The 72,089-nt window shown below is 45.5% G+C and overlaps 1 protein-coding gene across 1 annotated transcript; it reads right to left on the reverse strand.

The window, feature by feature from the left end:
* Positions 1 to 19,737: 19,737 nt before the first annotated feature.
* On the reverse strand, positions 19,738 to 46,488 carry LOC143775155 (uncharacterized). The gene is given in 3 exon segments (XM_077262996.1): positions 19,738 to 21,119; positions 21,121 to 21,626; positions 44,849 to 46,488. Coding segments are annotated over 3 exon segments (3,249 nt in total). The 5' UTR covers positions 46,457 to 46,488; the 3' UTR covers positions 19,738 to 19,984.
* Between the last annotated feature and the right edge of the window lie 25,601 nt (positions 46,489 to 72,089).

Below are 72,089 nucleotides of genomic sequence, written 5' to 3' on the forward strand. Positions count from 1 at the left end.
CCTGACTTGGTGGACATATATAATCACATCCCAGTAAATTCCACCAACTGCACTCCAGCATACCTAATGCGAGGAAGGTCTAGCAAGTTACCCGTTGATCTGGACATGGGGGTCCTGACCCCCGAAGACACATCGCCAGATGCCGATTGGGATACCGAGAGGCGGCAAAGGTACCGCAAGGTACAAGAATGCGTGGAAAGAAGCCTTGCTCAGGCCAGGCAAAAACAGGAATGGGACTACAACCAGCATGCCCCTGCAATTCCTTTGCCACCTGGTGAGCACGTACTCAAACGAAAGAGGAGGCTACACAAACTCGACGACCAATGGGAAGCAAAACCGTATACCGTCCTGCCATCCGATTTTGACAACACGAAGGTTTGCCTCATCAGCAAGGATGGAGGGGAGACCTCGACGGTGATATCCAGGGACCACCTTAAAGCCTGCCCTGATAAGCTGAGAGTGAGGGAAATGGATCCAGGAACCTCCCCACCTGTAGAAAAGGAGAAGATGATCCACACTGTCCTTGGTGACTTTCCCCAGTCCTGGACTCAGATAAATCAGGCTATCGTGGTACCTGTTCTAACGTTCCACCAGCTGAACCCACCAGAAACAATGGTGGTACCCGATCATCCGGCCCCGCAGAATCAACAAGCCCTACCTGAAGATGCTGTGCCGACCGTTGAAATGGCAAATCCTCCCTCTGCTATCGGCGAGCCTGCCGTACCCACTGTTGGTAGCAGCAGCCCTGAGAGCTCTAGCCTGCCAGTGCTACCCAGACTCACTAGAAGTGTAGCCAGAAGACAGTGCACTACACCAGCGGTAGCAAGCATAGCGGGCCCTGTTAGGTCAATAGCGACCACTGCGCTGCGAAGGTCCACACACAGCACTCAGAATCAAACTCCCCTCCGCTACAAAACTTGGAGGTATTAATGAGGGCTGCTATTTAGTTGAAAATGTTTGTGTGCATATCTTCTGTTACAGGTTTTAAAAATGTACAACGGAGTAATGGACAGTGAATTGCTCCAAAAACTTCTAAAAGGGGACCCCTTTGTTTACCCAGGGTCCCCGCTGTTTCAACCACTGAACTGAGAGTCATAAACTGTGCATGACCTAACTTCGCAACGTTCAAGAAGTCCTCACCTCCCATAAAGGGAAGCACTGTTATGTTTAATTGTTTATGATATTTCAAATTGTTGTGTGTTTCCTGTTAACATGTATTGTTGTTCTTGTTTTCCCAGTCCGGGAGTACTGGATTTAACCAGGGGGGGGGAGTGCAGCGCCCCAGAGTCCTGGTTGTTGCAGTAATGTCGCTCTGCCACTAAGGGGAGTGATGTTACGTCTGACTGCACTAAAGGAGTTCACCTGACCAGGTAACACTCACACTACACTTCACACTCTGGCCACCATGGGGAGTGGTTCTATCTAGTAGGCCACTCCTTACACTCTGGTAAAACTGGGGGTTGGACAGGAAGACAGAGAGAAGTAACTGGGAAGAGCTAGAGAGAGGACCTGTCAGGGATGGGATCCTGACAGATTCCCAAGAAAGGACGAAAAGTGAGAAAAACAGGAATACAGCAAAGAGGCGATAGGACCAGAAGGAGTCGTGCTGTAAGATCGAGGCAACATCCTTCTGAGGCGCAAATAGTCGGTGGCCGGAACGCCGAGAAAGTAAGAGATTTTAAGCATTACTTCAAACCACGGCAGGGCAGCCAATTATAGGTTGGCTGTCTCACTTAAACACCTAAGCAGACAACGGAGGCAGCTGTGGGAGAGGGGCGACTCTAGAGTCCCGGAAGAACTCCAGGCCTACCCCGTCATACGGGTGCGTCCTAACCATATCATCTGGGGGACGGAGGGAACGAACATCAGAGACAGACAGAATAAGTTGTGAGGACTATCCTGGGGTGCTCAGCAGGGAAGGACTACAACACGCAGGCGCTAGAAGGTAGACACTGATTCCCACCTGAAAAGGGAGCTCCGGATGTGCCGTTGGACCGGCCGGTCTCAGCCAGCCCTGTTAACAGTGCTCTGGACTGAGGATCCTGAAGCCTTCAGTAAAGAGGTAAAGAGACTGCAACCTGGTGTCCTCGTTATTTACTGTGACCGGCACTGCACCGCACTACCACCACTATCCACACCTATTATTGGGCGCCCCTCAGCAGGGTCACGGACCGGGTCTAGCCACCGTGACAATCCCAGAGCAGAGACTCAGAGGCCCGGTACCGGGTACCCCTCGGCCCTGCGGCAGTGGGGGTGCTACACTTGCAGCTCCTCAGCGTCCCGTCCCGGCTTCTCTCTGCACTGACTGATCAGGCAGAGGGCGGCGCGCACACTATATGCGTCATCGCGCCCTCTGACCTGCACAGTCAGTGGGGAGAGACGCCGGGAAGATGGATCGGCGCCTGGCGTGTGGAACGCGGACAGGTGAATATGACATACTTACCTGCTCCCGGCGTCCCGCTCCTTCCCACGGACAGCTGGTCTTCGGTGCCGCAGCCTCTTCCTCTATCAGCGGTCACCGTTACCGCTGATTAGATAAATGAATATGCGGCTCCACCCCTATGGGAGTGGAGTCCATATTAATTTCTCTAATGAGCGGTCCCACGTGACCGCTGAACAGGGGAAGAGCTGCGGCACCCGGGGACCGTGGGACGGGCAGGGGGAGCGCCAGGAGCCCCGGAAGCAGGTGAGTATGCCTCAGCGCCCTCTCCCCCTCACCCGCCGATCGTAACTCGAGTATAAGCCGAGAGGGGCACTTTCAGCCCAAAAATTTGGGCTGAAAATCTCGGCTTATACTCGAGTATATACGGTACCCGTTCAGAGACATAGTAATACTAAACAAACCCCTTCTAGTTCAAGTAAACGCAGTGCTTGTTTCGCTTTCAACGATTCCTTTTGTAAGTGGAACAACAACTGTAGATTCCGCCATGAATGCTCGTCCTGTGGTAACTCACACCCTATGTTTAAATGTTTTAGAAAGCAAGCAGCTCAACAGTCCTCGGGTAAGGAGCCTAATTCAAAAAGCACACACGCCAGTGATTCTGGCAAACATGTCAGTATGGCTAAGCAAATATCCCGACCAGGAGACCAGTGAGCTGCTTTTAATGGTTTTTCTGAAGGATTTTTATCCCACAATTTAAAGGGGCGGGCTGTTCTGTTGTTCCTAATTTACCCTCTTTAAAGGCTCACCCTGAGGCAGCTAGGGATAAAATTATTAATGAAATTCGGCTAGGCAGAGTTTCAGGCCCTTTTTTAACCCCGCCGTTTGTTAATTTCCGTATATCACCATTGGGTATTGTGCCAAAAAAAGATGAAGGCTCTTTCCGGCTAATATTCCCTTCATCTCTAAACTCCTGGAACGCCTGGTCCACTCCCGTCTTACCCGCTATCTCTCAGATAACTCTCTTCTCGACCCTCTTCAATCTGGCTTCCGCTCTTTATACTCTACTGAAACTGCCCTCACTAAAGTCTCTAATGACCTACTAACAGCTAAATCTAATGGTCACTACTCCATGCTAATTCTCTTGGATCTCTCCGCAGCATTCGATACTGTGGATCATCAGCTCCTCCTCACTATGCTCCACTCCATCGGCATCAAGGACACCGTTCTCTCTTGGTTCTCCTCCTATCTCTCTGACCGATCCTTCACTGTATGTTTTGCTTGTTCCTCCTCCTCTCACCTTCCCCTTACTGTTGGGGTTCCTCAAGGATCAGTCCTAGGCCCCCTCCTCTTCTCTTTGTATACTGCCCCTATTGGACAAACAATCAGTAGATTTGGTTTCCAGTACCATCTCTATGCTGACGACACCCAATTATACACCTCTTCTCCTGCTTTCACTCCGACCTTCTTAGAAAACACCAGTGATTGTCTTACCGCTGTCTCTAACATTATGTCCTCCCTCTATCTGAAACTGAACCTGGCAAAAACTGAACTCCTCGTGTTCTCTCCCTCTACTAACCTACCTTTGCCTGACATTGCCATCTCCGTGTGCGGTTCCACCATTACTCCCAAGCAACATGCCCGCTGCCTTGGGGTCATCCTTGATTCCGAGCTTTCATTCACCCCCTACATCCGATCACTGGCTCGCGCTTCTTATCTGCATCTCAAAAACATTTCTAGAATTCGCCCTTTTCTTACTTTCGACTCTGCAAAAACTCTTACTGTTTCTCTTATTCACTCCCGTCTGGACTATTGTAACTATCTACTAATCGGCCTCCCTCTTACCAAACTCTCCCCGCTCCAATCTGTCCTGAATGCTGCTGCCAGGATCATATTCCTCAACAACCGTTACACCGATGCCTCTACCTTGTGCCAGTCATTACACTGGCTACCCATCCACTCCAGAATCCAGTACAAAACTACTACCCTCATCCACAAAGCACTCCATGGCTCAGCACCACCCTACATCTCCTCCCTGGTCTCAGCCTACCACCCTACCCGTGCCCTCCGCTCCGCTAATGACCTCAGGTTAGCATCCTCAATAATCAGAACCTCCCACTCCCGTCTCCAAGACTTTACACGTGCTGCGCCGATTCTTTGGAATGCACTACCCAGGTTAATAAGATTAATCCCCAGTCCCCACAGTTTTAAGCGTGCCCTAAAAACGCATTTGTCCAGACTGGCCTACCGCCTCAACGCATTAACCTAACTATCCCTGTGTGGCCTATTAAAAATATAAAAAAAAACAAAAAAAAAAAAACACATAATCAGGTTCCTTGCATCATGTTCTCATACACTTTATGCAGTTAATAGCCCTCTGTGTCTGTACTGCTACATACTTAGGCAGTTAACTGGTTCATGCAGCTTTACATGAACACCCGAGCCTTACACTATGGCTGGTCCAAATAACTAAAGCAATTGTTACCATTCACCTCTCGTGTCTCCCCTTTTCCTCATAGTTTGTAAGCTTGCGAGCAGGGCCCTCATTCCTCCTGGTATCTATTTTGAACTGTGATTTCTCTTATGCTGTAATGTCTATTGTCTGTACAAGTCCCCTCTATAAGTTGTAAAGCGCTGCGGAATATGTTGGCGCTATATAAATAAAAATTATTATTATTATTATAATTCACCACTTATCATATCCGCTGGGTTCATCCTTGAACAATGAAGTGGACAAGGCTTTATGCTCTGTGTCCTATTCATCTTTTGATTCTGCATTAGAAATCCTCAAGAAATTTGGTTTTAATGCTTTAATGTCCAAGTCAGATATTAAGTCTGCTTTTAGACTCCTTCCTGTTCACCCGTGCGGTTTTAATTCTTTAGGTTTTTATTTTGATGACTGCTTCTTTTTTTATAAGTGCCTGCCAATGGGCTTTTCTTTGTCGTGTTCATATTTCGAAAGTTTTTCTTCATTGGGTTTTACAAACTAATTGTAAGGATGCAGGTATCCTCCATTATTTAGACGATTTTTTGTTTGTCGGTCCTTATGGTTCCTCAATATGCGAAGATACCCTCAATAAATTTATCCAAATGTGTGAGCACTACGGTGTTCCTATTGCTCACGAAAAAACAGTTGGTCCATCTAGATCAAACGAATTTCTGGGAATCACTCTTGATTCTCAAAAAATGGAATCTAGACTTCCTGATGAAAAAATTTTTAAACTGCGCATTGCGTTATCAAATTTTTTTAGCCAAGAACAAGGTCACTCTTAAGGAAATTCAATCATTGTTAGGTCTATTGAATTTCGCGGTTCGCGTCGTTCCTATAGGTCGGGTTTTTTGTAGACGTTTATATGATGCCACTAAAGGTGTATCTTTACCTCATTCACATGTTAGAATCCGTTCTGACCTAAAAGAAGACGCTAGAATTTGGCTCTCCTTTTTGTCAGAGCATAATGGCAGATCTTTGTGGCAGTCATCTTTTGTCTCTGCTGATTCTTTTCCCTTTCTTTTTGCAGTGGATAGCCAGCGTGGCTTCAGTATTTTATTTGACTCTCATTGGATGTCCATCCAGTGGCCAATAAGTTGGGTGTCTAAGAAAGTAACTTCAAACTTAATGGTGTTGGAACTTTTTTCTATTTTTGCAGGAATATTTATTTGGGGATCATTAATGCAGAATTCCAGGATTTTACTCCTTTCCACTAACCAGGCAGTAGTTTTTTCTATCAACATGTTATCTTCTAAAAATACTTTTGCTGCCAGAATTTTGAGCCAAATAGTTTTACCATACCTCCCAACTTTTGAAGATGGGAAAGAGGGACAAAGTTTGCGGCGCGCAACGCGCGCTGTGGCAAATTTTAGGCCACGCCTCTGACCACACCCATTCATAATTAGTCACACCCATATGCACGTCCCAACCACACCCATTTAGCACTGCTGATCACACTTTCACATACAATAATTATAAACAAAAAATATGGCCACACAGTGCTCCATACTGTATAATGGCCACACATGATGCTCCATACTGTATGATGACCGCACATGATGCTCCATACTGTATAATGGCCACACATGATGCTCCTTACTGTATAATGGCCACACATGATGCTCCATACTGTATACTGGCTGCACATGATGCTGCATACTGTATAATGACCGCACATGATGCTGCATACTGTATAATGACCCCACATGATGCTCCATACTGTATAATGACCCCACATGATGCTCCATACTGTATAATGGCCACACATGATGCTCCATACTGTGTAATGACCCCACATGATGCTCCATACTGTATAATGACCCCACATGATGCTCCATACTGTATACTGGCTGCACATGATGCTGCATACTGTATAATGACCGCACATGATGCTGCATACTGTATAATGACCCCACATGATGCTCCATACTGTATAATGACCTCACATGATGCTCCATACTGTATAATGACCCCACATGATGCTCCATACTGTATAATGGCTGCACATGATGCTCCATATTGTATAATGACCGCACATGATGCTCCATATTGTATAATGACCGCACATGATGCTCCATACTGTATAATGACCCCACATGATGCTCCATACTGTATAATGACCTCACATGATGCTCCATACTGTATAATGACCCCACATGATGCTCCATACTGTATAATGACCGCACATGATGCTGCATACTGTATAATGACCCCACATGATGCTCCATACTGTATAATGACCTCACATGATGCTCCATACTGTATAATGACCCCACATGATGCTCCATACTGTATACTGGCTGCACATGATGCTCCATATTGTATAATGACCGCACATGATGCTCCATATTGTATAATGACCGCACATGATGCTCCATACTGTATAATGACCGCACATGATGCGCCATACTGTATAATGACCGCACATGATGCTCCATACTGTATATTGGCTGCACATGATACTTCGTACCATATAATGGCCACACATAGCTACTCCTACACACGCGGCTGCGCTCCGTACACTTTGCACACATGGCTCCGCTCCGTACACACGCGCTCCGCTCCATACACCTCATACACATTCAGCTCCGCTCCATACACCTCGTACACATTTAGCTCCACCCCGTACACCTCGCACACACATGGCTCCGCTCCGTACACCTCGCACACACACACGGCTCCGCTCCGTACACCTCGCACACACACGGCTCCGTACACCTCGTACACACACGGCTCCGTACACCTCGTACACACGGCTCCGCACACGACTCCGTACACCTACGGCTCCGTACACGGCTCCGTACACATCATACACATATGGCTCCGCACACCTCGTACACACACGGCTCCGCACACCTCGTACACACACGGCTCCGTACACCTCGTACACACATGGCGCCGTACACCTGGTACACACACAGCTCCGCACACCTCGTACACACAAGGCTCCGCACACATCGTACACACACGGCTCCGCACACCTTGTACACACACGGCTCCGCACACCTCGTACACACACGGCTCTGCACACCTCGTACACACACCGCTCCGCTCACCTCGCACACACACGGCTCCACTCCGTACACCTCGCACACACACACGGCTCCGCTCCGTACACCTCGCACACACGGCTCCGCTCCGTACACCTCGCACACACACGGCTCCGCTCCGTACACCTCGCACACACACGGCTCCGTACACCTCGTACACACATGGCTCCGTACACCTCGCACACACACGGCTCCGCACACCTCGTACACACACGGCTCCGCACACCTCGTGCACACACAGCTCCGTACACCTCGCACACACACGGCTCCGCTACGTACACCACGCACACACACGGCTCCGCTTCGTACACCTCGCACACACACGGCTCTGCTACATCCACACTGTACACCTCCTGACCCCACACACAGCATTACTTACCTCATCCTGCAGCGGCAAGTTGGCAACCAGCACAACTTCGGAGGTCCCGATCATGTGACCCCTGACTCCTCCCCTCCTGTGACCTCATCACAGGTCCTGCATGCAGAAAGCAGGCAGCCATACGGAAGGGTTAAGGGCCAGGGGCATGGCTTGAGACAAGGGGGCGTGTCGGTCCTGCTGACTGCGGGTGCGGGATCAGAGCGTCCTGCGCTGGACAGTGGGGCACAGGCTCCAAACCAGGACAGTCCCGCACAATGCGGGATGGTTGGGAGCTATGGTTTTACAATGCCTGAAGTGTAATATATGGCTGAAAGCTAAGTTGGGAAGGAGCAAATTTCTTTTCATAACTGACTCTTAAGCGACCCTCTTACCCATTTCAATTTGGGATGCGATTGCACTCTGATACCGTTTTTTTAATCAAAAAATCGTTAGATTTAGATCATGGGCTGACTACTCGGCTACATGGTGGAATTGGAGTAATTTTTTAACCTACATTATTTTGACCCAGCAGTTTCTAATCAGGTAGCAGCACTAAAATTTGCTCAATCTATGGTACAAAAAAGGTTTGTCTTAAGGTACCGTCACACTCAGTGACGCTGCAGCGATATAGACAACGAGCCGATCGCTGCAGCGTCGCTGTTTAGGTCGCTGGGGAGCTGTCACACAGACAGCTCTCTCCAGCGACCAACGATCAGGGGAACGACTTCGGCATCATTGAAACTGTCTTCAACGATGCCGAAGTTCCCCTGCAGCACCCGGGTAACCAGGGTAAATATCGGGTTACTAAGTGCAGGGCCGCGCTTAGTAACCCGATATTTACCCTGGTTACCATTGTAATAGTAAAAAAAAAAAAAAACACTACATACTCACATTCTGATGTCTGTCACGTCCCCCGGCGTCCACAGGGTTACGCGCTGCTGCTCAGAGCTTCCTGCACTGAATGTGTCAGCGCCGACAGTACAGAGCGGTGACATCACCGTTGTGCTCTGCTTTACGGCCGGCCCTGACACAGTCATTGCAGGAAGCTCTCGGCAGCAGCGCATAACCCTGTGGACGCCGGGGGACGTGACAGACATCAGAATGTGAGTATGTAGTTTTTTTTTTTACTTTTACAATGGTAACCAGGTTACTAACCGCGGCCCTGCACTTAGTAACCCAATGTTTACCCTGGTTACAAGTGAAGACATCGCTGTATCGGCGTCACACACGCCGATACAGCGATGACAACGGGTGATCAAGCGACGAAATAAAGTTCTGGACTTCTAGCTCCGACCAGTGATATCACAGCGGGATCCAGATCGCTGCTGCGTGTCAAACACAACAAGATCGCTATCCAGGATGCTGCAAAGTCACGGATCGTCATCGTTCTCGCTGCAAAGTCGCTTAGTGTGAAGGTACCTTTACTCTGCAATAGCGAAATGCCTTGCAGGAGTTTCATTTTTCCTTAAACTTTCCAGCAGTATTGCTTTAACTAAACTTTTTCCAGTAAAGCAGTTTTTGAAAGGCCTTAGGAAAACCAATTTTATACCTGACTCGAGATGACCTATTTCCCTATCTTTACTGAAAGAATTGTGCTCCTGTCTCAGCCACGTTTGCGTAAATTCTGAGGAAGCCTTATTATTTAGCTCTCTCTTTTCCCTGTCCTTTTTTGGAGCACTTCGCATTGGTGAGGTGGTTTCTGTTAAGAAATAGGAGCCTTCGGGACTCATGATTTCGGATGTCCAGATTCATGAGTCGTTTTTAATTTTATTTATAAGAAAATCGAAGACGGATCAATTAGGCAGGGGAGCTAGGTTGAAAATTAATGCGATCCATGACTCAATCATTTGCCCTGTTGATAACATGGCAAAATTGGATTAAGGTCAGACCTATGGGACAGGGCCCATTATTCATTCATAGAGATTTTTCTCTGGTTACTGTCTTCCAATTTAATTTTGTCCTAAAAAATGTTTAAGCTTTTTGGGTAAAAAAAAACCTTAAAATCACATCTCATTCGTTTAGAATCGGAGCAGCTACGGAGGCCTCTAGGGCCGGGCTTTCCGATTTAGGGATAAAGGAATTGGGAAGATGGAACTCCAAAAGGTTCAAATTATATGTACGACATGATCTGTATGGCTATTAATTATTGGTTTTCTTTCAGATCCGCTAGTCATTTGGATAGTCGGACATTCTTTTAGCTTCTGGGCCAGGAAGAGGGCCAGCCAACGATCTTATACTGAAAATTTATCCTTTAATCCTTCTGATATTCAGGTTTGGTGGCATGGAGTTCGCGGCTTGAAATGGCATTGCCTGGTCGCTGAAGTGAAGAAATGGCTAATTAAATTTCCTTCCCCTGATTTAATTATATTTCATGTAGCTGGGAATGATCTCGGAAAAATCAGGACTCTTGACTTATTATCGGCCATGCGATCCGATATTATCTATCTTAAGCAAATTCTTCCTGATTCAAACTTCGTTTTTTCCAAGATTATTCCCAGCCTTTTGTGGCACAACAATCAATTTTCTTTTTTAGATAAAATCCGGAGAAGGGTCAATAAATCCATGGAAAAAATTTTTGTTTTAATTTCAGGGTTTTTCATTCCGGCATTCGGATTTGGAGGGTTTTTTACCGGGCCTTTATAGGCCTGATTTGGTTAATTTATCGGATATTGACCTTGATATTTTTATTTTGGACTTACAAACTATCATTGAAAAATGGCTGTGTGGTTTGGGGGGGGGCCATGTTTCGCTGAGTCCTGGCCTTGTGGGAAAATCACCAATGTCTGGGTGGATTGGGTTATTGGAAAAGTTTGGAACTTTGGTTTTATAATTTGAGGAGTTTATTTATTGGTGATTAATTAATTTATGTAACCCTAAATAAACTACACGGCCATTTTTATCCACAATTAAAGTGTTTTGTGTTTTTATTGTATGAATGGGTTCTATGAGGCCATGCTCAACACTAATTGTAAGGTGACATCAAGCCAGCTTAGTAATGAAGAGGCGTCAATAAGATACCTATCCATTACTAAGGGTACCATCTCACAAAACGATTTACCAACGATCACGACCAGCGATACGACCTGGCCGTGATCGTTGGTAAGTCGTTGTGTGGTCGCTGGGGAGCTGTCACACAGACAGCTCTCCAGCGACCAACGATGCCGAAGTCCCCTGGTAACCAGGGTAAACATCGGGTTACTAAGCGCAGGGCCGCGCTTAGTAACCCGATGTTTACCCTGGTTACCAAAAAAAAAAAACATTACATACTCACATTCCGGTGTCCGTCAGGTCCCTTGCCGTCTGCTTCCCGCACTGACTGACTGCCGGCCGTAAAGTGAAAGCAGAGCACAGCGGTGACGTCACCGCTGCGCTCTGCTTTCACTTTACGGCCGGCAGTCAGTCAGTGCGGGAAGCAGACGGCAAGGGACCTGACGGACACCGGAATGTGAGTAGGTACTGTTTGTTTTTTTTTACATTTACGATGGTAACCAGGGTAAACATTGGGTTACTAAGCGCGGCCCTGCGCTTAGTAACCCGATGTTTACCCTGGTTACAAGCGAACGCATCGTTGGATCGGTGTCACACACACCGATCCAACGATGACAGCGGGAGATCCAGCGACGAAAGAAAGTTCCAAACGATCTGCTACGACGTACGATTCTCAGCAGGGTCCCTGATCGCTGCTGCGTGTCAGACACAGCGATATCGTATGGATATCGCTGGAACGTCACGGATTGTACCGTCGTAGCGACAAAAGTGCCACTGTGAGACGGTACCCTAATCCTATAGTTAAGGGGTTAAATAAACACACAGCCAGAATAAAGTATTTTAATGAAATAAAACACTACACAGTTTCCCATCTTTATTATTCAGCTAATTCATGTGATGCCCTCGATCTCCTGTAAAAAAAAAAAAAAAAGCAACAGTATACTCCCTGTTCCCGCACACACATACACGCAGCTATACAGACACCCGCACACAGACAGGCACATATTCACTGCTCACACACACAGTCTCCACCCACACAGTCTCCGCCCACACACAGTCTCCGCCCACACACAGTCTCTGCCCACACACTCTTCCCCCTCCCTATCTGCAGCATTTATCGCACGCAACTCTGCAACAAAACCGCAGATTTTTAAACCTGCGGTTTTGCTGCGGATTTGCCTGACTCAGTGGTAGTCAATGGGTGCAGAAACGCTGCAGATCCGCAAAAAGAATTGACATGCTGTGGAAAATAAAACCCTGCAAATCCGTGCGTATTTTTCTGCAGCATGTGCACACCAATTCTCAATTTCCCGTTGACAGTTGTAGCGCCCCCACCGCCGCAGGGCCGAGGGGTACCCGGTACCGGGCCTGTGAGTCTCTGCTCTGGGGTTGTCACGGTGGCTAGGCCCCGGTCCGTGACCCTGCCGTGGGGCGCACAGTGGATATGTATAGAGTGTGATAATAATGGTGCAGTTGTGGGGTGCAGGTCGCGGTAAATAACGAGGACACCAGGTTGCAGTCTCTTTACCTCTTTACTGAAGATCTCTGGGTCCTCAGTCCAGAATACTGTCTACCAGGCTGCGCAAGTCCGGCCGGTCCAATGGCACCTCCAGAGTTCTCTTCACAGGTGGAAATCTGTGCCTTCCCCCTAGCGCTATGTGTTGTGGTCCTCCCCTGCTGTGCTTGCGGAAAGTCCCCACAACTGTTGTGTCTGTTTCTTAAGTTCCCTCACAACTCGATTAGATGATGTTCTGCTAATCCTCTGTCCCTCCCTGATGTTCTGGTTGGGACGGCACCCATTTGACGGGTAGGCTCGGAGCTCTTCCGGGACCCTAGAGTCGCCCCTCTCCACAAGTTGCCCCCCAAGACTGCATAGGTGATTTGAGTTAGACAGCCCGCCTTAGACTGACTGTCCTGCCGCTGTTTGGAGTATTGCTTGAAGCTGAATGTTATGATACTCCCTCGGCGTTCCGGCCACCGGTAGTGCGCCTCAGTAGGATGTTGCTTCGGTCTTACAGCACGACTCCTACTGGTATTTCTCCTTTTGCGTGATCTCGTTTCTCACTCAGCACAATCTATCTCGCTTCTAGTCCTTCCTTGGGCACCGCCGCTATCCTGAGCAGGCACGGTCCCGTTACGTTCGTTCAAGTTGCCAAGCCTCTGTCAGGATCCCACCTCTGACAGAGACCCTACTGTATCTTCCCCCACAACACCCTCTGCCACAAGGTGTTGCCTGGTTCCAACCCAGTCAGCTTTCTGATCTAACTTCCTGCCTGACCCCCAGTTTACCCACTCTGGTGGGGAGTGGCCTAGTGAATAGAACCCTTAGCTCCCTCCGGAGGCCCGGCTGTGAAATGTATTGGTGTCTGTGATACCTGGTCAGATGAACTCCTTCAGTGCCATCAGACGTACCATAGCTCCCCTTAGTGGCGGAGCCACAGTACTGCAACGACCAGGACTCTGGGGCGCTGCACTAACATTGGTTGTGCATTATACTGCGGATTTGATGCAATTCCGCACATCCAAAAATGCTGCGGAAAAGCATCAAAATCCGCAACGTGCGCACATAGCCCAAGTGTCTCATGCCTGCTATTCCATGTCCATCTGTCTCCCCTGATATTCCATGTGTATCTCCCTCCCCATCACGCTCCATGTGTCTCACTCATCATACTACATGTCTCGCTCTCTCCCATCAGTCTCTCTCTCCCATACTAATGTCTCTCTCCCCTCCCTCCACAATGCCTGGCCATTCACTGCTCCTTCTTATCTTACAGAAGGATGAGTCCCAGACAGCTCCTCTCTGATAATGCTGCTCCATACACACCAGATGTCTTCACTCTTCCTCAGGTCCAGATGCTGCTGAGTCCACCATCTCCTGCTCCTCTGTAAACAAACTGTGCTTCTGATGTAGTGACTGCTGGTGATAGCAGGTCACAGGGCAATCACACACAAAATGGCTCTGCCCTGTGATGGTTCTCTTCATTCTGCCCCAGGGATACTAGACCACCCAGAAGGGGAGGGAAATGGTGATGTCAGCAGTTACTGCCCCACTTTTGCTGCTACCAGTAAGGGTGTGTTTCCACTGTCAGGAAACGCCGCGTGTTTCATATTGGTCATATTTTTATCACATTCATATTCACAATTATGCTCAGTTTTTTCAATATATTGCACTTTACAGTGTTTATTACTTCCAAATACTTCACAATTTCATCTCCCGTGTTTTTGGTCATTTTTTATGACCTCTTTTTGGTTTCACCTTATAACTTAGATATTCATGACTATGGTGAGCGTTGAATAATGCTTAGCACCTTCTTATTTCTTCATGTCACGTATTTCAATATATACTATCTGTAACGCCGTCAAAATGTTATCATTAGTGTTAATATTGGATTTGTAATATCCTATTTGTATGTATTTTGTTTTCATTAGTTGTGACATATTTTTTCACTTTACACTTACGCACTTAATGCTTAATCTTTGTCTAGTGTCAGATAACGGATCAGTACGCGCTTCTTCTGGTATGTGTTCGTTAGATTCTGGCGGTAGTTGATCCCTAAGTGGTCATCCCCTCCCTTCTCCCCTCAAGAGGTGGAGTGGATGCTCCACTGGATCACTGCCAATCAATCAATAGCCAGATAGTCCTATCAGACATATGTAACATGAGCGGTTTTTCTTTGTGGCGCATGCGCATTATATATTTGACGGCCATGATGTAATAGTGACGAGAATATTTGCTTTACACGTGAGTCTTCTTTGTGCACATGTGCAGGTTATGTCGAGTGACGGCCGCATCCTTGTTCGTGACATCGTTCATTTTTTCTCTCCAGTGTTCACGCACTATGTACTTGGTAACAGCCGTGTCACAGTACGGGGACTTTTTCTATTGGCTGTAGTTTTTCGGTCTTTACGCATGCGCAATGTGTGCATGACAACAAACGCGTCATTAATAGGCAATTTTCCTATTGGCCGATTCTACACACACTGATATGACTAGTGACGCATTCATTAGGTCTTCCCATAAAGTACTCCTATTGGTCAAGCCTGATATATATGCACGCCACCTTTGTTAGTTAAGACACGCCCCCGGAAGAAGCTGGGCGAAACGCGCGTTGGGGCGCGAGGTTCTCTATATTCCACCAGCGGTACTCACCAGGTTTCATCGATACATACGGTAAATTTACGTCCTATTTGTTTGGATACTTATATGTTTACTTTTTTATATGATCTCTAACGGGCCTGGATTCATAACATATATATAAAAAATTTTTTTTTAGCAATAAGGCATATACACTCACCGGCCACTTTATTAGGTACACCATGCTAGTAACGGGTTGGACCCCCTTTTGCCTTCAGAACTGCCTCAATTCTTCGTGGCATAGATTCAACAAGGTGCTGGAAGCATTCCTCAAAGATTTTGGTCCATATTGACATGATGGCATCACACAGTTGCCGCAGATTTGTCGGCTGCACATCCCAAAGATGCTCCATACAAGGCAGGATGGATCCATGCTTTCATGTTGTTTACGCCAAATTCTGACCCTACCATCCGAATGTCGCAGCAGAAATCGAGACTCATCAGACCAAGCAACGTTTTTCCAATCTTCTACTGTCCAATTTCGATGAGCTTGTACAAATTGTAGCCTCAGTTTCCTGTTCTTAGCTGAAAGGAGTGGTACCCGGTGTGGTCTTCTGCTGCTGTAGCCCATCTGCCTCAAAGTTCGACGCACTGTGCGTTCAGAGATGCTCTTAGGCCTACCTTGGTTGTAACGGGTGGCGATTTGAGTCACTGTTGCCTTTCTATCAGCTCGAACCAGTCTGCCCATTCTCCTCTGACCTCTGGCATCAACAAGGCATTTCCGCCCACAGAACTGCCGCTCACTGGATTTTTTTTCTTTTTCGGACCATTCTCTGTAAACCCTAGAGATGGTTGTGCGTGAAAATCCCAGTAGATCAGCAGTTTCTGAAATACTCAGACCAGCCCTTCTGGCACCAACAACCATGCCACGTTCAAAGGCACTCAAATCACCTTTCTTCCCCATACTGATGCTCGGTTTGAACTGCAGGAGATTGTCTTGACCATGTCTACATGCCTAAATGCACTGAGTTGCCGCCATGTGATTGGCTGATTAGAAATTAAGTGTTAACAAGAAGTTGGACAGGTGTACCTAATAAAGTGGCCAGTGAGTACACACTAATGGTAGACTCATGATAGATTACGATAGCCTTACTTTCTAATTCCTACAGAAAGGATATGTTTATAAGTTAGTACCAGCAATACATGCCAGTGGTTATGAGCATCTTTCAAAAGGTCTCATTATAATAAAATCTCTCTATAGGTATCTGGGAAAATAGAGCAATATCGCCACTTGGCGCTCATGTGTAGTTACAGTGTCTGTATATTTACAATTCATAGCATTTTTGCTTCATTTTCATTGTATGTATTCTAGATGAATTACTGATTATATATAAAAAAGACAATTTGGTGTACAGATGCTCCATAACAATAGGATGGTCAATATATAGAGCTTCCTCTGTTTATCCGGTACCTTGCCTCTGAATTTTAATATAATACTGTTTTTGTATGAATTAATAAATTTTTGCATTTAAGATAATTTGATTCTTGGTGTCACTTCATTCCCATTGTTTTGTCCCCTATAGAGTTTATCTTGGGGGGAGAGCAAAAAAATACATTGTGTGTTTGGCGCTCCGTAGAGCCGCAGCGTCAAACCCGCAGCCTCCAGATGTTACAGCATTGTGGAGGGGATTTCATGAAATGCCGTCTCTACTATGCGTTAAAACACGCAGGCGGCAGACCCGCGTAAACGGACATGAGCCGCGTCTTTTCAGAACGCAGCATGTCTGTTTACAATGCGGCGACGCCCGTAAATTTCCCATAGATAATCATTAGATGAGGTAAAACCGCATCCAATGATCAGTCACATGCGCAGTAACTGCGTTAATGCAGCTAACTACGCATATCTACTAATTCACATGCCGGCTTACCTGTCCCGCCGCCGGAAGTCCGCGTCCACTGCAGTTCTCGCGATACCTTAGCTTACCGCTAGAACTGCCGTGCACGTGACCGCGGGTTATCTCCGGTCACACTAGGCTGGTTCTCACGGTCAGCTGACCCTGACTGATAGAATGTAGGTGATCGCTGAAGTTTTATCTCCGCCGGTCATCTACAAGCTCTGCTATGTCTGGATGTCAGGCATCCAGATGTAGCAGAGCTGGACTCGTCGTGGAACACTCGTTATTAAATGGACTGCGTCGGATCAGGGACTATAGTGTTGGTTTATTATTTATTTTTTTCTAGGAGAACGAGGGCATCGCAGGAATGAGCGTATAATAAAGATATCAAAACTGTGGTGTTTTATTTCATTAAAATACTTTATTCTGTATGTGTGTTTTATTAACCCTTTCACAGCTTTAGGATTAGTAATGGTAGGAATCTTATTGACGCCTCTCCATTACTAAGCCGGCTTAATGTCACCTTACAAAGGTGACATAAACCCCTTAATACCCCATATCCCACTGCTACATGGGAGTGGGAAGAGAGAGTCTAAGTGCCGGAATTGGCGCATCTTACAGGTGCGCCATTTCTTGGGCGGTTGGGAGCTGGTATTTGTAGCTGGGGGGGCAATATCCATGGTCCCTCTCTAGGCTATGAATATCAGCCCGCAGCTGTCTGCGCAGCCTTTCTGGCTATAAATTATAGGGGGAACCCACGTCATTTTTTGGGGATCCCCCTATTTTTATAGCCAGTAAAGGCTAATTATACAGCTGAGGGCTGATATTCATAGCCTGGGAAGCTCCATGGGTATTAACCCTTTCCCAGGCTACAAACATCGGTCCCGAAATCGCTGGCTTTCCCTCTCTGGTGCAGAAAAAAAAATTTTCAATTTTTTTTTTAAATTAAACATATTGTGTTTAAGGCCGGGGTCAATACCCGGCACCGCCGCCGGCACTCGCTACCGGAGAGTTCAGCTGCGTAGAAATACTGTACATGCAGCCGCACACTCCGGTCCTGAGTGCCGGTGGCAGAGCCGGGTATTGAAGCAAGAGACTCTTATGAGTTTCTCGTGAGTGTGACCCCGGCCTAATGCAGATTTTGTGTGTGTGTGTCCTTATTTAAGGCCGGGATCACACATGCGAGAAACTCGGACGAGTCTCGCATCTTAATACCCGGCACTGCCGCCGTCACTCGGGAGCGGAGCGTGTGGCTGCATAGAAATACATGTAGCTGCATGCTCTGCTCCCGAGTGCCGGCGGCAGTGCCGGGTATTAAGATGGGAGACCCGTCCGAGTTTCTCGCATGTGTGATCCATCTATCGTATCATCTATCTATGTATTATCTATCTATCCATCTATTGTATCTATCTATTATCTATTTATCATCTATTATCTATCTATTGTATGGATCTATCTATCTTTAATCACAAAGAAAACAGCTGACCGCACCACCAGAGCGCTTGCTTGTTGAACACTCCGGCTATCCGCTGAAGCTGGCCCCTTGATCTCGGGTGCTTTGCCAGGAAGACATACAAATGCCAATCGTAAGCAGGAAGAAAACGGCAGCACTCGCCAATCTTCAAAACAGGTAACTCTTTATTGCGATAAAATCTTCACGGCTCGGGGGTGTACATACAGCAGAGTGTACAGGTCCAAACGACTGCCATTTCGCGACGTTTGTGACATCACATAGTTACATAGTTACATAGTTATTAAGGTTGAAGGAAGACTTTAAGTCCATCTAGTTCAACCCATAGCCTAACCTAACATGCCCTAACATGTTGATCCAGGGGAAGGCAAAAAAACCCATGTGGCAAAGAGTAAGCTCCACCATGGGGAAAAAATTTCCTTCCCGACCCCACATACGGCAATCAGACTAGTTCCCTGGATCAACGCCTTATCAAGGAATCTAGTGTATATACCCTGTAACATTATACTTTTCCAGAAACTTATCCAGTCCCCTCTTAAATTTAAGTAATGAATCACTCATTACAACATCATACGGCAGAGAGTTCCATAGTCTCACTGCTCTTACAGTAAAGAATCCGCGTCTATTATTATGCTTAAACCTTCTTTCCTCCAGACGTAGAGGATGCCCCCTTGTCCCTGTCACCGGTCTATGATTAAAAAGATCATCAGAAAGGTCTTTGTACTGTCCCCTCATATATTTATACATTAACATAAGATCACCCCTTAGTCTTCGTTTTTCCAAACTAAATAGCCCCAAGTGTAATAACCTATCTTGGTATTGCAGACCCCCCAGTCCTCTAATAACCTTGGCCGCTCTTCTCTGCACCCGCTCTAGTTCAGCTCTAGAATCACAATTTTTTTTTTTGTATATCTTTATTTATCTTACAAAAACACACACAAATCCGCATGAAAAAAAAAAACGCATGAAAAACACAGGTGACCTGCCAGTGACCCCAGGTGCAGATTTGGTGCAGATTTTACCTGCATTCTGATGCAATCCTGACTGTGGAAACATATCGTAAAGCTGTCAAGTCTTACTATAGCTGCTTGAGGTCTAAAACAGAAAATGCTCCCCCTAGTGGTAAATATATATATTTGTAAGAAAATATATAATATTTTTCATATAGAAATGTTTGCAAACAGTGCACACATTGCATTAATACATTTTAATTACTATTTTAAGATTAATTTCACCCAAAAACAAACTACAAGAAAACTGGTGGGACCTTCCCTTTAAATTATGACGGTTTCTTCCAGTTTCTGCTTCTCCCTAATATCGTTATAGAACCATTATATACATATAATGCAGCATGAAGAGGCTCAGAGAAGGAGGCAGTGAAGGTGTGTAAGTGTCTGATGGGGTCACACAGCTCATAAAAGGACAACTGCCCGGCCTCATAATCCAGATATATCCTGACTCTATAACTGGAGATCTTGTCAGGTAACTGGATCACTTTATTATCATGTGTCACTGAATACTGATCATCATCATCAAAAAAATCATCAAATCTCCACAAACACCAGGACTTGTTATTATATCCAATCACTGACTGACGCCCCCTCCTGTCTATACTGGGATAACACATCCCCACCCTCCACCACCCTGATCTACTGATCTCCACATCCCAGTAATGTCGTCCTGAGGTAAATCCTCTCCTGCTCATCACCTGATAATCCTGGAATCTCTCTGCTGTTTCTGGACGTTTCTGATTCTCTCCTGTCCAGGTTGCAGTTTTCAGGTCGTCTGATAGAAGGAGATTATTAGCAGCTGTGGTTACATCCAGTAATATGTCTGCAGGATCCTCCACATAGATCCCGCTCCTTATACCTGATATTACGTCATATAATGTGTGTAATGTGTGTGAGATCACAGCCACATCCAGGTCATCTCCATCATGGGGCTGTTTATCATGTCCTCCTGTGTCCTCATCACCTCCCTCCTCCTCAGGATCACACAAGTCACCGGTGTCTGGATCCTGTAAGACAGTCAGTGGATCCGTCATGTTACACAGCTCCTCAATGTGTCTCATCTTCCTGGACAGCTCGTCCTTCTTTATTTCCAGCTGATGGATCAGAGCAGACAGTGACAGTGACTCTTCCTTTTCCTGCCTGGAGATCTCACTCAGGACCTTCTTCTCCAGGTCGTCCACCCGTCTCCTGATGTCTGTACACAGGGCAGTGACTCTCTCGGCTTCTCCAGCTGCTTGTTCTTGAGCTTTTCTCTTGCGCTCCTCCAGACTCCCGACTCTTTCCTCCGTCTCTTCTCTCTTTGTGATCAGTTTCCGGAGGACATTTCTCACTTTCTCCTTCTTCTCTGAGGCCTCATCCAGCATCTCCACCCGGTGTCCACGATGTTCCCCAATCAAACGACACACAGATACAAGCAGCGTCCTCGGTGCAGTAATATTCCAGAATCTTCTTATGGACAGAACATTTCCTTTTCTCCAGAGAAGTGCTGGGATCAGATAAGACGTGTTCTGGTGATTTGCTGTGAACCCTCAGGTGTTTATCACACAGAGAAGCCTCACAGAGTAGACAGGATCTAACAGCAGGTACCGGAGAGTCCACACAGTAAGTGCAGCAGATCCCGGTGATCTCCTTTTGTTCTTGCTGAGAAATCAGGAAACGTTCTGTGACATTATGAACATATAAGTTCCTCATCAGTGCCGGCCGCTCCTGTAATTCTTCTCTGCAGTCAGGACAGGAATAAACTCCAGACTTGTCCTGTGTATCCAGCACACGACCAATACAGACCCGGCAGAAGTTGTGTCCACATCTCAGCATTACAGGATCTGTATAAGTGCTCAGACAGATGGAGCAGAGCAGCTCGTCTCTCAGATCAGCAGACGCCATGGCTGACGGAAGAAGAGAGAAAATAAACTACAATTATTTAGTCAGAAAGTAAAGTTTGGGTTCAGCTATGTAGACACAGGATACGGCAAAATTATAACAGGTATTCAGTCCTCTATATATGATGTATGAATATGTACAGGGCCGGTATCAGCACCCAGCGCACGCGGGTAAGTGCCGGGGCCCTGAGCAGGTGGAGGAACTCACTCACCATCAGGGTCACTGGCGTGCTATGGGGGCCCGATTCCCCGCTTCTTGCTCCAGGCCCCGAGATTTGCGATACTCGCCTCTGCCTGTTTCTGGGCTGCGGTGTGTTCCGTCCTCTGACTGTGACGGTTCAGGTGAGAGGGCGCGATGATGTGATTAGTGTGCGCCCTCTGCCTGAACAGTCACAGCGCAGAGAGCCAGAAGACGCCGAGGAGTCGGACAGCGTCGAGAGGTGAATATTTTTTAATTCTTTTTTAAACCCCTTTACCCCCAAAGGTGGTTTGCATGTTAATGACCGGGCCGATTTTTACAATTCTGACCACTGTCCCTTTATGAGTTAATAATTTTGGAACGCTTCATGGATCCCGTTGATTCTGACATTGTTTTCTCGTGACATATCGTACTTCATGATAGTGGTAAAATTTCCTTAATATGAAATTTGAAATTTGACGAAACTTTTGAAAATAATTTCGCAATTTTCCAACTTTGAATTTTCATGCCCTTAAATCACAGAGATATGTCACATAAAAATACTTAATAAGTAACATTTCCCACATGTCTACTTTACATCAGCTGAATTTTAGAACCCCTTTTTTTTGCTATAAGGGAGTTATAAGGGTTAAAAGTTCACCAGCGATTTCTCATTTTTACACCACCATTTCTTAGGGACCACCTCACATTTGAATTCACTTTGAGGGGTCTATATGAAAGATAATACAAAGTAAATGACACCATTCTAAAAACTGCACCCCTCAAGGTGCTCAAAACCACATTGAAGAAGTATATTAACCCTTCAGGTTCTTCACAGGAATCTTTGGAATGATTAAAAAAATGAACATTTAACTTTTTTTCACAAAAATATTACTTCAGATCAAATTTGTTTTATTTTACCAAGGGTGACAGGAGAAATTGGACCCCAATAGTTGTACAATTTGTCCTGAGAACGAAGATACCCCATATGTGGGGGTAAACCACTGTTTTGGTGCATGGCAGAGCTTGGAAGGGAAGGAGCGTCGTTTGACTTTTCAATGCAAAATTGGCTGGAATTGAGATCGCAAGCCATGTCACGTTTGGAGAACCCCTGATGTGCCTCAACAGTGGAAACCCCCCACAATTGACACCATTTTGGAAAGCAGACCCCCCTAAGGAACTTATGTAGATGTGTGGTGAGCACTTTGAACCCCCAAGTGCTTCATAGAAATTTATAACGTGAAGCCGTAAAAATAAAAAATCATATTTTTTTCACAAAAATGATATTTGCCCCAAATTTTTAATTTTCCCAAGGGTAACAGGAGAAATTGGACTCCAAAAATTGTTGTGCAGTTTGTCCTGAGTACGCTGATACCTCATATGTGGGGGTAAACCACTGTTTGGGCGCACAACAGACCTCGGAAGGTAAGGAGAGTTGTTTGACTTTTCAATGCAAAATTGGCTGGAATTGAGATCGGACGCCATGTTACATTTGGAGAGCCCCTGATGTGCCTCAACAGTGGAAATCTCCTAATTCTAACTCCAACGCTAACCCCAACACACCCCTAACCCTAATCACAACCCTAACCATAACCCTAACCACACCCCTAACCCGAACACACCCCTAACCCTAATCCCAACCCTAACCACAACCCTAAGCCCAAACACTCCCCTAACCCTAATCCCAACCCTAAGCCTAACATACCCCTAACCCTAATCCCACCCCTAACCATAACCCTAACCACACCTCTAACCCTGACATACCCCTTACCATAATCCCAACCCTAACCCTAATCCCAACTGTAAACGTAATCCTAACGCTACTCCAAACCCTAACTTTAGCCCTAACCCTAATGGGAAAATGGAAATTAATACATTTTTTTAATTTTATTATTTTTCCCTAACCAAGGGGGTGATAAAGGGGGGTTTGATTTACTATTTATAGCGGGTTTTTATGTTTGGCAGCTGTCACACGCTAAAAGATACTATTTTTTGCAATAAAAAGCATTTGCATCACCACATTTTGAGAGCTATAATTTTTCCACATTTTGGCCCACAGAATCATGTGAGGTTTTGTTTTTTGCGGGATGAGTTGACGTTTTTATCGGTACCATTTTCGGGCACATGACATGTTTTGATTGCTTTTTATTATGATTTTTGGGAGGCAGAATGAACAAAAAACAGCAATTCATGAATTTTTTGGGGGGTGTTTATATCGTTCCGCGTGTGGTAAAATTGATAAAGCAGTTTTAATATTCGGGTCAGTGCGATTGCAGCGATACCTCATTTATATCATTTTTTATGTTTTGGCGCTTTTATACAATAAAAACTATTTTATATAAAAAATAATTATTTTTGCATGGCTTTATTCTGAAAGCTATAACTTTTATTTTTTCGCTGATGACGCTGTATGGCAGCTCACTTTGCGGGACAAGATGACGTGTTCAGCGGTACCATGGTTATTTATATCTGTCTTTTTGATCGCGTGTTATTCCACTCTTTGTTCGGGGGTATGATGATAAAGCATTGTTTTTTTTAATATGGGGTTCACTAAAGGGGTTAACTAGTGGGACAGTTTTATAGATCGGGTCGTTACGGATGCGGCGATTCTAAATATGTGCACTTTTATTGTTTTCTTTTATTATTTACATAAAGAAATGTATTTATTGGGAAAAAAAATCTCTTAGGAATTAAAAAAATATATTTTTACACATGATAATATTTTTTTTTTACTTTTTTACGTTGTCCCAGGATGGGACATCACTATATAAAGTCAGAGCGCTGATCGGACACTTTGCACTGTATCAGATCAGCGATGTGACATTCAGTGAAGGAGGCTTGTGGGCGCCTGCTCTCAGCAGGCACTGAGAAGCCACCTCCCTGCAGGACCCAGAAGGACCCCGCGGCCATCTTGGAGCCAGGGGTCTGAAAGGAGAACCTCAGGACAACGCAATCATATCACATTGTTCTGAGGGAAGCACACAGGGAGCCCCCTCCCTACGGGATGCTTCTCTATGCCTCATGTTTGATCGCAGTGTTCCAGGGGTTAAAGTGCCGGGTGTCAGCTGTGAAAATCAGTTGACACCCGGCCACGATCACCCCTGTGATCGCAGCCGAATGCTAAGGGCTCATACTCACATGCGAGAAACTCGGATGAGTCTCGCACGGCAATACCTGGCGCTGCACCCGGCACTCAGCAGCAGAGCGTTCAGCGCATGTATTGGTATGCGGCCGCATGCTCCGATCTGAGTGCCGGGTGCAGTGTCGGGTATTGCCGTGCGAGACTCATCCGAGTTTCTCGCATGTGAGTATGAGCCCTTAGACGTACTATCCCATCCGTGGTCATACGGGCCCAGGTCACATGGACGGGATAGTACGTCTGATGTCAGAAAGGGGTTAATGTTTAAAGCAGTATGTGGGGGCCATTTACATATAGAGCAGTATATGGGACCCATTCTGTATGAAGCATTATATGGGGCCCACTCTGTATGGAGCATTATATGGGGCCCACTCTGTATGGAGCATTATATGGGGCCCACTCTGTATGGAGCATTATATGGGACCCACTCTGTAAGGAGCATTATATGGGGTCCACTCTGTAGGGAGCATTATATGGGGCCCACTCTGTAGGAAGCATTATATGGGGCCCACTCTGTACGGAGCATTATATGGGGCCCACTCTGTACGGAGCATTATATGGGGCCCACTCTGTATGGAGCAGTATATGGGGCCCACTCTGTATGGAGCATTATATGGGGCCCACTCTGTATGGAGCATTATATGGGGCCCACTCTGCGTGGAGCATTATATGGGGCTCATTATATTGTATGGAGCATTATATGAGGCTCATTATTCTGTATGGAGCATTATATGGCGCTCATTATTCTGTATGGAGCTTTTTATGGGGCTCATTATTCTGTATGGAGCATTATATGGAGCTCATAGTTCCTTATATGTATTTTTGCACAGTGTGCCAACACATGGTCCTTCAGTCTGATTCAGTGGTATGTTACCCTAAGGGTTTTATGCATTTTTTGCTATGGGGATTGCCCTGCACCAATGTAATACTACTATATTGCACTTTGCACTTTAAAGAAAGTTTTTTTTCTCTGTTTATGCACTTTTACAGTGATTATAATATAGATTTATAGAAGATATATGTGGGTCCTGGACGGTGCTTGGCTCATTCTGCAAAATACCTATAAGGAACGATGAGAAACATTGCAGCAGCGTATGTAGGTTAAATCGCCAATAGGATGTAATTCTCTCTCTCTCCCACTAGAGGGCGGCATAATAATAAAGGAATAGAAAAGATCGTCCTATAGATCAAAAATCTCTTTATTGATTTTGTATGAAAAAAGTGCGGAGATTTGTGGCTGCAATTCCTGACAATGTTATGGTGAATATAGTTCCATGGTCCAATATAATGAGGACGGTTTGTGTAAGAACAATTATGTATTTTTTAAGCACTATCTAACATTTATACCACTTCTTATTTGACGGTACCATGTATTGTCTGATCATGTACTACTTACAAATGATATGTTTTATTAATTATTGTGTTTAATAAAGAATTATTGATTTTATTAAGAGTTCTCCAAATCTTTTTGATAGGATAATTTAATCGTTGATTCAGGAGAATTAGTATTTTGTGCCCAATACTATCGGATATACCTTTAATGTATGCACTTTATTGATTTCTGTAGCATAATTAATAAATAGTGCTGGACATTCCCCTCAATGCACAGATAAGAAACTTCTGTGAGGAATTGGATAGTAAGAATTGTTTTGAAAATTTTTGAGAGGATACTATTCCTTCCTTTGCCACTAGATGGCAGTGTAACAATAATAATAAACACAAAACATATAATAATAATAATAATAGTTATTAATAATAAAATAATAATAATAAAATAATAAATAATATTAAAAATAAAAAAAATAATAAAATAATAATAAATAATAACAATAATAAAAATAAAAAATAATGATAATTATCATGCTAAAAATAATAATAATAATATTATAATAATAATAATACATTATATTCAGCTTTGAGCGTTTTTTTAAGCTTAACAATAGAGATGTATAACTATATCCTCTTCTTTCATTTGAACTATTTGTGGTCTGATTAGATCTTTTTATTTTGATTCCACTTTGGGAAATATGTGAAATTCCACATTTATATATTTCAGACGACTTTTTTAAGTATAATCCTGCCATAAATAGTATTTTGATCTTACTGTTACCGCATCTTCCCTAAACGCACCATGTGTGCTCCAGTCGTGCACTACCTGACCGTCTCTGTTTTAATGGATTAATATCGGGTGTAATAAAGATTTGTTCATTATTAAATAGAGGTCTCCAGTTTTTTTGATCGGATGAATTGATTTAAATAGGAAAGAACCTGGACATGTTTGGTGTCTGCGAACTCGTAATGACCTGGAGAACGGTAGCGGCAGCTCAGTTTTAGGATTTAGGGAACAAGGTAAGAAATAAAAATTGTGGATTTGCACTTTTTTTGCAATTTGACCGCACTTGAACTTTTTCCCTGTTTTCCAGCACACTATACAGTAAAATAAATGGCGTCGTTCAAAAGTACAACTCGTCCCACTAAGAAATAAACCCCTCACACGGCCATATTGATGGAAGTTAAAAAACAAACACAGAAGGCGTGCGTGCTTTTCTGTCTGAGCTCCCTTCTTCCCAGAGACATGACTTTCTGTATATACTGTGGATCCTCCATCCGGATTTATATTATGTTCGTTACAATTAGAAGTTTGAAATGTTCCTATAAAAAGTTGTAAAAGAAACTCGGAAAAAACAAATAAAAATGAATAAAAGTTGAAGAATCTGAATGTATCAACAGAAGAACTTCCACAAATAAGATTCTGGACTCGCACACGGCTCCTTAATGCTCGTCCTAAGGACGTTTCCCACTGATCGAGCTGATTTTTTTGCTCTTATTTGAGCAGCTCTTACCTTGGATCCTGCTTTTCCTCTGCCGGCTGCTAGTGATGTGGAGGAGACTTGGAGCAGTGTGAGCAAGTGGGGAATGGTTGGCAATGCTTTGTTGTGCCTGGGCTCCTCCCACATAAACACATACATTACTGTGATTGGCTGCTCAGTGTAGTGAGTGCACTGCACACATGATCTGTGATTGGCTGCTCAGGGTAGTGAGTGCACTGCACACATGATCTGTGATTGGCTGCTCAGTGTAGTGGGTGGACACATGGCCTCTAACAAGGCCAAGCTTTTAACCCCTTAAGTGTGCAGTCATGGAATGCTACCTTTTTTTTTATTTATTTCTTCTCTTTCATTTTCTCCTCCTCTTCTATGAGCTGTAACTTTGACTTTGTCAGCGGGAAAATAAAAAATATTGTGTGGGCTTGTGTTGTTTTTTTATTTTATTGGTGTGAAAAAAATTGAGAAATTCATAGCAAAAAAATTACTTGAGTTGCAATTTTCCAAAACATCTGAGACTAATATACACTCACCGGCCACTTTATTAGGTACACCATGCTAGTAACGGGTTGGACCCATTTTGCCTTCAGAACTGCCTCAATTCTTCATGGCATAGATTCAACAAGGTGCTGGAAGCATTCCTCAGAGATTTTGGTCCATATTGACATGATGGCATCACACAGTTGCCGCAGATTTGTCGGCTGCACATCCCAAAGATGCTCCATACAAGGCAGGATGGATCCATGCTTTCATGTTGTTTACGCCAAATTCTGACCCTACCATCCGAATGTCGCAGCAGAAATCGAGACTCATCAGACCAAGCAACGTTTTTCCAATCTTCTACTGTCCAATTTCGATGAGCTTGTACAAATTGTAGCCTCAGTTTCCTGTTCTTAGCTGAAAGGAGTGGTACCCGGTGTGGTCTTCTGCTGCTGTAGCCCATCTGCCTCAAAGTTCGACGCACTGTGCGTTCAGAGATGCTCTTAGGCCTACCTTGGTTGTAACGGGTGGCGATTTGAGTCACTGTTGCCTTTCTATCAGCTCGAACCAGTCTGCCCATTCTCCTCTGACCTCTGGCATCAACAAGGCATTTCCGCCCACAGAACTGCCGCTCACTGGATTTTTTTTCTTTTTCGGACCATTCTCTGTAAACCCTAGAGATGGTTGTGCGTGAAAATCCCAGTAGATCAGCAGTTTCTGAAATACTCAGACCAGCCCTTCTGGCACCAACAACCATGCCACGTTCAAAGGCACTCAAATCACCTTTCTTCCCCATACTGATGCTCGGTTTGAACTGCAGGAGATTGTCTTGACCATGTCTACATGCCTAAATGCACTGAGTTGCCGCCATGTGATTGGCTGATTAGAAATTAAGTGTTAACAAGAAGTTGGACAGGTGTACCTAATAAAGTGGCCGGTGAGTGTATATTAAATGTTGGGGCACATATGATGCTTTGATTTCGTAATATGCAAATTGCCTCTTCGCCTGCAGCGAGGGACCCCGGACCTCTGCTGCGCTTAGCGAGCGGTGTTCTGTCACTCACTGAGGTCCCGGGCCGCTCGCTGCAGGCGTCATTCTCCCCGGTTCCTCTCCATGAGCGGTCAAGAGCATTACAGGGGGACGATTAGGACAGGGGAGTACATGGATTTTTTTTTTTTATTTTATACTTATTTTTACAGTTGGACACCACTCTCATCATGGCCCCCGCTGGTGCTGATCGCAGCAACCCCCAACCTCCGCGGCAAGGTAGGGATACTACCAGGCCAAAAAATAGGGTCAGTACCCCAGGTGTCCTTGTATGCGACCCAATTACGGCTTGCTCTGAGCAACCAACACCCCTGATCCCAACTATTCAAAATATTTGTGAATTCAGTCCCTTACTAGATAAGATTTATATCCATTCAGTGTCTCCATCATTATGGCTCATTAGGAAAAAACTTTTTTTTTTGATAAGGCAAAATGGGGTTAAATATTAATGAGAAACAACTAGGAAAAAAAAAACCCCAAAAATAAACTTTTAAGTTAATTGTAGAAAAAGTATATGTGATTATATATGAAACCCTTTAAAAAAAAGGGACTATAAATGGGTTAATTGTAATATCAGGAACAATAATACACAAAAACTGGAAGAGAGAGATTCCCAGACTGGAAAAATGGGTTAAATTAAATGAATAGAAATTCTCCCACGCATGCTTAGTTTCAAAAGACGGAATCCGTCGCTGGATTCCTACTTTTGATGGACAGCGACGGATCCTGCGCCCATAGGCTTCCATTATAGCAAACGACAGTCAGCGACGGATCCTGGGCCCATAGGCTTCCATTATAGCAAACGACGGTCAGCGATGGATCCTGCGCCCATAGGCTTCCATTATAGCAAACGACAGTCAGCGACGGATCCTGCGCCCATAGGCTTCCATTATAGCAAACGACAGTCAGCGACGGATCCTGCGCCCATAGGCTTCCATTATAGCAAACGACGGTCAGCGATGGATCCTGCGCCCATAGGCTTCCATTATAGCAAACGATGGATGGCGCAGGATCCGTCGCTGTCAGACTTTGACGTTCAGAAAAAAAAGTTACTATGTCAGTTGTCTCCAGCCGACGGATGAAGAATTTACTACGGAAACAGAAGGCCATCCGTCCTCTTTAGTAGCAGCTTAGTGTGTTTCAGTCATTATATATTGGAAAGACGGTGTATGGTGGTGACTTTGGTCTTTGTATAGAGTGTTTTGTTATGTAGAGGTGATGGTAATATTATGCAATTGTTTTGTAAGGGATTCAGTGATTGTGATGAATAAGAAATGTTCACATGAGAATTGAGGGAACTAAATTGAATTTACTTAATAAAAGATAAGAAATAAACAGTCACTGAATTAACACATAAAGTAAAATAAATATATGTGCATCAAACCCAAGCAGCAATCAGCCTGTGTGTCCATTTCCAATCTCTCTCTTCCCCAAGGTTCCATCATCTTTTATATGTTAAATTGCCCATTGAGCCTTATGTAAAGCCTTCTGCTCCTTTATCTCTGTAGTAAGCTCGGTTCTGCTCCATTATCTCTGTAGTAAGCTCGGTTCTGCTCCTTTATCTCTGTAGTAAGCTCAGTTCTGCTCCCTTATCTCTGTAGTAAGCTCTGTTCTGCGCCTTTATCTCTGTAATAAGCTCGGTTCTGCTCCCATATCTCTGTAGTAAGCTCGGTTCTGCTCCCATATCTCTGTAGTAAGCTCGGTTCTGCTCCTTTATCTCTGTAGTAAGCTCGGTTCTGCTCCATTATCTCTGTAGTAAGCTCGGTTCTGCTCCTTTATCTCTGTAGTAAGCTCGGTTCTGCTCCCATATCTCTGTAGTAAGCTCGGTTCTGCTCCTTTATCTCTGTAGTAAGCTCAGTTCTGCTCCTTTATCTCTGTAGTAAGCTCGGTTCTGCTCCTTTATCTCTGTTGTAAGCTCAGTTCTGCTCCCATATCTCTGTAGTAAGCTCGGTTCTGCTCCCATATCTCTGTAGTAAGCTCGGTTCTGCTCCCTTATCTCTGTAGTAAGCTCGGTTCTGCTCCCATATCTCTGTAGTAAGCTCGGTTCTGCTCCCATATCTCTGTAGTAAGCTTGGTTCTGCTCCCTTATCTCTGTAGTAAGCTCGGTTCTGCTCCCATATCTCTGTAGTAAGCTCGGTTCTGCTCCCTTATCTCTGTAGTAAGCTCGGTTCTGCTCCCTTATCTCTGTAGTATGCTCTGTTCTGCTCCCTTATCTCTGTAGTAAGCTCGGTTCTGCTCCCTTATCTCTGTAACATAGTAACATAGTAACATAGTTAGTAAGGCCGAAAAAAGACATTTGTCCATCCAGTTCAGCCTATATTCCATCATAATAAATCCCCAGATCTACGTCCTTCTACAGAACCTAATAATTGTATGATACAATATTGTTCTGCTCCAGGAAGACATCCAGGCCTCTCTTGAACCCCTCGACTGAGTTCGCCATCACCACCTCCTCAGGCAAGCAATTCCAGATTCTCACTGCCCTAACAGTAAAGAATCCTCTTCTATGTTGGTGGAAAAACCTTCTCTCCTCCAGACGCAAAGAATGCCCCCTTGTGCCCGTCACCTTCCTTGGTATAAACAGATCCTCAGCGAGATATTTGTATTGTCCCCTTATATACTTATACATGGTTATTAGATCGCCCCTCAGTCGTCTTTTTTCTAGACTAAATAATCCTAATTTCGCTAATCTATCTGGGTATTGTAGTTCTCCCATCCCCTTTATTAACTTTGTTGCCCTCCTTTGTACTCTCTCTAGTTCCATTATATCCTTCCTGAGCACTGGTGCCCAAAACTGGACACAGTACTCCATGTGCGGTCTAACTAGGGATTTGTACAGAGGCAGTATAATGCTCTCATCATGTGTATCCAGACCTCTTTTAATGCACCCCATGATCCTGTTTGCCTTGGCAGCTGCTGCCTGGCACTGGCTGCTCCAGGTAAGTTTATCATTAACTTGGATCCCCAAGTCCTTCTCCCTGTCAGATTTACCCAGTGGTTTCCCGTTCAGTGTGTAATGGTGATATTGATTCCTTCTTCCCATGTGTATAACCTTACATTTATCATTGTTAAACCTCATCTGCCACCTTTCAGCCCAAGTTTCCAACTTATCCAGATCCATCTGTAGCAGAATACTATATTCTCTTGTATTAACTGCTTTACATAGTTTTGTATCATCTGCAAATATCAATATTTTACTGTGTAAACCTTCTACCAGATCATTAATGAATATGTTGAAGAGAGCAGGTCCCAATACCGACCCCTGCGGTACCCCACTGGTCACAGCGACCCAGTTAGAGACTATACCATTTATAACCACCCTCTGCTTTCTATCACTAAGCCAGTTACTAACCCATTTACACACATTTTCCCCCAGACCAAGCATTCTCATTTTGTGTACCAACCTCTTGTGCGGCACGGTATCAAATGCTTTGGAAAAATCGAGATATACCACGTCCAATGACTCACCGTGGTCCAGCCTATAGCTTACCTCTTCATAAAAACTGATTAGATTGGTTTGACAGGAGCGATTTCTCATAAACCCATGCTGATATGGAGTTAAACAGTTATTCTCATTGAGATAATCCAGAATAACATCCCTCAGAAACCCTTCAAATATTTTACCAACAGTAGAGGTTAGACTTACTGGCCTATAATTTCCAGGTTCACTTTTAGAGCCTTTTTTGAATATTGGCACCACATTTGCTATGCGCCAGTCCTGCGGAACAGACCCCGTCGCTATAGAGTCCCTAAAAATAAGAAATAATGGTTTATCTATTACATTACTTAGTTCTCTTAGTAAGTTCTCTTAGTTCTCTGTAGTAAGCTCGGTTCTGCTCCATTATCTCTGTAGTACACTGGGTTCTGCTCCATTATCCCTTTAGTAAGCTTTCAATTCTGAGTGTCTGAGTAAATGGTCTGAATACTTATGACCATGTGATATATCAGTTTTTCTTTTTTAATAAATTTTCAAAAATTTCTACATTTCTGTTTTTTTTTCAGTCAAGATGGGGTGCAGAGTGTACATTAATGAGAAAAAATGAACTTTTTTTGTATTTACCAAATGACTACAATGAAACAAAGAGTGAAAAATGTAAAGGGGTCTGAATACTTTCCTTACCCACTGTATATAGATAGATAGATAGATAGATAGATAGATAGATAGATAGATAGATAGATAGATAGATAGATAGATATTGTGAACTATAGCAAAAAGTCCGAGGCCGCACACCATTGCAAATGAGTTCAAAAAGTGTTGACGTTTAATAGCCCATCATGGCGACGTTTCAGCTCACGGAGAGCCTTTCTCCAGCTGCCTTCCCGAGATTGTGGAATTTAAGGATCCACCATTAATATCATATAAAAGGTCTAGGAATCTAAGAGATCGTCTTGTTCGCTCAGATATGGGCCCTAGAGAATCCTCCCTCCAACCTTCCCTTACTGGAGAAAGGCGAGTAGGCGGCTCCCCTTGTCTCAGGTGCATCATTGCAGTAACATGTTGAAGGGTGATCATTTTTTTCATCCGGTCACCAATGGAACATTTACTATTAATCACTTTTTGACCTGCCCAAGTGATGATGTCATTTACCTTTTGGAATGCCCGTGTAAGTTGTGGTACGTGGGTGAAACTACGTGGGATCTCAAAACCCGTATAAGTCACCACCAGTATACCATACGAACGAAAAAGTGCGATTTACCAGTTTCTAAACATTTTATGGATTGTGGACAGAGAAGAATCGGAAGTTCAGGATTATTGGTCATATACCCCCATTGAGGCGCGGAGGTGACAGGGTTAAACGTTTAAAGATCAGAGAACGTAAGTGGCTTCGAAGACTGAACACATTGAAGCCACAAGGTCTAAATGTGGATCTTAAGTTGCAGGTCACATTCTAGTAGAATTGCCGTATATGTTCCTTGTCATCTGGACTTGGGGTCTTCCTCTCTGATGGGTATAGCAATGTGATGGTATTAATTACAATTGTTAATTTATGTTTTCTAGATATATTGAGAAGTATGAAAGAAGATTTTTTTCTCTGAAGATCAGGGTTCACGGCTTACCCTATTCATGAAGTCAACTATTGGAAGGCTTTTTTCATTACATTTTTTTTTGTTATGTTTGTTTTATTGGATATGTGAATAAAATGGAATCCGAGTGGGCATTTATGGCGGTTCTCTTTACTCACGGTTATTGGAGATTTGGTTGATGTTCCCAGTGGTAACTGAGGATGCGATCATGTCTGTCACAGGGCATTGGTCTCCCTTGGTCCTTTATGGTACGTGACCAGCCCCAGCAAATGGGGGTGTACGTACCATTATGGGTTAACTATGGCCATCCCAGCACTGTTGGGTTATGAACCTATACCACATGAGACATCTAATAGGAGTGTATGAGGGTTTATGCCCCTTTAAAATACTTTTTAGTGTTTTAAACTCCTTTTGTCTTCTAAACTCCACTGCCCAGAAGGTGGCGCTGTTACAACATATGCCCCATGTGTGGATTACCATTCATTCTGACAGCAGGCGGAGTCTGGGGATTGGTTTTCCAGCAACCAAGATGGCGCTGGCTCTGTAAGCCGTCTACTGCACACGTGCGGATGGGCGCGAGCTTTTTGTTATGTGGTTCTGTTTTTTTTTTTCCTTTGGACATGTGCACTTTTTGCAGCAGGATGCCGAATACGGCATGTATATGTGATTGCAGGATGGGGTGCGCCATGAAATGATTCATGAAATGCAGCTGAGTGCAGATTGCTAATTAACACTGAATCGTTTACTGTCTGTTATCTCATGTTTGTGTATTATTGCACTGCACTTTATTACACTCGCACTTATCTCTGGCCACTATTTGCACTTTATGTAAACTGTCTCTCATCAGCTGTTAGAACCTTTTTACACAAATACTATTAAGTATGTTTCAATTGTCTGTATGATAAATACCAGGTTTGTACACCATTACCGTGCTGGAGAAAGGCTCTCCATGAGCTGAAACGTCGCCATGATGGGCTATTAAACTTCAACACTTTTTGAACTCATTTGCAATGGCGTGCTGCCTCCGACTTTTTCGACTCTCTAGATAGATAGATAGATAGATAGATAGATAGATAGATAGATAGATACACATATGTATGTAATACCAAGCCCGAGATTTAGTAACGAACAGGTGTCAGCCAGATACCCTCATTAATAAAACGGAATATAAAGAGTTAAATAATGACACACACACACACACACACACTCTGTGTGAAACGCAATATCTGTTTATTTAAAAAAAAAAAATTTCCATGGGCTCCCCCGTAATTTTCATAACCGGCGAGCGAAAGCCAATGGCTGAGGGCTCATGTTAATATTCTGGGAAGGATCTAATAGCCATAAAGCTTCCCAGGCTATTAATATCAGCTCACATATGTTTGCTTAGCCTTTACTGGCTATTTTACAAAAAATTGACATGATGTCCCCTATAAAAATCGAACCCCAAAGGCTAAGCAGACAACTGCGGGCTGATATTAATAGCCTGGGACGGGGCCATGTATATTGGCACCCCCCCCCCCCCCCTCAGGCTAAAAACATCAGCTCTCAGCTGCCCCAGAAATGGTGCATCTTATAGATGCACCAATTCTGGCACTTAGCCTCGCTCTTCCCACTTGACCTGTAGCGGTGGCAAGTGGGGTTCATATTTGTGGGGTTGATGTCACCTTTGTATTGTCAGGTGACGTCAAGCCCACGGCCTAGTAATGGAGAGGCGTCTATAATACCCCTATCCATTACTAATCCTCTAGTTATATGGTAAAAAAGACACAGCCAGAATAAAGTCTGGAACTAAATAAACTGGAATAAAGGAATTTTCCCACGTAGTGGTGCTGCAAGTGATAGTATCAGAGCGATCACCTTCTGTCAGTGTATCAACGAAGTCTGGTAGAGCGGTCACATCTCCTGATGTGACTGTTCTACACGTGAATGTAAATATAATTTGGCCTGCACTCTAAATTTAGATCGGGGTGTGGTGAGACAGACCGTAAGGTCTAGTATCAGTATTATTGAAATCCACCGCACTCCCTGTGTGGAATATCTTAGAAACAAAAGGATTTTTTGAAACTTGCTAATTTATTCAAGTGAAAAACAGAAAATCAAATGTGACAGATCAAATAGTAGGCAGTACAAGCGACTCAGTGATTTGACGTTTCGACCCTCCCGGGTCTTACTCTAAAGTCGCACTTAATCCAGGATTTATGAGTGGCTCTTATGGTAACGAGGATGTTATCCCTGTAGTGTCAAGGGGCAGATACAGTCTTTTTGATACCAAGTATGGCCTAATAGTTGATTTTTCTCGGAGTATGACCTTGCTGAGGAATAGCAGCGGCGCTGTTACCCCTCTACAAGGCTTTATCTAGAACTGGCAAATCCATTAAACCACATACAACTTACCAGCAATTTAAGGCTGATACATTGGCACCTGCAAAAAAGGTTGTCTCCAGTGACATACCAACTTTCTATTTAAATTGCATATGCAAACAGCAGCAAGACGCTGAGGCACCGCTGCTATTCCTCAGCAAGGTCATACTCCGAGAAATATCAACTATTAGGCCATACTTGGTATCAAAAAGACTGTACCTGCCCCTTGACACTACAGGGATAACATCCTCGTTACCATAAGAGCCACTCATAAATCCTGGATTAAGTGCGACTTTAGAGTAAGACCCGGGAGGGTCGAAACGTCAAATCACTGAGTCGCTTGTACTGCCTACTATTTGATCTGTCACATTTGATTTTCTGTTTTTCACTTGAATAAATTAGCACGTTTCAAAAAATCCTTTTGTTTCTAAGATATTCCACACAGGGAGTGCGGTGGATTTCAATAATACTGTTCTACACATGAGATCGCCATGGGACACTCAGATTACCTGGACAGGGAGTATATGTTGGTTTATTATTTTACATTATTTCTAGGAGACGAGGGCGTCGGGGACTTGGTATGAGGTGAGAATAATGTGTTTTTATTTTTGTGTGACTATATATGTAACTGTGGGCATAGGCGCTGGCAGGTGATACTACTCTCCTATCAGCGGCACCTGTTGTCTCTGTTATCAGTGACAGCAGACATAGCCCGATGGGAGCAGTAGTCTCATCGGCCCACGCCTGTTTGTTTACCGCAGGTCACAGTCAGCTGCAGAGTCACACTGACATCTGCCAGCATGATCCCACAGCTCTGTGACCGACAGTACTGGCGGTAGCGTTACTGCACACAGCCGCACACACACACAGACAGACACGCACATATTCTCCGCTCACACATATTCTCCGCCAGGGTCAGACTGGGCAACCGAAGAACCGGAGGATTCTCCAGGCCCTGACACCTGCTGGCATACAGGGCCAGCAGCTGCCTTGGCGTCCCGCTGCTCCAGGGGCCCCCAGCCAGTGGGCTGTCGCTAATAGTGGCACACCATGCAGCTGCTATGGGGCCCCCGATGCCAGCGGAGAAGCAGCGGGTGACAGGAAGCCTAAGCCTGTTCCCGCTGCTAAAGTGAAATGAATATTCACGCATCCTCACGCCAACATCGGCGTGGAGAGTGATTACATTTCACTATAATAGCGGTTAGCGTTTGCCGCATGCTGCAGCTAACATTGCCCACTATCAGGGTCTGCAGACTAGGGCCTCTGCCCCCGCTCCCTCAGGGGCCCCCCAACCCACGCGGCTGCTATGGGGCCGTAAGCCAGGGGGACCCGTCGCCAGCACCGCCCCCAGCGTGCATTAATGTAGGAGAGAGACAGTCAGATGACGCTCCCTCTCCCATCATTCCCCTCGCCTCTGACACACAGCGGGTGCACGATGAGGTAACTTCATTGTGTACCTGCTGTGTGCGAGGCCGACTGCAGCACAGCTCCTGACATCGGAGCAGAGCCGCCGCCGGAATCAGCGTGTGAGCGAGGAAGAGGGGAGTATTGTGTTTTTTAAAATATATATGTATCTCAGTGAGTCTGGGGCAGCATTATTCCCTATGGGGGGCAGCATTATACCATATGGGAAACTACATTATACCCTATGGGGGCAGCATTATTCCCTATGAGGGGGCAGCATTATTCCCTACGAGGGGGGCAGCATTATACCATATGGGGGAACTACATTATACCCCATGGGGGCAGCATTATTCCCTATGAGGGGGGCAGCATTATTCCCTATGAGGGGGGCAGCATTATTCCCTATGAGGGAGCAGAATTATTCCATGTGGGGAGCTACATTATACGTGTGCACATACCCAAAGAGCTGACAGGACAGTGATTAAGGTGGGGGTGGGGGATGGCAAGAAAGTTATTCACAAAATAGGGGTGTGAAGTAGCATGCCCACAACATGGACCGTATATCCTACCCCCATATATCTCCTCTGTGACCCCCCAAAGACCAGCACACTGCTCTCCTGAAATACTCTGTGCTGCTGTCACCCTGCTCCCTCCACCATATATCTCCTCTGTGATCCCCCATAGACCAGCACACTGCTCTCCTGAAATACTCTGTGCTGCGGTCATCCTGCTCCTTCACCTATATCCCCTTTCTGACCTCGGATGGGATAGTACATCAGAGGAGTCAGAGGTCACAGTGTATGCAGGACTCTGCTGTGCTGGTTGTCATGGTGAGGGTAAGTTTATGTGTGAGGTCAGGAGGGGTTTGCAGGGTGGATGTAGCAGAGCCGTGTGTGTACGAGGTGTACGGAGCGGAGCCGCGTCTGTATGAGGTTTACGGAGCGGAGGTGTATGTGTACAAGGTGTGTGGAGTCGTGTGTGTACGAGGTGTGCAGAGCTGAGCCGTGTGTGTACTTGGTGTACAGAGTGGAGCCGTGTGTGTACGGGGTGTACAGAGCAGAGCCGCATGTGTACGGGTGTACAAAATGGAGCCCTGTGTGTACGGAGCTGAGCCGTGTACAGAGCGGAGCAGAGCCTTGTGTGTACGGCGTGGAGCCACATGAGTACAAGGTGTACAGAGCAGTGCCACATGTGGACGAGGTTTACGGAGTTGAGCCATGTGTGTACTGAGTGGAGCCGTGTGTGTGCGCGAGGTTAATAGAGTGGAGCCACCTGTGTACAAGGCATGCAAAGTGGAACCGTCTGTGTATGAGGCGTGTGGAGCCGTGCGTGTACGAAGTCGGTGTATGGTGGCGAGCAAATGTCATACCTCCCAACCGTCCCAGATCCAGCGGGACAGTCCTGATTTTGAGAGTCTGCCCCGCTGTCCCGGCCTGGAGCTTATTTTTCCCGTGGACACAGGAGTACACGGGGGAGCCCCGAGGAGCACTTTAAAACTCGCATGTGACGTTCCACTGGAAGCTGACCAGAAATGAAGTAATTTCGGGAGGAGATTGTGACGAAACCATGGAGGCACTTCAGGGAATGGTTCATATCCATCACCGTGTCCTCCCCCGGACAGCAGGATCACCTTGGAATCGGGGATGCCAGCCATGTGAGCTGATCATGATATGTCCTGCATCGTGAGACTCAGGTGGGCATTACAATGGGAGCCGGGCTGCTATAGTATCTTTATGGAATTTTTCTTTCTTGCTCTCTGTTCTTTCTTTCCCTCTGCTCATTCTTTCTTTCTCTCTCTGTTCTTTCTTTCAATCTCTGTTCTTTCTCTCTGTTTTTTCTTTCTCTCTATCTCTGCTCTTTCTTTCTATCTGTTCTTTCTATCTCTGCTCTTTCTCTCTATATTCTCTCTTTCCTTTCTTTTTTCTCTCTGTTCTTTCTTTCTTATTTTCTTTCTCTGTTGTTTCTTTCTTTCCCCTCTTTCTCTCTCTCTGTTCTTTCTTTCTTTCTCTCTCTGTTCTATATTTCTTTTTCTGTTCTTTCTCTCTCCTTTCTTTTTTTCCTCACTCTGTTCTTCCTTTCTTTTTCCTTTTGTTCTCTTTTTTTCTCCCTCTGTTCTTTCTTTCCTTCCCCTCTTTCTTTCTCCCTCTGTTCTTTCTTTCTATCTCCTTTCTTTCTTTGTCTCTTTCTTTCTCTCTCTGTTCATCCTTTCCCTATAAGCAACGAACAGAAAAAGGGAGTGGGGTGTTAAAAAGGTACTACTGGCCTCTCAGATCCTCAATATTAATCTGACCTGATAGCAAAATGGCTACATTTGCCCATAGGATGAATAGTATATACATGATCTCATTTATATGGTGCAAATAAGTGGTGCTTATAAGAAAAGGATGTTATACCCATACATGTTATTGTGACTTACTTGGGCAAGTGGTGACATATCCTATGGGCAACTATAGTCATTTTGCTATCAGGTCAGATTAATATTGAGGATCTGAGAGGCCAGTAGTACCTTTTTAACAACACCCCACCCCTTTTTTTCTGTTCGTTGATTATAGGGCACTTCCTTCACTGTTTACCCCTTTGTTTTTGTTTGGCTAATTTGACTTTTTACAATATTACCTAATGTAAGAAGAGAAATCTGGCATTGTACTATACCTATATTTATCTGCTGCATCTCTGCATCATGAATCGTGGTATGTGTTAAAGGGGCCCACTGAGACTCTTTCGCCCGGGACCCTCAAAAACCTGGAGCCGGCCCTGATCAGATAAGACGTGTTCTGCTGATTTGCTGAGAGCTCTCAGATGTTTATCACACAGAGAAGCCTTAGGGAATGTGCACACGTCAGGATTTCTTGCAGAAATTTTCCTGACAAAAACCAGACATTTCTGCCAGAAATCCGCATGCGTTTTTTTCATGCGTTTTTGACTCGTTTTTGAAACATTTTTTGCGCGTTTTTTTTCCAAAGGCATAGAATAGTGGAAAAAATGCAGAAAATCCGCAAAATTAATGAACATGCTGCTTTTTTTTTACCGCGATGCGTTTTTTTTGCGGAAAAAAAAGCATCATGTGCACAAAACATGAAAATAAAAAAAAAATGAATAAAAAAGATACTTACTCGATGGCGACCGCCCTGACGCTCACGCCGATGACCCTGTGAGGCGCTTTGAGGACCTCTTGATCGAGCCCCAGAATCGGAAGACTTAAAAAAAAAAAATTATGTGCTTGGATGTAGGCTAAAGGTACCGTCACATTAAGCGACGCTGCAGCGATATCGACAACGATGCCGATCGCTGAAGCGTCGCTGTGTGGTCGCTGGAGAGCTGTCACACAGACAGCTCTCCAGCGACCAACTATGCGAAGTCCCCTGGTAACCAGGGTAAACATCGGGTTACTAAGCGCAGGGCTGCGCTTAGTAACCCAATGTTTACCCTGGTTACCAGTGTAAATGTAAAAAAACAAACACTACATACTTACATTGCCATGTCTCTCGCGTCCCTTGCCTTCAGCTTCCCTGCACTGTGTAAGCGCCGGCCCTAAAGCACAGCGGTGACGTCACCGCTGTGCTTTGCTTTACGGCCGGCACTGACACATTCAGTGCAGGAAGCTCTGATCAGCAGTGTGGACGCCGGGGGACGTGACAGACATCAGAGGGTGAGTATGTACTGTTTGTTTTTTTTTTTTTTTTACAATGGTAACCAGGGTAAATATCGGGTTACTAAGCGCGGCCCTGCACTTAGTAACCCGATATTTACCCTGGTTACCATTGTAAAACATTGCTGGCATCGTTGCTTTTGCTGTCAAACACAACGATACACAGCGATCGGACGACCAAATAAAGTTCTGGACTTTATTCAGCGACCAGCGATATCACAGCAGGATCCTGATCGCTGCTGCGTGTCAAACACAACGATATCGCTATCCAGGACGCTGCAACGTCACGGATCGCTATCGTTGTTAAGTCGCTCAGTGTGAAGGTACCTTTAGGGTATGTGCCCACGTTGCGGATTCTGCTGCGGATTTTTCCACAGCGGATTTGGAAAATCTGCAGTGCAAAACCACTGCGGTTTTCACTGTGGATTTTCACGCGGTTTCTTCTGCGGATTCCTCTGCGGGTTTTCAACGGCACTTTCCTATTGGTGCAGGTTGAAAACCGCTGCGGAATCCGCACAAAGAAGTGACATGTTACTTCTTTTAATCCGCTGCGTTTCCATGCTGAATTTTCCGCAGCATGTGCACAGCAGTTTTTTTTCCCCATAGGTTTACATGGTACTGTAAACTTTGGGAAAACTGCTGCGGATCCGCAGCAAAATCCACAGTGTGTGCACATACCCTTATGTGTTGTGTACTGTGATGTCTGTGATGATGCGGTTCTGCGATGCATGTAAGAAACTTACCAATTGCGAGCCCGCCCCGGGTATTTCTCCACCCCATCCGTCTCCTTCTGGAAGCACCTCTGATGCTGCAGCTTATTGTTATACAAAAATTATATATTAATAATATATATATATATATTATGTGAACATCACCAAAAAGAGAAAAAACAAAAGAAACACATTTATTTACCTCACAGCACTGACTACGCGGGGGAGGGCTCCCAGAAGAAGACATGCTGTGGCTGGCAGGCTATGGCTGGCAGGCTGTGGCTGTGGCTGGCAAGCTGTGGATGGCTGGCCTGGGGCAGGTTTATGCTCTGGCGGCAGGTCTGTGTCTTGCTTGCTGGCTGGTAAATGGATGAGTGAAGCCCTACATAGCAGGCTTTATATACACCTTTCCTAATCGGGGCTGGCCAATTGTATCCGAGCATGTGCAGTTAAAAAAACGCAATCCAACTCCGGATTCTGTCATGTGACGGATCCGGTGCCTTCCAGCGCCCATAGGCTTCTATTCTAGCAAACGCCGGATCCGGTGCTGTCCGTTTTTTTTTTGCCGGAGACAAAAAACTTTACTTTGTCCGTTTTCGATGGATCCGGCGAACGACGGATGAAACTTGAGGCCATCCGTCACTAATACAAGTCTATGAGAAAAAACGGATATAGCAGCATCATTCGTCGGATCTGTTTTTTTCTAAATTTGCCGGATTGAGCCTGACGGTGAAAAACTGATGTGTTAAAGCAGCCGAATTCCTACTTTCTTACTCTGCACACAGATAAAGTTCAGCGGCTCTAAATGACAAGGTGACATATGCTTTGCTGAATCACATTAGCACTGAAAAACATAGATTTTCAAAGGTCTATTCCTGCATGGAGCACAATAGAAGCAGCGTACAACACACTTCTATGAATGTGCCCTGCTGTCTTTGCCTGTGGACCTCACTAATGGCGCTAGAAAAAATCTGCCGGAAGGTCGATTTCACAGCCACACAGGACACAGCTAAATTACCTGACTTAGAAACAACCGTCTAGCTAACTAGCTAAAAACTATCAGCACCGAGGACTAGCGTCAGGAGCAGCCTCTGTGCGCTGTTATAGTGACAAAATGGCGCTAAAACAAGATGTCCGCTCTTTATATAGAGAGGGACATGTGATTTCAGCAGCCAATGGCACAAGCCCTTGTGTCTGGACATTGTGGATGTTTCCTGCACCCTGATTGGCTAGCCACAATTTAAATACATAAAGTTAGAGAAAAAAAATTACAAGCACGCGGCCCCTCTGAGCTCTCCTCTCCCCATCCCCTCATCAAACATGTGCCCCCCGCTCATCATACACCACCACTATCCTAGCCAAAGTGCTGAAAATACTTTAGTGGCAACGCAATTATTTTCCTGCACTTTTTACCGAATGAATATAAGACAAAAATGCTTGTGATTCCGAATGTGCCATATTCGTGACGAATTTATGTTTGACGATTGTTTTCCAAACATATTTGCTCATCTCTAATCAAGATCAAGGACCGTTGGGTTCAGTTGTAGGACAGTAGACTGAATCAAAGCAATAAGGACACTTCTAAAAGAAAATAAAGAATGGGCAATTCGAATACTGACCCTATTTGGGTCAATGTATGCAATGGATTTTTTTCACTTACAAATTGCATGAAACTCGCGAAAATCTGCAAGTAAATTTTGTATTTGAATTTTTTTTTAATGTTCAACATTTTATATTCCTGCTGGATTGTTGCTTCTTGCTCCTGTGATATCACATTTCCTTTCTCTAGAAAGCGACACCTTTTTCTATTTTTCAATATTTATTTTATTTTTTTATATATTTTTTATATTTTATATCGCTTCCTGTAGAAATCATTAGAGCAACACTTATTTTATTCAGAAAATGGGCTCCACATTGATGTCTATGACCCAAAAAATACAGCAAAATGCAGAAACAATGGACATGATAAATGTTAAACATTTGCACCATTCAAGTTACAAGCGGAAAATGAGGCATCGTGCACAAAACATTCCAAAGATCTCATTTAATTTGCCGGTACTTTATTCTGAACAGTTTTTTTTTTTTGTCATTTCAAAAAAATACATCATATATAATAATCCTCTAGATATTATTACAGGACAGAATCGGGAAGTTCATGCGAGAAAACCCTCCAGAATAGTAGAATTAAAACAATTATGCAAAGAGTGCGCCAAATATTAATTCACAATAAAAGAATCATTGCAGATATATAACCAGTTATTAGTTATAAGGGGCAAACACTTGGAATTTTAACACATTTTGATCTTTCAGCTCTCAGGTCTTTATTTTATATTACAATTAGTTGAATGATCTAAAACATTTAAATGCAACAAATCTGAGATATTCTCTATCGTATCAATGGATGTATCACGTTATAATGGTTTCACCCAGTTTATAATGGTTTCACCCAGTTACTTCTTCTCCCTAATATCTTTATAGAACCATTAGATACACATAATGCAGCATGGAGGGGCTCGGAGAAGGTGACAGTGAAGGTGTGTAAGTGTCTGATGGGGTCACACAGCTCATAAAAGGACAACTGCCCGGCCTCATAATCCAGATATATCCTGACTCTATAACTGGAGATCTTGTCAGGTAACCGGATCTCTTTACTATCATGTATCACTGAATACTGATTATTATTACATCTCCACAAACTCCAGGACTTGTTATTATTTCCAATGTATGAGCTACCTCCCCTCCTGTCTATACTGGGATAACACATCCCCACCCTCCAACCCCCTGATCTACTGCTCTCCACATCCCAGTAATGTCGTCCTGAGGTAAATCCTCTCCTGCTCATCACCTGATTATAACCCTGGAATCTCTCTGCTGTTTCTGGACGTTTCTGCTTCTCTCGTGTCCAGGTCGCAGTTTTCAGGTCGTCTGATATAAGGACATTATTATTAGCTGTGGTTACATCCAGTAATATGTCTGCAGGACCCTCCACATAGATCCCGCTCCTTATACCTGATATTACGTCATATAATTTGTGTAATGTGTGTGAGATCACAGCCACATCCAGGTCATCTCCATCATGGAGCTGTTTATCATGTCCTCCTGTGTCCTCATCACCTCCCTTCTCCTCAGGATCACACAAGTCACCGGTGTCTGGTTCCTGTAAGACAGTCAGTGGATCCGTCATGTTACACAGCTCCTCAATGTGTCTCATCTTCCTGGACAGCTCGTCCTTCTTTATTTCCAGATGATGGATCAGAGCAGACAGTGACAGTGACTCTTCCTTTTCCTGCCTGGAGATCTCACTCAGGACCTTCTTCTCCAGGTCGTCCACCCGTCTCCTGATGTCTGTACACAGGGCAGTGACTCTCTCGGCTTCTCCAGCTGCTTTTCCTTGAGCTTTTCTCCTGCGCTCCTCCAGTCTCTGGACTCTTTCCTCAGTCTTCTCTCTCTTTGTGATCAGTTTCTGCAGATCATTTCTCAATTTCTTCTCCTTCTTCTCAGAGGCCTCATCCAGCATCTCCACCTGGTGTCCCCGATGATCTCCGGCCAAACTGCAGGACACACAGATACAAGCAGCGTCCTCAGTGCAGTAATATATCTGGACCTTCTTATGGACAGAACATTTCCTTTTCTCCAGAGAAGTGCTGGGATCAGATAAGACGTGTTCTGGTGATTTGCTGTGAACCCTCAGGTGTTTATCACACAGAGAAGCCTCACAGCGAAGACAGGATCTAACAGCAGGTACAGGAGAGTCCACACAGTAAGTGCAGCAGATCCCGGTGATCTCCTCTTGTTCTTGCTGAGTAATCAGGAAACGTTCTGCGACTTTATGGAGATTTATGTTCCTCATCAGTGACGGCCGCACCCGAAACTCTTCTCTGCATTCAGAACAGGAATAAACTCCAGACCCGTCCTGTGTATCCAGCACACGACCAATACAGACCCGGCAGAAGTTGTGTCCACATCTCAGCATTACAGGGTCCTTAAATGTAGATAAACAGATGGAGCAGAGCAGCTCGTCTCTCAGATCAGCAGACGCCATGGCAGACGGAAGAAGGAAGAAATGAAACTGAAAGTGTCTATTAGGCCGGGATCACACTACAGCGAGATACGGCAGAGTCTCGCAGGTTAAAACCAAGCTCTGGCACCGGCACTCTGGAGCGGAGCGTGCAGCTCCATGTGTTGCTGTGCGGCCGCACGCTCCGCTCTGGAGTGCCGGTGCCAGAGCTTGGTTTTAACCTGCGAGACTCTGCCGTATCTCGCTGTGTGTGATCCCGGCCTTACTCAGTACTTAGCAATGTTGTAGTTACACCCATTCACTTAACTTCTTGAAGAATCTGGCACCAGATTTTTTCTACCCCTCCTGAGAGAATCATGATGTAGGGGAAAATACCCTAATTACAGCAATTTATCACTTCCTTTAATGGGTCCTGTATTTTTTTATTAACCCCTTCACAAAATTTTACATAAATATACGTCATGGTGGGGAAAGGGTTCACGCAAAATGACATAAATTGATAGCAAAACTATAACATAAACATATAGCTGACCTTCCACTGTCACCTCGGTGCCATTTAACCCTCTAAACGCTGTGATCGATATCAATCGCAGCATTTAGAAGGCTGGGAGAGGGAGGGGTGCTCCTTGTCCCTTCAGATTGGCCCTCCTGTGACGTTATCACAAGGACCCTATCGTTGCCATGGCAATGAGAGGTCATCCTGACCACATCCTGTGCACCCAGCTACCGCAAGCCTTCTTCCCATTTTTCCTGGGAAGTACTGTTAATTAATATATGATTTGAATAATACCTTCCCAGATGGTACATTATAGGTATATTTTGCCGTTGGCTACCCCCTTCTTTTTTCAATTTGTGTTTGCTGTGTTTTGCACAGGTCTTGGTGGTATCCCTATGGATTATAAAGCAAAAGAAAAGGCCTGGCTAGGCCAAGTGGAACAAGTATTCGGGGGCAGTGTGGGTGCTCCACAGCCTGATGATCGCAAATGGGAGGATCTGTGTTCCTCCATTCAGGACCTTTTAATTAAGAGAACTAAATTATGGTGGAACCGTGTGTTCCTCGAAAGATATGTGGCCGCTAAAATGATACCAAGGGGGTTGAGAGTCCGTGTAATTCCCACCTTTCCAGTGGAAGATGCCCAATTTATTTCTAATTGGGAAGAGATCTGTAGTACATGCTCATTAGCACTAATTAAATTACTGATTAATCTCAATTCTAATAACATATGTGAGTTGGATAAATTGATTGACTCTACACAAAGTGAGCTTCGTACCGGTTGTCCTATTGAAAAGATTAATTCATTTGATCTTAATTTGGAAAAAACTCTTGACTCAGTAGTCAAAAAAATTCATGAATCTCAAATTACTAAATTTAACCGTGACCAGAGGGATTATCAACAACATACTGTATACCTATGGAGGAAGCCGAAAATTATTCAACAACACCTTAAAAGTGCATCATCAGTGACCTCCATTTCATCTTTGGGCGAACAGTCTGATACCTCTGTGTATTCGATTACCACAAGATCTGGTACTACCGGTAATAGAGCACGAGGCTATCATCCGTATAAAAGACGGACCCCCCGCTCACCTGACCAACTAGGGAGGGACAACAAGGTGATCAACCTTAGTAGTCATGTTCTTTCTCCATCTGATCTTTCCCTTTTGAGTAGAGGTCTTTCTTTCTCCCCGGTGGCGGGTATGGACACCTTTTCGGTGATTAAAGATCTTCACTTATTTGCTCGATCTGTATTATTTAAACGCTATTTCTTTGATGATAACCTTCACCAACTTTTTCCCACAGAGGAGGAGCAAGATACATTGAGGATTCTTGAGGAGCTCTCCAGTGAAAATGTCGCGGAGGGAGGTAAAATCCCACCCGCTATTAGACCACGCTCAAGGAAGTTCCCTCCTCTCTCTACATGCACTCCCATTGATATGTTTGTCCAGGTGGTAACCCAGGATCTTCTTAAGATACCACAGCACCTTGGGAGGGACAATTTAAGTAGAGACGAGAGGACGCGACTGCGCTATCTTAAAGGTATTCCGGATGTTGTACTGAAACCGGCCGACAAGGGAGGTAATGTGGTCATTTGGCCTAAGGTCATGTATGAGAGGGAGGCCTTTAGGCAATTACATAATACCATATGTTATAAAAAATTGACCTTTAATCCCTTGTCGGCTTTTAGTGCACAACTGGATAATATTTTGGATGCCGCTGTCGCTGGAGGGATTATTACAAAAGAACTATCCCTGGCACTTCGTGTCACTGAACCTACCGTCTCTACTTTTTACCTCCTTCCCAAGGTGCATAAAGATACCAGGGTGCCACCTGGCAGACCTATTATCTCTGGAAATGGGAACTTCCTTGAGAAAGTAAATCAGTGGATAGATTTCCACCTTCAACCATTGGTTTCTAATCTGCCTTCCTTTTTGAAGGACACTGGGGATCTCCTCAAGAAGGTCGACTCAGTCCATTTGGACAAGGATACAATTCTAATGACGGCTGATGTCGAATCCTTATATACAAACATCAAACATGGGGACGGCCTTAATGCTGTACGTTTTTTCCTCGATTTGTCTGGCTCCTCCTCTGACTTTGCTAAACTTTTGTTGGAACTACTTGAATTTGCCTTAACCCATAATTTTTTCGTTTTTAAGGGGTCCTTTTTCCTGCAGCTCCAAGGAACAGCCATGGGGGCGGCCTTCGCGCCCTCCTATGCCAATCTGTTCCTTGGGCTGTGGGAAAGGGACCTCTTCCTGTCAGATCGGGGGTCGTCAATGGACCGGGCCCTCCTTTGGGCCCGCTACATTGACGACATACTCATGATCTGGCAGGGACCCCCCCAAGATTTGGTTACGTTTATGGATGAATTAAATATTAATGAATTGAATATCCATCTCACATATCATTGGAGTAATGAATCTGTGGAATTCCTGGATGTCATGCTTAAGAAGGACCAGCTCGGTTTTTTACAAACCGACCTGTTCCGGAAGCCGACATCCACGAATTCCCTATTACATGCGACATCATGTCATCCTTCACATGTTGTTAGAGCCGTACCGGTGGGACAGTTCCTCCGTTTGCGGAGGATCTGCTCCACCGAGGCTGATTTTGAGCAACAGGCTAAAGAGCTTCAGATGAGATTCCTTAGTAGGGGCTACAGTAAACGGGCTGTTAAGAAGGCCTACAATAGGGCAAGATTTGCCCCTCGTGAATCTCTGATTTATGATCAGAAATCCAGCTGGTCTAGACAGCCTGATAGACAAATACGTTTTGTGACCACCTTTAATTCTCAGGCGCATAAAATTCGTGAAGCTCTATCTAAATCCTGGCCAATTCTTAGGGTGGACAAAACCATCTCTAAAATTCTACTTTTTATTCTAATTTTTTTACAAACCGACCTGTTCCGGAAGCCGACATCCACGAATTCCCTATTACATGCGACATCATGTCATCCTTCACATGTTGTTAGAGCCGTACCGGTGGGACAGTTCCTCCGTTTGCAGAGGATCTGCTCCACCGAGGCTGATTTTGAGCAACAGGCTAAAGAGCTTCAGATGAGATTCCTTAGTAGGGGCTACAGTAAACGGGCTGTTAAGAAGGCCTACAATAGGGCAAGATTTGCCCCTCGTGAATCTCTGATTTATGATCAGAAATCCAGCTGGTCTAGACAGCCTGATAGACAAATACGTTTTGTGACCACCTTTAATTCTCAGGCGCATAAAATTCGTGAAGCTCTATCTAAATCCTGGCCAATTCTTAGGGTGGACAAAACCATCTCTAAAATTCTACCGGATCGTCCCCTTATCTCCTTTAGGTGTGCCAAGAACCTTAAAGATCATCTTACGAGGAGTCATTATGAGGGGATATCCAGGGTCACTTTCCTCGATAATACCCCCCCTCGTTTAGGTTCCTCACCCTGTGGCCACTGCGTGGCGTGCCCCAATGTGGATCGGACCCAGGTCTTCACCGATTCTAGTGGGGAGAAAACATTTAATATTAAAAAGACGATAAATTGTACAACGCGCTGGGCCATTTATTATGCCACATGCCCGTGTGGCCTAATATATATAGGCCTCACATCACGTAATTTTAAAATTCGTATACGTGAGCACGTACGTGGAATTGAGGCGGCTGCCGACCCTAAAATAGATATTACCAAACTAACTACTCTCCCCAGACATTTTAGGGAACATCACGGATGTGATGGTAAATTAATTAGATTTAGAGGGATTGATAGCTTGGATATCGGTATTAGGGGTGGTAAATTAACAACGAGGCTTGCACGCCTAGAGACAAAATGGATTTGGACTTTGCAGACACTTCACACCCTCGGTCTTAATGAGAACTTAAGTTTTGTCCCATTTTTGTGATCATCTGACTGTTGAGTGCTCTCGCTGATAGCATACTCTTACCCAAATGTTTTTTAACCTTTTTTACCTCTGTTTTTAGTTCTTGTGTATTTAGGCTAGTTCCGTGTCTGTTCCCGTGATGGTCCGTTCATTCATGCTGCACATTTCTGGAGGAGGTCACCTGTGGAGGTGGAAGATTTAGGAAATAGAATTAAAAAAAGAAGAAAAAGAGGAAAATGAGAAAAAGTATATGAATAGAAGTGAAAAACTGCTCCACTACCACCATCTAGTGGACATTATCTGTGTGATATTCAAATTATGAAGGCTTCTCATGAACTATTACTGCATTAGTTCAATATATGGACTTACTTTATTGCTTTTCCTTCTTTCCATATATACATATATATCACTTTATTATTATGGACATATGTTTTGCACTAAGGAGATTACCATATGCGGCTAATTGTAATATTATATGCATATACATGACATAGAATAGTTTGTTGTCATTTTATTATTTTTATATTTAATAATTCATTATTGTTTTGTGTATATGCATTGAATGTTAATTGTTCACACTCTGAGAATCGCCGATAGCTGCGGCGTTATTAATCCATCGATTGCCGCGCCACTGTCCCTCTTTATTCCTCATTTCCACCCTTTGGTTGTCCCCGTACCTTATATTACCTTATATTATGTTGCGCATGCGCCCGCCTGCTGTATGGTTGGTGAATGGCGATCCAGTGTTTATTGTGGGCGGATCACGTGGGGCCCCACGTGTGCCGTCCCACATGACCTGGATGATTACATCTCCCTTCACCGTACTAGCGGTTGCTATGATACGTACGGCCGTTTCTGGGTCACGGCTGGTGTTTACTTCCGGTTCCTGGCCTATTTATATAGCACATGTTTTATCGGTTATTATGCGCCCCCTGACGAAGGGTTCCGAAACGCGCGTCGGGGCGGACACCGGGACTCTGCAGCTGCCTAGCACAAGACCTTTAGGGTGATGTATTAATCTATTACCTTTTTGCTTTCTCAAAGTCTCGTTCTGTGTGCATATTAATGTTATATTAGCTGGTATGTTATACTGTGTTACTTTTCTATGGCTTTGAGTTATTTTGTAAGACGGGCCATTGTGCCATTGGCCACTTAACCCTGTTGGTTAAAATTGACCCTTAATGTAAACGGCTATACCAAACATTTACTTGCTTTGGGTCAGCAGCTGCCTTCTCCTGGTGTCTTTGTGTGTTACTTGTTTTTAGACATTTATTGGGTGACTGTGTTGTCACCATTGCCTTCTGATATCTGCACTTTAATAAAGCAATTTTATATAAGACATAAAGTTATCCTTTTGGATTTATTTCCTCTCTCTTTGCTACCATGCATAGAGCATTGTTTAAGAGACTTGTGACAATGCAGCACCACAGCTCCCAACCGTCCCGGATCCAGCGGGGCATTTCCGATTTTGACAGTCTGCCCCGCGGTCATGGGCGGGGCATTAGTTTTCCCGCACTGCAATGTCACTCATCCTTCCCCTCGTAGAGCAGCACACCATATATATGGCTGCTCTGTGCTCACAGGACCTGTGATGAGATCACAGGAGTGGAGGAGTCAGGGGTCACGTGATCGGGGCCTCCATGTATGCATGTAGGTCAGGACTCTGCTGGTTGTCATGGTGCTGGATGAGGTAAGTTTATGTGTTGGGTCAGGAGGTGTTTACAGTGTGGATGTAGCAGAGCCGTGTGTGTACGAGGTGTATGGAGCGGAGCCATGTGTGTATAATGTGTACGGAGCAAAGCCGTGTGTGTACGAGGTGTACGGAGTGGAGCCATGTGTGTATGAGGTGTACGGAGCGCAGTCGCATGTGTACGAGGTGTACGGAGCGCAGCCACATTTGTGCAAGGTGTATGGAGCGCAGCCGCATGTGTACGAGGTGTACACAGCACAGCCGCGTGTGTACAAGTTGTAAGTCGCGAAGCCGCGTGTGTATGAGGTGTGCAGAGCAGAGCTGCATGTGTACGAGTTGTACGGAGCTGAGCCGCGTGTGTGCAAGGTGTACAGAACAGGGCCCTGTGTGCAAGAGGTGTACAGTGCAGAGCCGCGTGTGTACGATGTGTATGGAGTGGAGCCGCGTGTGTATGAGGTGTATGGAGCGCAGTCGCATATGTACGAAGTGTACGGAGCGCAGCCGCATTTGTACGAGGTGTATGGGGCACAGCCGCATGTGTACGAGGTGTACACAGCGCAGCAGCGTGTGTGCGAGGTGTACAGAGCGGAGCCCTGTTTGTACTAGGTGTACGTCATGAAGCCGCATGTGTACGAGGTGTATGGAGCGGAGCCACATGTGTACGAGTTGTACGGAGCGGAGCCGCATGTGTACGAGGTGTACGGAGCAGAGCCCCGTGTGTACAAGGTGTACGGTTAGGAGCCGTGTGTGTACGAGATGTACGGAGCGGACCGGTGTGTACTAGGTGTTCGGAGCAGAGCCACATGTGTACGAGGTGTACGGAGCGGAGCCGTGTGTACAAGGTGTACGGAGCGGAGCCGCATGTGCAATGTGTATGGAGCGGAGTCGTGTGTGTGTATGAGGCGTGCAGAGTGAAGCCGTGTGTGCAAGGTGTACGGAGCAGAGTCGTTTGTGTACGAGGTGTACGGAGCGGACGCTAGCTGTGTCGGATAGGAGCCGATATTGCGAGCATCATGTGTGGCCATTATACAGTATGGAGCATAATGTGGTGCCATTATACAGTATGGAGCATCATGTGTGGCTATTAAACAGTATGGAGAATCATGTGTGGCCATTATACAGTATGGAGCATCATGTGTGGCCATTATACAGTATGGAGCACTGTGTGTGGCCATTATACAGAATGGAGCATCATGTGTAGCCATTATACAGTATGGAGCACTGTGTGGCCATTATACAGTATGGAGCATCATGTGTGGCCATTATACAGTATGGAGCATCATGAGTGTTCATTATACAGTATTGAGCACTGTGTGGCCATTATACAGTATGGAGCATCATGAGTGTTCATTATACAGTATGGAGCATGATGTGTGGCCATTATACAGTATGGAGCATCATGTGTGGCCATTAAACAGTATGGAGCACTGTGTGGCCATTATACAGTATGGAGCATCATGTGTGGCCATTATACAGTGTGTGGAGCACTGTGTGGCAATTATACAGTATAGAGCATCATGTGTGGCCATTATACAGTATGGAGCACTGTGTGGCCATTATACAGTATGGAGCATCATGTGTGGCCATTATACAGTATGGAGCACTGTGTGGCCATTGTACAGTATGGAGCATCATGTGTGGCCATTATACAGTGTGTGGAGCACTGTGTGGCCATTATACAGTATGGAGCATCATGTGTGGCCATTATACAGTATGGAGCATCATATGGGGCCATTTTACAGTATGGAGCATCATGTGTGGCCATTATCCAGTATGGAGCATCATGTGTGGCCATTATACAGTATGGAGCATCATATGGGGCCATTTTACAGTATGGAGCACTATGTGTGGCCATTATACAATATGGAGCATCATGTGTGGCCATTTTACTGTATGCAGCACTGTGTGGCCATTATACAGTATGGAGCCTCATGTGTGGTCACTATACAGTATGGAGCACTGTGTGGCCATTATACAGTATTGAGCACTGTGTGGCCATTGTACAGTATGGAGCACTGTGTGGCCATTATACAGTATGGAGCACTGTGTGGCCATTATACAGTATGGAGCACTGTGTGGTCATTATACAGTATGAAGCACTGTGTGGCCATTATACAGTATGGAGCACTATGTGTGGCCATTATACAGTATGGGGCATCATGTGTGGCCATCATACACTATGGAGCATCATGTGGGGCCATTATACAGTATGGAGCATCATGTGTGGCTATTATACAGTATGGAGCCTCATATGTGGCCATTATACAGTATGTGTATGCAAAGGAAAAAAGGGAAGGTGAAAAATTCAGCTCATCAGTTTGAAGCAGAAGTCCTTCTGTGCAAGTTTGCTCAGGAACAAAAGTCTTGATTGACTCAGAATGAAATTCACACAAGGAGGTGCCTGGATTAGAGGCGTTGTCCACAACAGAAAAAAAATAGGAAGTAAATCTCCAGTGTGACACTTGGATAAAAGCTCAATTTATTTAGACAAATCCATTAAAATCCTTGTTTCATAGTGGTACAGCAAATGATGGGGTACATGATACGACCAACGGGTTTTGACCTTATACAGTACGGCGCATCATGTGTGGCCATTATACAGTATGGAGCACTGTGTGGGCATTATACAGTATTGAGCACTGTGTGGCCATTACACAGTATGGAGCACCATGAGTGTTCATTATACAGTATGGAGCATGATGTGTGGCCATTATACAGTATGGAGCATCATGTGTGGCCATTATACAGTATGGAGCACTGTGTGGCCATTATACAGTATGGAGCACTGTGTGGCCATTATACAGTATGGAGCATCATGTGTGGCCATTATACAGTGTGTGGAGCACTGTGTGGCCATTATACAGTATGGAGCATCATGTGTGGCCATTATACAGTATGGAGCACTCTGTGGCCAAAATACAGTATGGAGCATCATGTGTGGCCATTATCCAGAATGGAGCATCATGTGTGGCCATTATACAGTATGGAGCATCATATGGGGCCATTTTACAGTATGGAGCACTATGTGTGGCCATTATACAATATGGAGCATCATTTGTGGCCATTTTACAGTATGCAGCACTGTGTGGCCATTATACAGTATGGAGCACTGTGGGGCCATTATACAGTATTGAGCATCATGTGTGGCCATATGTTTTTGTTTATAATTATTGTTTATGAAACAATGTGATTAGCAGTGCTAAATGTGTGTTGTTGGGGCGTGGATATGGGTGTGGTCAGAGGTGTGGCCTAAAATATGCCGCTGCGCGCCGCCGCAAACTTTGTCCCTCTCTCACTTCTTCAAAAGTTGGGAGGTATGAATTCACACATATCCTGACACTATCACTGGAGATCTTGTCAGCCAGTAGAATCACTTTACTATATCACTGAATACTCAGTGTTCTACCTCAACAAACTCCAGGACTTGTTATTATATCCAATGTATGACTGACCTCAGGGGTGGATTAAGGGTAGCCAGGGCCCCGGGCTGTTCAGACACTGTGGGCCCCCCCCCTGGTCATGTGACGGGGGTCATGTGACGGGGGTCATGTTATACCCGAACCAGATTATTCCAGAAAAATGGCCGGGCCCTACTCTACTGTAACCTATTAAATATTTGTTAAAATCTGCAATACAATTTAGGTATATTTTAACCAATAATATCACATACAAGGAACAAATACCACCGCGCCATGACCAGACCACAAATTACAACCACAGTGATCGAATAATATCGCATACAAGGAACAAATGCCACCGCACCATGTCAAGACCACATATTACCACCACTTGCACTTGGTGACCAAATAGCACATTCAAGGGACAAATACCACAACACCATTTCCAGACCACATATTACCACCACATAGTGACTGAATACTACAATACTGATCAGTAATTTAAAAAAAAAACAAAAACACAATACTATCACCATAAGTGCCAGTATTCACAGGAGATCTGTACTTAGTATGCAGTGTCTGTGTACAGGTAATACAGTGATCACTGGTGACATTGTACACAGGACCTCTGTATATAGTATACAGTGTATAGTGTCAGTGTATAGGTAACACTGACTCACCAGTGATGTCTCTAGGTGAAGTCCTTCATCTTTCATCCAGCACAGACCGCCATCATTTCTTCCAGCCAGGACTCGTTTCTGCAGGAAATAACACAGTTATCTCGAGCTCCGCTTGCAGAACACATTACTTAATTTTTCACAACTTCTACATTACACCACATGGAGAAAAAAAGGCGATATAGTGTCACTCTGCACAGTAACAGGACCGCCCCCCCCCATTTAAAACGGTATACTCAAAAAATAAAATAAATACAGCACTGCAGTAATAATATCCCTTAATTAGCCCCTATGGTAATAATATTCCCCACCCTGGCCCCGTGTGTCTCATTCCTGGCTCCAGCCATATGTTCTCGCATCCTGCCCTCATGAGTATCCATTCTACACCATATGATCTCCCCATCTTGCCCCATCTGTCTCCATCGTATCCATCCTGCCCCATGATCTAATCCTGCCCCATGTCTTTCATTCTACCCCGTGTCTCCAATCATGCCCCGTGTCTACATTCTGCCCATGCCTCCAGTCCTGCCCCCAGTGTGTCCAGCAATCTGCCCCAGTATGTTCAGCATATTGCCCCAGTGTGTCCAGCATATTACCCCAGTGTGTCCAGCATTGCCCCCAGACAGTGTCTCCAGCAATCTGCCCCAGTGTCTGACTCCAGCATATTACCCCCAGTGTGTCCAGGATTGCCCCCAGACAGTGTGTCCAGCAATCTGCCCCAGTGTGTCCAGCATATTACCACCAGTGTGTCCAGCAATCTGCCCCAGTATGTCCAGCATTGCCCCAGTGTGTCCAGCATGTTACCACCAGTGTGTCCAGCAATCTGCCCCAGTATGTCCAATTGTCATTGTCCAGCAATGCCCCAGTGTCTCCAGCATTGCCCCAGTGTATCCAGCATTGCCCCCAAACAGTGTGTTCAACAATCTGCCCCAGTATGTCCAGCATATTGCCCCAGATTATCCAGCATTGCCCCCAGTGTGTCCAGCAATCTGCCCCAGTGTCTCCAGCATATTACCCCCAGTGTGTCTAGCAATCTGCCCCAGTATGTCCAGCATTGCCGTCAGTGTGTCCAGCAATCTGCCCCAGTGTCTCCAGCATTGCTCCAGTGTCTCCAGCATTGCCCCAGTGTCTCCAACAATCATCTGCCCCAGTGTGTCCAGCAGTCTGCCCCAGTGTGTCTCCAGCAATCTGCCCCAGTGTCTCCAGCAATCTGCCCCAGTGTCTCCAGCAATCTGCCCCAGTGTCTCCAGCAATCTGCCCCAGTGTGTCCTCCAGCATTGTCCCAGTGTGTCCTCCAGCATTGCCCCAGTGTCTCCAGCATTGCCCCAGTGTCTCCAGCAATCTGCCCCAGTGTGTCCTCCAGCATTGCCCCAGTGTGTCCCGCAATCTGCCCCAGTGTCTCCAGCATTGCCCCAGTGTCTCCTCCAGCATTGCCCCAGTGTGTCCAGCAATCTGCCCCAGTGTCTCCAGCAATCTGCCCCAGTGTCTCTAGCAATCTGCCCCAGTGTCTCCAACATTGCCCCAGTGTCTCCAGCATTGCCCCAGTGTCTCCAGCAATCTGCCCAGTGTGTCCAGCAATCTGCCCCAGTGTCTCCAGCAATCTGCCCCAGTGTCTCCAGCACTGCCCCAGTGTCTCCAGCAATCTGCCCCAGTGTGTCCTCCAGCAATCTGCCCCAGTGTGTCCTCCAGCATTGCACCAGTGTGTCTGCAGCGCCCCCACTGCCGCAGGGCCGAGGGGTACCCGGTACCGGGCCTCTGAGTCTCTGCTCTGGGGGTTGTCACGGTGGCTAGGCCCGGTCCGTGACCCTGCTGAGGGGCGCCCCAAATAATAGGTGTGGATGGTGGTAGTGGTGCGGTGCAGTAAATAACGAGGACACCAGGTTGCAGTCTCTTTACCTCTTTACTGAAGGCTTCTGGGTCCTCAGTCCGGAATACGGTTAACCGGGCTGCGCAAGTCCGGCCGGTCCGATGGCACCTTCAGAGTTCCCGTTGCAGGTGGAAATCTGTGCCTACCTTCTAGCGCTTGTGTGTTGTGGTCCTCCCCTGCTGTGCTTACGGGATAGTCCCCACAACTGTTGTGTCTGTTCCTCGTGTTCCCTCACAACAACTCGATTCTGATGTTCTTCTTATTCTCGTCCCCCAGATCTTATGGTAGGACGCACCCGTATGACGGGAAGGCTCGGAGCTCTTCCGGGACCCTAGAGTCGCCCCTCTCCAAAGGTTGCCCCCTATGTCTGCGTAGGTGATGTAGGTGAGACAGCCAGCCTATAGCCCTCTGTCCTGCCGTTGGTTTGAAGTAATGCTTAGAGCTCTGTACTTCCTTGGCGTTCCAGCCACCGGTTATCTATGCCTCAGTAGGATGTTGCCTCGGTCTAACAGCACGACTCCTACTGGTATTCTCCCTGTTGCGTTGATCTCGTTTCTCACTCAGCACAATAAATCTCGCTTCTTGTCCTTTCTTAGGGCACCGCCGCTATGAAGTGCATGCGCGGTCCCGTAGCTTTCTCTCTAATTGCCAGGCCTCTGTCAGGATCCCACCCCTGACAGGGACCCTACCGAATCTTCCCCTACAACACCCTCTGCCACAAGGTGTTGCCTGGTTCCAACCCAGTCAGCGTTCTCTCTAACTTCCTGCCTAACCCCCAGTTTTACCAGACTGTGAGGAGTGGCCTAATGAATAATACCCTTAGCTCCCCCTGGAGGCCAGACTGTGAAATGTATTGGTGTATGTGATACCTGGTCAGATGAACTCCTTCAGTGCCATCAGACGTACCATAGCCCCCCATAGCGGCGGAGCCACAGTACTGCAACGACCAGGACTCTGGGGCTCTGAATGTCCATCAATCTGCCCCAGTGTCTCCAGCATTGCCCCAGTGTCTCCAGCAATCTGCCCCAGTGTGTCCTCCAGCAGTCTGCCGCAGTGTGTCCTCCAGCATTGCCCCAGTGTGTCCAGCAATCTGCCCCAGTGTCTCCAGCAATCTGCCCCAGTGTGTCCAGCAGTCTGCCCAGTGTGTCCTCCAGCATTGCCCCAGTGTGCAATCTGCCCCAGTGTCTCCAGCATTGCCCCAGTGTCTCCAGCAATCTGCCCCAGTGTGTCCTCCAGCAATCTGCCCCAGTGTGTCCTCCAGCATTGCCCCAGTGTGTCCAGCAATCTGCCCCAGTGTCTCCAGCATTGCCCCAGTGTCTCCAGCAATCTGCCCCAGTGTCTCCAGCATTACCCCCAGTGTGTCCAGCAATCTGCCCCAGTGTCTCCAGCATTGCCCCAGTGTGTCCAGCAATCTGCCCCAGTGTCTCCAGCATTGCCCCAGTGTGTCCAGCAATCTGCCCCAGTGTCTCCAGCATTGCCCCCAGTGTGTCCAGCAATCTGCCCCAGTGTCTCCAGCATTGCCCCTGTGTGTCCTCCAGCATTGCCCCCAGTGTATCCACCGTTATCTTATAAAAAAAAACAAAAAAAAACCCAGAGTCTCCTCACCTGACCAGCGCTCCAAGCGGCGAGCTCCCTCCAGCAGCGCACACTCGCCGGCGACTGACAATGACGTCAGACGCCGGCGACGTGTGCGCTGCGGCCGACTTCAGCTGCCAGCCTCCAATTGGCTGGCGGCTGTTGTTAACTATTGACGTGCGGGCGCGCGCCCGCACGTCAATAGGAAACCGCCGTAGCGCCAGAAGGGGCCCGGTGAGCAGATGAGAAGGGGCCCGATACGGGGCACTTAAATGCCGGCGGCGGCGGGCATACTCGGGCGGATTATCAGAGGGTCAATCTGTGCGGTAGCCCAGGGCCCCCCCACACCACTGGGCCCTGGGCTACCGCCCATATTGACCCTCTGATAATCTGCCCCTGACTGACCTCCCCTTCTGTCTATACTGGGATAACACATCCCCACACTCCAACTCCCTGATTTACTGCCCTCCACATCCCAGTAATGTCCTCCTGAGGTAAATCCTCTCCTGCTCATCACCTGAGGATATTGAAATCCTTCTGCTGTTTCTGAATGATTCCTTTTCTTTTTTGTCCAGATTTCAGTTTTCAGGTCGTCTGATATAAGGAGATTATTAGAAGCTGTGGTTACATCCCATAACATAAATTCAAAGCCATGAGTCTGACCAGACGTGTCTGACCATCTTAGAAATTGCATATTTTAAATTGCAGATTTTTAATTGCTATGAATTAGACTAGAATTGGACTGGAATTGACTGGAAGATAAAGGAATAGAAAACTACTATAATGTTTCGCTTTCTGTTAACATTCATCCCCATACTACTTTATTTCTTCCTATCTCCAGTAATCCCTCCACCTAGTAAGGAACTAATCATTTCTTCCTCCATCCTCCCCAGCCACCTCACCTCCTCCACAGAACTATTCCCCCACATACAATCCTTTCTCTCCAGACACACACGGCCACATCATGTCCTATCCTGCTCCCACCTTCTAACGCTCTGTCTGCTGCTCCTCATTGCTGGTGACATATCCCCAAATCCTGGCCCTCCTCATCACATCCCCACACTCATTTCTAATCCCCTGCCACGATCCTCTACACATCTTCGCAACCACAGTAACCTCATACCCATTCATCCAGCCCCCACTCCCCCAATTTCCCTATCTGGAGCACTATGGAACGCACGCTCTGTCTGCAATAAACTGTCATTTATCCTCGACCTCTTTATCAATAACAAATTCTCCTTCCTCGGCATCACTGAAACCTGGCTCACCCCCTCTGACTCAGCCTCTCCAGCCGCGCTTTCCTATGCTGGATTCCACCTCTCTCACACCCCTCGCCCCAACAGCAAGCATGGCGGAGGAGTTGGTTTTCTCCTGTCAGATAACTGCTCCTTCACCCCAATCCCACTTCCGCCCTCTGTTATCCTCCCTTCCTTTGAGGAGCACTCCGTGTGCATCTACTCCCCCTCCAACCTGAAACTGGCTGTCATCTACCGTCCCCCAGGGCCAGCCACCACCTTCTCTGACCACTTCACCACCTGCCTACTCCATTTCCTCACCGCTGACATCCTCACTATCATCATGGGCGACTTCAACATCCCCATTGACACTCCCCTCTCAGCTGCCACTAAACTTCTATCTCTCACTTCCTCCTTTGGCCTTGCTCAATGGTCTTCTACAGCCACTCACAAAGATGGTCACACACTGGATCTCATCTTCACCCGCCTCTGCTCCCTATCTTAGCTCTCTAACTCACCTCCTCTTCTTTCTGACCACAATCTACTCACATTCTCTCCACTCCTTGTCTACAATCCCCACCCCACAAACTTGCACACCCTCGCAGAAATCTTAAACACCTTGATCTACACTCACTCTCTGAATCCCTCCTCCCTCTCACAGACATAAGCTCCCTACACAATGCGGATGACGCTGCCGCTCTATACAACACCACAATAACTGCAGCTTTGGAATCTCTTGCCCCTCTCACACATACCAAAGCTCGCAAAATCAACAGACAGCCCTGGCACACCCGCCTGACCAAAGAACTGAGGCGAGCTTCCAGGACTGCAGAGCGGAGAGGGAAAAGATCCCACTCCAACGAGCACTTCATCACATTCAAACAGTCCCTCACTACTTTCAAGACCACACTCGCCACAGCAAAACAAACCTACTTCTCATCTCTTATATCCTCCCTGTCTCACAACCCCAAACAGTTATTCAACACCTTCAATTCTCTCCTCCGTCCCCCAGCACCTCCTCCCTCCCCACTCATCTCTGCTGAAGACTTTGCCTCATTTTTCAAGCAGAAGATTGAGAACATCAGAGACAGTTTTAGTCGACAACCCCCAGAACCCTTCCTCCCAACTACCCAGCCCTCCACCTCCAAAACCAACTTCTCCACCATTACAGAAGACAGACTCTCCACTCTACTCTCAAGATCACATCTCACCACCTGTGCACTTGATCCGATCCCATCCCACTTCATCCCAAACCTCGCCACAGTCTTCATCCCAACCCTAACCCATCTCTTCAACCTATCACTAACAACTGGTGTTTTCCCCTCAAGCTTTAAACATGCCTCAATCACACCTATCCTCAAAAAGCCCTCTCTTGACCCATCCTCTGTATCTAGCTATCGCCCTATATCACTTATTCCCTATGCCTCCAAACTACTGGAACAACACGTCCATCTTGAACTGTCCTCCCATCTATCTTCCTGCTCCCTCTTCGACCACTTTCAATCTGGCTTCCGGTCACACCACTTCACTGAAACTGCCCTAACTAAGGTCACCAATGACCTATTAACCACCAAGAGCAAGCGGCACTACTCTATCCTCCTCCTCCTTGACCTGTCCTCTGCCTTTGACACAGTGGACCATTCCCTGTTGCTGCAGACCCTCTCATCCCTTGGCATCACAGACTTGGCCCTATCCTGGATCTCGTCATACCTAACTGACCGGACATTCAGCGTCTCCCACTCACACACCACCTCCTCACCTCGCCCACTATCTGTCGGAGTCCCGCAAGGTTCAGTCCTAGGGCCCCTGCTCTTCTCCATTTACACCTTTGGCCTGGGACAGCTCATAGAATCTCATGGCTTTTAGTATCATCTCTATGCTGACGACACACAGATCTACATCTCTGGACCAGATATCACCACCCTTCTAACCAGAATCCCTCAATGTCTATCCGCTATTTCATCCTTCTTCTCCGCTAGATTTCTAAAACTTAACATGGACAAAACAGAAATCATCGTCTTTCCCCCTTCTCACACGACCCCCCCCAACGAACATATCCATTACAGTAAACGGCTGCCCACTCTCCCCAGTACCACAAGCCCGCTGTCTTGGGGTAATCCTCGACACTGATCTCTCCTTCAAACCACATATCCAAACCCTTTCCACTTCCTGCCGCCTCCCACTCAAAAATATTTCACGGATCCGTACATTCCTAAACCAAGAATCTGCAAAAACCCTAGTCCATGCCCTCATCATCTCCTGCCTCGACTACTGTAACCTCCTGCTCTGTGGCCTCCCCTGTAACACTCTCGCACCCCTCCAATCTATTCTAAACTCTGCTGCCCGACTAATCCACCCCACTATTCCCCGGCCTCTCCCCTCTGTCAATCCCTTCACTGGCTCCCCATTACCCAGAGACTCCAGTACAAAAGCCTAACCATGACATACAAAGCCATCCACAACCTGTCTCCTCCATACATCTGTGACCTCGTCTCCCGGTACTTTCCTGCAAGCAACCTCCGATCCTCACAAGATCTCCTCCTCTACTCCCCTCTTATCTCCTCTTCCCACAATCGCATACAAGATTTCTCTCATGCATCCCCCCTACTCTGGAACTCTCTACCACAACATATCAGACTCTCGCCTACCATCGAAACCTTCAAAAAGAACCTGAAGACCCACCTCTTCCGACAAGCCTACAACCTGCAGTAACCACCGATCGACCAAACCACTGCACGACCAGCTCTATCCTTACCTACTGTATGCTCACCCATCCCTTGTAGATTGTGAGCCCTCGCGGGCAGGGTCCTCTCTCCTCCTGTACCAGTTATGACTTGTATTGTTCAAGATTATTGTACTTGTTTTTATTATGTACACCCCTCCTCACATGTAAAGCGCCATGGAAAAAATGGCGCTATAACAATAAATAATAATAATAATATGTCTGCAGGAACCTCCACATAGATCCCGCTCCTTATACCTGATATTACGTCACATAATGTGTGTAATGTGTGTGATCACAGCCACATCCAGGTCATCTCCGTCATGGGGCTGTTTATCATGTCCCCCTGTGTCCTCACCACCTCCCTCCTCCTCAGGATCACACAAGTCACCGGTGTCTGGATCCTGTAAGACAGTCAGTGGATCCGTCATGTTACACAGCTCCTCAATGTGTCTCATCTTCCTGGACAGCTCGTCCTTCTTTATTTCCAGCTGATGGATCAGAGCAGACAGTGACAGTGACTCTTCCTTTTCCTGCCTGGAGATCTCACTCAGGACCTTCTTCTCCAGGTCGTCCAACCGTCTCCTGATGTCTGTACACAGGGCAGTGACTCTCGGCTTCTCCAGCTGCTTTTTCTTGAGCTTTTCTCCTGCTCCGGACTCTTTCCTCAGTCTTTACTCTCTTTGTTGTCAGTTTCTGCAAAACTTTTCTCAGTTTCTACAACAAAAGAAAGAAACATATGCAGCACTCACCCAGCTTGCTTGAAACTGTAGTCTTTAATAGTCGAATCAGCTGGTTACAATCATTGCATACAGTTCGGCAGAAAATGGTGAGGATGGGAGGATGGCCATTTCACGCGGTATGCGCTTTTACCGCTTCTTTACTGCGCAAAACGGCCGTCGTCCCATCCACACACCCCGCACCCTCACCGTTTTCTGCCGAACTGTATGCAATGATTGTAACCAGCTGATTGGACTATTAAAGACTACAGTTTCACGCAAGCTGGGTGAGTGCCGCATATGTTTCTTTCTTTTGTTGTGGATTTGAAGACTGAGTTATTCCATATATATATGCTGAGCACCATCTCACCAGTGGGGCGTAACGCCGCATGTCACCAGGAAAATTGGAATAAAAGGGTGTGAATTGAGACAAATTTCCTCTATTGTCGGCTGTGTTCCTAGTGCCATTCAGTCTGCTGTTGCTTTTATTTCTCAGTTTCTCCTTCTTCTCAGAGGCCTCATCCAGCATCTCCACCCGGTTTCCGAATGTTCTCCGGCCAAACTGCAGGACACACAGATACAAGCAGCGTCCTCGGTGCAGTAATATTCCAGGATCTTCTCATGGACAGAACATTTCCTTTTCTCCAGAGAAGTGCTGGGATCAGATAAGACGTGTTCTGGTGATTTGCTGTGAGCTCTCAGGTGTTTATCACACAGAGAAGCCTCACAGAGTAGACAGGATCTAACAGCAGGTACAGGAGAGTCCACACAGTAAGTGCAGTAGATCCCAGTGATCTCCTGTGTTGGTGGAGTAAACAGTAAATCCTCCATTATTTTACACAGAGCTAAGTTCCTCATCATTGCCGGCCGCTCCTGAAACTCTTCTCTGCAGTCAGGACAGGAATAAACTCCAGACTCGTCCTGTGTATCCAGCACACGACCAATACAGACCCGGCAGAAGTTGTGTCCACATCTCAGCGTTACAGGATCTGTATAAGTGCTCAGACAGAAGGAGCAGAGCAGCTCTTCTCTCAGATCCTATTTCTCTGATACTCATAAACCAAAGGTCATGTTCAACTATTTAGACACAGGGTGCAGCTGAACTGTGATAGGTATTTAGTCCTTTCGTTTAGGCCTCATTCAGACTTCCCTTTGTTACATATGTGTTACGTACATAGCTTTCATGGATAAAAACATACCAGTTATGATCTATTGAGCTGTGTATATGTCTGTATTTTTTGCATACTGTCTATTTTTGATCTGTATATGGGTCCATGAAAATCACAGGCAGCGCACCGATGGCAGACCATTTTACGTTTGCCAATTGGAGACACACACACACACCTCGTTGATTAGACAAGCTGCAGTATCACGCCCCTGTCCTGACATGAAAGTGGGAGGAAAATGGCAAAAGTCACAAAAAATTGGATGAGATGGACAGTCAGCCTCGATACTCAGATGACTTGGAGTAAGAGAAGATGGAGAACATGATTCAAATGCCTAGCTGGCTGTCAGCCATTGCGGTAGTTGCTCTATTATCGGTATTGGCAATCTGAGGGCAAATCAAGAGGCGGAAATCAAGCTTGGGTCAGGGATAATACTACTGATGATCGCGAACATCATCATTCTGAGCTACTTCTTTCTATATTCTTCATACTATACCTCTGTTCTCTCAGTTAGTCTTTCGTGTGTCCAAGAAACATGGTTTAAATGGTCTGTTTGTGTGTAGACTGAACTCCCACATGTCCAAGTTCACCATCAATGCCAAGCCAGCTGAGATGACTATCCCCATTAGGACTCTGTTTTTAATCATGTTTAGGGTCCTACAGGGGGATGTCACTCCAGTAGATTTCACTGAAAGAGAAACAATTTTTTAATTTGGCAAACAAAAATGTGTCGTATTATATTAATGCAGTTTTTTGAAAAAAAACTCTGTGTAGGATTGGCCATGTGCCCAGGACTTTGAGCATAAAAGGCTATGTAGTGTTTCCTCTATACCTATACTCATTGTAATCACTATGAAACTACTGTAATGTCAAGTAGCTTAGGAGACAGGAGCTCACTGCTGTCAAATACATCTTAAAGAGGTGATGAATCGATATTAATGTAATCTTGAGAAGTCATCACTTCTTCAAGGATTTCAGGTTCAACAGAATTCAATTTACATTAGGTAAGGCTAATTCCTAATTGGTGGTTCTTTAGCTACAATATAATTCTCAAATATGCATTCTTCATTTCTTGGCACTAATACCATCCAAAGACTCAGTGTCATTGGCACAAGTATGGTTGGCTGTCATCAAGTCCAGGACCTTGTATGCCTCATTTATAAAAAAAATTATGGTAAATTAAGTTTCCCGTAGACCACAGGCCCAAGCAGGTGAATTCTAAACTACCCCCTCTAACGGAAATGTCAATCATTCTTATGAACTTACAGGCAATGGCAGAATAATGTTACTGATCACAAAAGTAAAAGGGATAATTTTTGGACCCTTTTTTAATAAATAAAAAAAAGAAAGCTGCTGTGTGTTATTACACAGGCTGTCAATGATCACCAGTTAGCAACCATTTCATCACAGTTATATATGTCACTTGGAGAATCCAAAGGCTGTGTTTACATTAAAGAGCTCAATAGGGGTTCAATACAGGCCTAGGAGAAATGCAAGCACTTCAAATCCACAGAGTTAGAAATAGAATGGTATTTTACCTGTGGTGATATAAAGAAGCCCGTGGTTGCAGGAGATCCCCTTGATGTCTCAATAATAGTTGATTCCAGATATAGGGGTCTTGGTAAGTAGATGAAAAGAGTAGCTTGCCGATAGCAGTGTGGCAGCTGGAAAGTATCAACTGTTGAAGCGCTGCCCCGGCCTTAGTAGATCAGATCTGGCAGTACCTATGCGCACGTCGAGGAACTTCTAATTAGTGGACCTCTTCTCACACCGTACTAGATTGCATCGATACCACATGACCGCGCGATCACACGAACGAAAACGCCACGCGGGTCCTGGACGTACCTCAACATGATTAATTAAAACTCCCTCTCTTATCTATTGCATAGTTGCATGGTCATATCCTAACTTGCACATCAACCACAGCGCGAGTAAAATACAATATAAAATGTTATAACTATGTTAATACCAAATAGAAAATATATTGGCCCCATAAAAGATGATTATAGTAATATAATTGTGGAGGATAAAGAAAAGGCCGAGATAATAGACGTGAACTACCTGTGCCAGATATCATTCAGCAAAACAACAAGCAAGGTTCACCACTTAATGTAATGAACTTAACAGGAGAAGAAGTACGGCTATGTCTGTGCATATTAAATATTGATCAAGTCTCAGAGCCAGATGACCTTCATCCACGGATATTGAGGGAGTTGAGCTTAGTAGTTTACTGACCAGTGTAGCTCATCTTCTTAAACTCTCTTGTAACACGGTCACAAGATTGAAAGGTGGATGATGTGGTATTGATATACAATACCACATCATCCGATATTCAGGAGGATAATATGGATTTGTGCAACTACAATCCAGTAAGTTTGGCATCAATAGTGTTTGTAATGGGCTGGGTGGTGGAACCACTGTGCCATGGACCAAGGAACGCCATGAGGGGAGTAACTAGGTGCCTCACCAAGTCCAACCTCGGATACATGGCATCTGATGATACTCCGATCCGAGGAGAGATGAAGGAGGTGGGATCAGGTGCTACACCAGGACTGACCTCAGGCGGATGGCAGCTGAGCCCCCAATGGACTGGAGGCAGAGATGGTGGACTGGACAAGTATTGACTGGCATGGCAAGTACAGTGACTGGCATGACAGACACAGGCAAGTGCTGGCAGACACAATAGATATCCTGGTAGGCAAGTGCAGGTGGGCGTGGTTGATAGACAGGCAGGCAGACACAGCTGATAGACAGGCAGGTTGGCAGAGCTGATACAGGATTGGTATACTGGATATGTGAACTGGGACCTGAGTACTAGCAAGCATGTGCGCACTCCGGGCAGCCGCTGACCCAGAAAGGGGAGACAGTAAGGGACGCAACAGTGAGTAAGCCGGTGTCTCTGCCGGGGGAGTGAGGCAGAAGAAACAGACACCGACGCTATGCAAGGGATGGCCAGGGTGATAGTCATGGCTGAGGACTCCCATTTCCTCGCACCCTGGCCTCCCCTCACATAAACACGTTGCTCCTTAGTCAGCATACCTGTGTTTACAGGTCCAGCATTGTCAAGTTCTCTTCTGCTCCATTGAAGGCTCCTTGTCGTCGGTGTCACACAAAGAGAGAGACAGTCCAGCTCAACTTTAACAACAACGGCTTTACTTGGTCCTTTACCCAGCACATCCAAGTTATTTCCAGCTTGCACATCAATTTTCAAAACAGGCAATACCTGTTCTGACCCTGTCTTTTCTCTCCATCGCTAAGCTCGCTTCTAGGACGATCCCTCATGTCCCCTCTGCTCAGCCCTACTCCATTTGGGCACTCCCTCAGCCGTTTTGCAACGATTGGCAATAAGCTGTCGCATGATGGGCGACCTAACCGTACTGCTTAGCCTTTTCTAGCAACTGCAGTTCCACTAATACTGCACTGCTAGCACTGTTGATGTTGCTTCTCCTGACGTGGTCCAGACCAGGGATGTTATATGGCTGGGCCCTATACTTCTTTAACGTTGCATGGCACGGTGTTGCCCAGGGCTATAGAGCCCTTCTGTGCTCCACGGGCACCCTGGCCCTCTCTGACTGTACCAGGAAGTATTCCCTGCCTTATCCACCATGCCCCTCCTATTTTTATCTATTTAATAGACTGTGTCCTATCCTATCTATGTACTCTAGTGGCGAAACTCAGCACTATGCTTTCCCTATAACAACATATTCATGAATGTATATGTATACACAGCAACACTTGTAATGGCATAACATTATACAAACAGTTACCCAGGACATATTTAAAGGGCCGGGGCATACACCAGTTTCTGCCACCCCTTACAGCTACAGTGTGCAACATTTTAGAGGGAATTATAAGAGATTGGTTGAAAAATATATTGTAAAAAAACCCAGAAAACTGACAACTAAGTTGGATAAATGAAAGATAAGTCATGTCTAACTAACATGCTGAGTTTCTTTGAGGTGATATGTGCAAATTTGGATGTTGGCCGATATATCTAGGCTTTACAAAGGTGTGTGATACTGTACCACACAACAGCCTTGTACTGAAGCTCTAGAAGCAGACACTGTATACAGATGGGTAAGGAATTGGCTAAGGGATAGTAAGCAGAGTGTCTTAAATGTGATAGAGTAAGCAGCGGGAACCACAAGGGCCGATTCTTTGTACAATCCTATTGATGGAATTGGAAATAATGTGTCAGCCTTACTCTTTGCTGCTGACACAAAACTTACCTGGTCTGTTTAATTTTACAGAACAATCTGGATTTTTACAGAACGATCTGGATAAGATGTCGGCATGGCCAAACACATGGCAGATGAAGTTTAATGTAGATAAATGTAGAGCAATGCACCACGGCTGGATAGTCGTATTGCTGTATATGCATTATATGGAAATCTACTCGGATCTACAGAACAGGAGAATGATTTGAGTATTCTGGTTACAAGTACGCTGAGCAGCAGTACTCAATGTCAGGCAGCAGCTAGAAAAGCAAGTAATATTTTAGGGTGTATAAAAAGAGATAAAAATCTTGTGATCCCAATGTATTATTTCCCCTCTTTAAATCACTTATAACATCTTGAATATGGGATCCAGTTTTTGGCTCCACATTTTAAAGAGAATATTGGACAGGTATCTAGTTCAAAGGTGGACAACTAGATTATTATATAGGATGGAAGGTCTATTTTAGGGTTCGTATACATGACCATATTTTCTGTCAGATTACTATAATACTACCTTGTATGGTTGGATATTACACAATAAGTATATGGTTGGGCTTGTGTAATGTGTACAGTATATAAACAAGCAAGAAAAAAAAGTAAGCAAGAAAAAATATCTTGGTTAAATCGTTTCTTTGCGTCAAAGTCTGTACGAACTGACAGCACCGAGTCATATATACTGTATATACATAGATATATCACACACATTATACACAGTATTCTAATATACACATACACTAAATATCCACACATTACAGGTTGTCTACCTGTCTCCTGATGTCTTTACTCAGGTCTCTTGGCTTCTTCAGATGATTTTTCTTGAGTTTTTCTCCTGCGCTCCTCAACACTCCGAACCCAGTCCTCAGTCTTCTCTATCTTTGTTGTTAATTTTTTGAGAACATTTTTCAATTTCAAATCTAGCATTTCCACATGGTGGTGTACTATGGCCACATAAAAATATGTGCCCTACACTGAGTCCCTGAATAATTGCCCATCATGATGTTCCCTGCACAAAATATGACCACCCACAGTGTCCATTTTATGGCATATGGCCTCAGCACTGTCTTCTCCTTTCCATAATCGGTAACTACTTCACATTGCCCCCTCACACAGTCTCCAACTCGAACTAAATACTGTGCCCCCCTCCTCATACCACACCCATTATTCATACTGTACCTTCCATACTTTGCCTTCACACTGTCCCCACATGCTGCCCCTCTCTATACTACCACCCTATTACCAAGTCTCTATGCTGCGCCCCCCTGACACATTTCTCATATCACTTTTTTTCACACATTATCCCTACTGTCTCCTCACAGGCCAATTTCCCATATTGTCTCCTGATACATTACTCCTCCCCATACTGTCTCTTCTCACATTTCCAGCCCATACTGTCTCCTTACAATCCCCCCCAGCTCCGCCACCCATACTGTATTCTTACACATTTCCCCACAATAAAACTTTCCCTCCTGCCCGGCTCAATTGGTACGCTTACCTTATCTCCTCTTGCAGGAGTGACTTCAGCAGCATGGTCAGCTGACCTGATCACACTGTTGACTTTGCCTTGCCCTGGAATTGCCTGCAATCAGAGCTTAAACTGTATTCATGCCTGAAAAATGCAAGTACAATTGAATTCAGGTAGTTTGACAGCCCACTCGGAGAATGATCGAAACCCCACTGTGGCAGCAGCAAAATGCCACCACCTAGGAGACATCCCGGAACGCTGCGCTTCCTGCCTACTGCAAAAAGATGCAAATGCCACTCCTGTCCACCTACTGTACATACACCAGTGACGATCGTATGAAAATGTCCTCTACTAAAGGGTTGTTTAGTTAAGCAGATAATTGTCATGAATCGCTATGGCGAGCGAACATAGCCCAGCATATATGAGAACTAGCTCTTGGAAGATGGAATCTAAACTGACCATGAACTAAACCTGCCGCACAAATAACAGTAGCCGGGTAGCGTGCCTACGTTTTATCCCTAGACGCCCAGCGCCAGCCGGAGGACTAACTAATCCTAGCAGAGGAAAAACACAGTC

The sequence above is a fragment of the Ranitomeya variabilis genome, chromosome 5 (genome assembly GCF_051348905.1).
Source record: "Ranitomeya variabilis isolate aRanVar5 chromosome 5, aRanVar5.hap1, whole genome shotgun sequence".
NCBI classification, from domain to species: domain Eukaryota; kingdom Metazoa; phylum Chordata; class Amphibia; order Anura; family Dendrobatidae; genus Ranitomeya; species Ranitomeya variabilis.